The 72,089-nt window shown below is 43.3% G+C and overlaps 1 protein-coding gene and 1 long non-coding RNA gene across 3 annotated transcripts; one reads left to right on the top strand and one right to left on the bottom strand.

Annotated features, from left to right (window-relative positions):
• Window positions 1-13,957: 13,957 nt before the first annotated feature.
• Window positions 13,958-51,094, bottom strand: LOC306921099. Its single transcript, XR_013789736.1, has 3 exons — window positions 51,034-51,094; window positions 48,487-48,606; window positions 13,958-14,118 (listed from the first exon to the last, which is right to left on the bottom strand). It is a non-coding gene; the product is annotated as an uncharacterized lncRNA (long non-coding RNA).
• A 31-nt stretch (window positions 51,095-51,125) lies between these two features.
• frg1 (FSHD region gene 1) lies at window positions 51,126-71,660 on the top strand. 2 transcript variants are annotated; one of them, XM_079498211.1, is made up of 9 exons: window positions 51,126-51,287; window positions 52,743-52,810; window positions 54,733-54,855; window positions 58,446-58,503; window positions 64,503-64,617; window positions 65,351-65,455; window positions 66,634-66,725; window positions 70,019-70,156; window positions 70,419-70,479. In XM_079498211.1, exons 1-9 carry the CDS (start codon window positions 51,229-51,231, stop codon window positions 70,462-70,464), a joined length of 804 nt encoding a protein of 267 aa, XP_079354337.1. In that variant the 5' UTR covers window positions 51,126-51,228; the 3' UTR covers window positions 70,465-70,479. The 2 variants fall into 2 exon arrangements, with proteins under 2 accessions (XP_079354337.1, XP_079354338.1); XM_079498212.1 differs by lacking the exon at window positions 70,419-70,479 and adding an exon at window positions 71,547-71,660 and having other exon boundaries at window positions 51,131-51,287; window positions 70,019-70,129.
• The last annotated feature ends 429 nt before the right edge of the window (window positions 71,661-72,089 follow it).

Here is a 72,089-nt window from a genome sequence, read left to right as displayed (position 1 = left end):
TTACTTACCTTACACTACTTAAACTCACAATATTGCTATTGGAAATAGCAGATCTTGAAGCTCACAACATACAACAAAGTATATAGGGTTTACGTGGTTAACGGCCGAGCTACACCAGGCTTTTCCCGCACGTTTACGCGCGCACGCGAGCACCGCATACGCGCACTTAAAATAGGACTGGACCTGAAGTGCGTGTGCGTGTATTCGCGTAAACGCCGCTGAAAAGCCTGGTGTAGCTCGGCCGTAAGACTGCATATGGCGTTGAATGATGAAAGAGATCCATATGCCATGAGAGCGCCTCACCTTTGTGCCCTGCTCTATTCATACAGTACAGGTGTCTGTGCTTGTATTGGGTGTTGCATAATGCATATCATCTTTATCCTAGCCTAATTATTTACAATACTACCCCATGCTGTATGGTACAGTATTATGACAGAAGAATGTCTATTTTCATTCTGTGTTTCCAATTCCGATGAGGTCTTTTGGGGGCAATCATGCCTAGTGTACGGTGGCCATTACTGTACGTCAAACAGATCTTCTGTGAACAATGCAAACAAGGTCGATGTTTGAGGTCGCTTCTAACATTCACAGATTTTTTGAAAACTTCAGAACACATTTTGGCCACATTTCCGATACAGAGAATATATTGTCTTTGAAAATGCCATTGTTTTATGAGCTAAGTATGAGCTTTCAGTGTGAAGATCCCCACAAAGACAATTTGTAGTTATTTTCCCTCCTGCCTTAACCCAGTTTGACTCCATAAAACGCTTTACCCGCATTTTAATCAAATATTCTACGCTGCCGAGATTGTTTTATTACCTTTGGAGCATACGCTGAAGTATTTGCAGCTTTCAACCACGAAAATCCGGCGAAAAATGGTTTGATGGTTTGTTATGATGACACGAGCCAGCGGCCATGACAATACGAAACGAAACCACAGTGCAGAGCAAGTTGTAGTCCAAACAAACCCCCCGTCCATTGGGCTCAATTTCCCAGAAGCCCTAGCAGCCCAGATGATGACTTGATTTCCGGTTTCGTCATCATAACGCAACGGCCTCGTCATCAGGTCCCGGATAAATGCGCTAAAACAGAGAATTAAACGCATTAAACAAATAGCGGGAATGTCGTATTATGCAGCGGCGGAACACTGGAGTAAACAATTAGCGGCCGTCAAACTGTTAAGACCTGAGGCCGATTAAAAAAGATTCTCCTAAATCAGGTTTTCTGAAAAACTGATGCTCAAACCTTTTCATATCAGGGAGCCCCAAGATTACCGCAGGCCTATCATCTCCAAATAGTTTGTTCCAGAGATCCCCAGAAGCAAAGCTGTGAATCTTTGGGTGTCCCACAATTCAATTCCGATTCTTGGGGTCACGATTCGATTCAACTCGATTCTCATTTCAAAAACGTTTTTTTCCGATTCAAAAGCTATTCTCTATTCATTTACATTCTCGATTCAATACATAGGATTTCAGCAGGATCTACTCCAGTCTTCTGGCATATATAAGCACTAAGCAGAGTATATTTAGTAAAAAGCTTTATAAGCTTATAAGTGTAAAGGTTTTATCAACTGCATGATGGAAACACACAGGTAAATCCAAGACAACAACATGTTGTCTAATTGATTTTGAATCGTTTATAATTTGCACAGTTTTTTTGTTTTGTTTTTCAAAAAAGAATATCTACAAGCTCATAGCGTGGCACCAAGTGATGCGCTATGAGCTTGACTAAAATGTTGATGCTAATGTGTCTGCACCAGAGACCATTTGACCCAATTAATCCTTAACACAATCTGTACTGAAAGGAGATCATCTCGTAAATAGCTATTGTACCTCACTGTGCCAAAACGAGATTACGAGATTTGATTAATTGGCATTAATCCATAATTAAAAAAATACACATTTTTTAAATTATTATAATTTTTTTACTCACGTTAGACAGCCTACATACGGATCCAATGTGCACGCGACCACGCTTATTACTCCTTTTTCTGCTCAAAATGAGACACAATCTGGTGTTTGGGAGGTTATAATTCCATTCCTAACATTGCACGGATCAAAACAACTCCATCGCGGGTCCACCGCAGCCCTAGAGCCCCTGGCGGAGTCAGGTTACGTTGGGCACTGACCTACTGACCTACGGAACAATACAAGTTGGAAATGAATGCCCCACCCAGTTATTATGTCTGTGTCCCTTTTATGCCCATATATGGAGTTCTTTGTCAGGCATGCCCAAATATAGAGTCTATGCAGATGTCAGAACAACCTCACAATCATTGTGATGTCAGAACAGGCCAGCTCCATATATGGAGATATAGGGGTGATCAGGTCCAGAAGCTTTTGTGTTGGTATCTGGACAACCGGCTATCCGAACGCGTGTGTCGAATTTGAAGTCGGCGGGGCGAACGGTTCTCGAGTTGCGTGGATTACAGACGTACGCACGCACACGCACACACACACACACACACACACACACACACACACACACACACACACACACACACACACACACACACGGTGCATTTATAGATAGATAAATAATAAAACACAGGGTTAAATTGGTTAAACTAATTTTGCTGGGGACCCATTGGAACCCCGCCCCCAAGGACCCAATGGGGGTCCCTGGATCCCACTTTGAGAACCAGTGTAGTAGTAGCCACAACTGATTACCCTCATGTTTGTTTATTGTGCACAGTGTGCACATTGCACAGTTTTCCAATTTGTTTGAGATTCCCTACGTATCTGCATCTGGGAAAATGAGCTTGGATTGGCTTTTTTTCTGTATTCCTGTTGGAAAACGCTTCCTCATACACCTTTCAGTCCATGGTGTGTGTGTGTGTGTGCACATGTGACTGCGTGTGTGTGTGTGTGTGTGTGTGTGTGTGTGTGTGTGTGTGTGTGTGTGTGTGTGTGCTGTATGTGCACATGCATGCATTATGTGTGCGTGCCGTGCATGCATGCATGTGTGTGTGTGTGTGTGTGCTCTGCTGAATGTGGATGCGAAGAGCCAAATTGTGCATATTGAATTTCCCTTCTCCACACTGATTGTACAGGATGCCATTATCTTTTCGCGTTGCCATATGAAAGGTACAGGACAGGACATATAGAACGCACAGGGGAAGTCGTTTCAAATGATTTAAAGGGAATTTCATCTCACATATCTTTGGGGGAAACATATTGCACTATACGTCCTTTCCGGAATAATTTACCATACATTACTTTGGCAACCCGAAGTTCATTCTGGAGGTACAAAAGGATAAGAAATTGATAGGATAATAGGAAATGCATTTGGGGAATTTGCATATGCGCAGAGCAAATCATAAGAGGTGAGGCCCATTGTATTGTCGGTCCCTGGTTTATTCAGTTATCAGTGGCAGGTGTGAACTCTATTCCTCAATGTGCTCCAAACCCAGTCTAAGAAGAAATACAGAAGCAGCGGTTCTCAAACTTTTTGACTTCAAGGAGGACCCCCATGAATGTATTTTGCCCGGTAACATACTAAATTTGTTCTTCCTCGCACATCGTGGTGGTCCAACAAGGATGTGTGTATCACCCGGATCACAGCGGAGTATACCCCTAGCGGGGTATAGCCTCGGTCCCAGCCTTACTCATCTGCGAAGAGAAAAGCCTGGTCACAATCTAAGGCATAGATTGCATAGCCGGAAGTGTCGGGCCGGAACACCCGTTAGATGTATTTCCCCCGGATACGATATTTTTCGGTCAATCACAACACTTGTTTCATACACGGAGAATGTAAACAGATTTGTAAAGCGTCAACGTCATTTCCCTGAGCGGTACTTCCGCCAAAATCCTGCTACTTCCGCCAACAACTCAACGCAAAACATTTGTGATTTATTTTTTTAATCTCAAAACTATTAGTTTGATTAACTACTTGAGCCCTATTTTGTACTTCATATATAATACTTTACATATTACTTTATACTTTTAATACTTTTTTAAAATCCCATATTCAGAGCATTGGATGAGAGCGGAGTAAGTAACACACATACTAACACATTTTCAAAAATAGCAGGTGTACAAGCTCACAGTGCATCACTTTGTGCCACGCTGCTAGATTGTACATCTGCTAAAGGGTTCTTTATATTATGGATTCAAATAAATAGTTCTGGTTTGAATGTACCGCGGTGCATTCGGCTCTGTCAAGCGTCTATGCGTCAAGCGTCTGTCACTGCACTCTTACTGGGGCGGCACCTGTCAGTGAGGAGTGTTTGGAACGAGGAGTAGGAGGAAGGCATGCCTTACCACTTTATGCCTAAACGTTTTTGCCATTTTTTTAAACTATTTTTAAAAACATAAAAAATGTGTTCAAGTCCTCCCGGTGGGGAGGACGCAGCAATGTGTGTGGAGAGCAATCAATTGGGGAGACAAAAGGGACAAAAGGCACGCAAAAAAAAAGTTCTTTCAGGAACCAGAAAACGGTTGTTCTATCTATGACATTACCCTGAAGGGCCGGTTCCAGTTGGCACCTTTATTTTTCTGTGTGTATGAATAAAATAAGAAGTGGTGATCTTCCTTCAGATCAGAAAGCCACCTGTCATTTCATTATATTCTGGCTATTTTGTAGCATTAAAGAGCAAACAGTTCTACTTTCCAACATCGATTTCCTGTCTCTGTCACTCATGTCTCAGACGACGTGGTGGGTACATTTAAAAATGGCTGAGGGGCTGGAGGAAAGTGGGTGTGGGATTAAATGAGTGTCAAATAGGGTCAGTGCCCCTCCAGCACGGGGTTGCTGTCAATCAGTATGGAGGTCACTCACATCAACCCCCGGTGAAGGTTTTGCCACTTTAAGATCTTATCTTGCATTTTCTATTCTCCTTTTACCTTTTACTGCCTTTTAGTGGCAGCGGTGGTCTTGATACCGGAAGGTCGCCAGTTCGAATCAGCGGTCCGACACGTTACAATTACCACCGCTGAAGTGCCCTTGAACAAGGCATTGAACCACTACGATGAAATGTGTTCTATGAGCAGGGCCTGGCTGGAAACAAGTTCTTTATTATAGTAATCATTTCATTTCATTTCACTGCAGACACATGTCAGCAATGCAAAGTGTGCAAAATGTCTCGTGTGTCAAGGTGTTACTATTTGTACATACTATATTCTATCACCATGGCTTCAGAAGCTCTCCACAATCCAGGGGGGATAGAAAGCCATGAGTGATTATAGAAAGGCGCGTTGCCAGGGAGGCTTGTATTTTGATGATCTGCTTGTCTGCATAGGTCAGCTGATATATTAGCGAAAATCCTCCCACTGCCTTGCCTGTATATATGTAGCCAGTGGCCTTTTGTTGGTTGGCCTTTTAGTGGTTAAAGACAATGAATGCCCTGCAGCCTATTTCAGAGCACGCAGGTGCCTACAATACATTACAGCACCTCAGCACTGTGGTCGGTGGTCCCTAGAGGTCTGATGTGAAAGCCCACATGTAGTGGACGCGCCCCATGGCATCTGACCCACCGCCACTTCCTTGTGGGTATGTTTGGAAATACTAAAGGCTAGGGGAGCACACCCTGGCAGAAATACTAAAGGCTAGGGGAGCACAACATGGCAGAAAAGGCAGACGGGAGGACCGGCGAACTTCGTCTGTATTTAGCTTTGAATGGAAAGTATGGAAAACACAAATCATATACGGTACTTCCAGGGGTGGGATTCCCCAGGATCAATGCGCACGCACACGCACACACACACACACACACACACACACACACACACACACACACACACACACACACACATTTAAAGATGGAGTGCCATGATATTTTTCCACCCTAAAACATGATCATCAGGTCTTATTGTTATATAAGGAGGAAGATTTTTTTCAAAAAAGTGTACAGTATTTGTTAAAATGTCGTTTTTATGTGGGCACCCCTACCAGTTCATTAAGTATGCCTGGTTTTCCTGGTTGGTGGTGATGGTTGGTGATCCACCTGAACTTGAGCCGCACCCACATCTGTAGTTGTATGATAAAGGGGGAGGGGTTAGGGGAGGAGCTGATCATGTGATGTCACTAGATTACTGTTTTTTTCATTGGCACGTTTGACTGTCAAGGGTTCAGCCTCCAGGAAGAAACCCTAAATACTGAAGGGAAGACATCATTGTACATAAAACAACTCCAGGGTGTCTAATGAAGTACTGTCACCTCATAGACACATGAAAAACTGGAAAAATAAAAAAATTGTGGCACTCCATCTTTAACAACGCACTACCATATTTTCACAACTTTTATTAAGAAAAAACATTTTGTCCCGACCAGACCATTTGGTGTGGTTGTGGTTGTGTAATACCGTTCATATATAGAATGTAGTTCAAACTGTTCCACAGCATTGAGAGCAATTTGGACAATTTAATGGTTGCTGTAGAAGAGAAAAACTGTAACTGTCCCATAAATATATATACAGTATAGGAGCAGGTGCTTTGCTGATGTACAGCAGCGTGCATGGACAGGACTATCAACAATGTTATCTCTAGGCAACCTAGATAAGTTGGGATCTTTTTTCCAGTTTCAGCACTGAAACATACCGCTGCTCAACCCACCCTCCCCCGCCCCCCAGCCTGCGTGCTCTCCCCAAACCCCATGCCCCTCTCTTGCACTTGCTGTGTCGTTAATTACACACTGCCACGGCTGAAAGAAATTATCATTAACCAATCACGCATAGTTTAAGGGAAAAAAAAAACACATACACACATAATGTCTTTAGATTAAAAAGAGAAAGCAATTAAAAAAAGATCGGGTTTTATGCAGCGGAATGGGTCCTAATAACAGCCCAGCTGTGATACTTCAATCTTCAACAACTGCTGTACAACAACGGATGCCTTCCAGTTTTTGTCATTCCTGATTATTAAATTAATGAGTAAGAAAACTGAGCGACGGACAATTTTCATCTCCGCCCCGGAACTTCCCCAAAGTAATCAGTGTAGCTTGTCACATTCCCTCACTCAATATCCATCACCATTGACTGAACAGTGGCTCCGCGTCCATGAGGTCAGCTGTAATGAATGAGGGAGTTATAGCGATCGCTGAGTAACGTCTTCGCCAGTTGAAATCATTCTATCCAGATATGTAATAGGATGGATGAATGGATAGACAGATAGATTGACAGCCCATGCTGACAGCCCTCAGGGGGTTGTCGGCATGATGAGTGAAATGTACGTTGCTCAGGGATCTGCTCAGTACCCTGTGACCGTCTCCACTGCTGCGGCTGTGAGCGTATTCTCTACGCACAGAGGGAAGCAGCAATAACAAACCACCGATGAAGGCCTGAGATTGGGAGGAAGAGGAGGAGGGAGCCCAGATAACTCAGGTTTAATCAGAGCTTTGCAGGTAGAGCTCTGAGGGAGCGAGCCGAGCCCCGACGCAGATTTACTTCCCGGCACTGCCATGTTATCACATCTTCAGCAAACAAGCAAGTGTGCGCACACACACACACACACACACACACACACACACACACACACACACACAAAAACACACACACACACACACACACACACACACTGACCATAACCACTAATACGAGCAAACTCTCTCTCTCACACACACACACACACACACACACACACACACACACACACACACACACACACACACACACACACACACACACACACACTCTCTGACCATAACGCACGCACGCACGCACGCACGCACACACACACACACTGATGTGCAGCAAAACAACTCTGAATCACACTGTATTACATTGATTACCACAGAATTTAGTTGCGATAAGAAGCGGAAAGCCCAACAATATTGTGTGTATATCATGAACTGGTTCCGAACACAAGCAACTATCTTGTGCAGTGGAAGATACAATAGGGTGCGATATGAATCCAATGTAGCCACCAGCCTGATCAAAACAACTTTTACAGTTACAGAAAAGTGTAAAGCCCAATTCATACTTTGCCGCAAGACATTGAAATTAGCCGACTAATCTAAGCTGAGATGGGCACGTCACAGCTTTGTCACAGCATCACAGTCACACAAAGCTTGTAACTAAGCTATATTTCCATCAGGCATTACTGGGTCAGTTGGAATGTCAAGTTGACATGTTCGTTTGTAAACAGAAGAATATGTTCTGTGCAGTGCTAGGGTCTCCCCCACACTGAGGGGACTCCATACATACATCAACACATCTGTCTGTTGAAATAAATGAGAGGCCAGTTAGTTACAACTGTTGTAAATCAATCAGGGGGGCAACAGAAACAAGGTCAATCTAAGATCAATTACAAGTAAGTAAGTAACAATTATACTGCAAAGCAGTTGATATTCACTATTGTAGAGAGGGCGAGAGCGAAAGAAAGAAAGAAAGAAAGAAAGAAAGAAAGAAAGAGACAAGGCCTGTGTGTGTGTGTGTGTGCGTGCGCGCGCGCGCGCGCGCGCGCGCGCACGCACGCACGCACGCACGCACGCACGCACGCACGCACGCACGCACGCACGCACGCACGCACGCACGCACGCACGCACGCACGCACGCACGCACGCACGCACGCACACACACACACACACACACACACACACACACACACACACACACACACACACACACACACACACACACACACACACACACACACACACACACACACACACACACACACACACACACACACACACACACGGACGGAGTGCAAAACATACTCTCTCCCTATGCCTTCGGCCTGGTGGAGACAATAATGCACTGCCTAGTGTATACGTATACTGCATCCTTCCGGTTACAACATATACCAAATGACAAATGAATAAATAATGGGCCTTGATAGGAAAAGGGTTGAAAACCACTGTCATAGCCCATAGCAAAAAAGCAATAGATAAAGTTTGCTAAAAAGTTATAACTCAGCTAAAATCAGGGGTTTTCAACAGGGGGTCCTCAGAGTTACTACAGGGGGCCACCAAATCTTTGTGTGATAGGAACTTTTTTCCTTTTTTACATTAAGTACTTCAACCCTACAGCATCCCTATTGAGGGGAACATTAACCAAAATTAGCAGACAAACATTTGCTGTTTGAAGATAGTCTATTGATTTTTAAAATCCTTAATGTTATTGCCCCTCCCTTACTTGCAGAATTTGCCAATACAATTAATTAGGTCTACCCGGGCCTCTCCAGAGGCGAATGCATAATACTAGCAAGAAAAAGTGTTTCCAGTTCATCAGCATTTTCATTTCAAGCATTGCATGGTTGGAATAAAGTTCCACCAAGTGACTTAATAACCTAAGAACTGGTATATTCACATTTCACAAAGTGTTAAATAAATACAAATGAGTGGGAAAAAATGCTAAAATAGATTATTTACAAGCTCACAACTCGTTGCATTGCGACAGCTATTTTTGTTATTCGTTGTATGACAAAGTACACGTGGTTAACTACTTGAACCCCAGCATGCCTATCCTGGGGGGAACATTCGGCAAAAATAGCGTTGTAGCATGTAGATCGGCAATTTTTGGCAAAAACATTTGGTATAGAATTTCTTTTTGGTGCAAGTACAGTTGTAACTCAGGTCCATTTACTAAGAATAGAGGGTTTAATTTGTTATTAATAATAATAATAATAATACAAACTGCTGGCCAACCAACAGAACAGATCATCACAGATCATGTTTTATAGCTGGGGGCGAACAAGAATTGGCTTTTGGTAACTAGTTTTAGAATTTTGGCGTGGTCTTAGGTACTGTATGGGTAAGGTTTTCAGAAAGCTGTGCAAATGCGTTGGGCGCGCCGCCGCGCCCCCTAGTGGTCTGTGTGCACAGACTCAAATATTAGATACAGGTCAGGTATGGTTGAAAACCAAAATAATTGATACAAGATATTTTCAATGGATTCTGTTACTATTGCGTGTGCTAAATAACGAACAACCAGAAGACGTTTTCAAGATGGCATCCACGGTGGCTAAAATGAGCTAAAATGCCTATACATTTTAATATGTAAAATATCATAACAATTATGCACTTGGTAACTACTTTTTGAATTTTGGCACGGTGTTAGGTATGGGCATAAGGTTTTAAAAAATCACCACAAACTAATTTGGCTCGCCCCCTAGTGGTCAGTTTGCAATGAAACCACTATTAGATATGTCAGTATATGGTTGAAACCCCAACAAATTGATAGAAGAGATTTTTCAATGGATTCTGTTATTATTGGTTGTGCTAAATAACATACTACGTGAGGGACTGACAGCCATATATGGTGGCGTGACGTGTCATGAGGCGTGAGGGACTGACGCCCATATATGGTGGCGTGATGGAGCGACGGAAGGGTTTTGCAGGTTTTCATAGTAATCTGCGACCTACGGTTGAAATTAATTTGGTGTGTCCTTGACATGAAAATGTTTGAGAACCGCTGGTTTAAGCAGACGAAACAACAATGAAATAAAAATGGGAAGCAAGCCCAAATTAGCTACACTTTAGAAACATGCCAAAAAACTGCAACCCACAACCACTACATTTACAAGCAAAAACTAAGCCCAAAGAGCTGTGTGCCTGCTTTACAGTATGTGATCTACAGTATGCTATGCATAATGTGATGGACATGCCTGCTGTATGTACTATATAATATGTGTTTTCTGATGCTATATTGTGTACTGAACTGTGCCTTTTGGCTAAATCTGGCCCATTTACATCACAGAATAGTTCTTAATTAACTTATATTGTCCCTGCTGAATAGATGAAAATAAATTAAATTAAATTAATCAGGCTACAGGGGATTAGCTGTTCATCCTTTCTCATTCCATGTACCACACTGCTGCTGGTGACGACCAGGACATTCTCTGCATCACTAGTCTTTTGCATGTGTTAAATTACTGTATTGCATATAATCACTGTCAGGTGGAAACCTCAAGGGGCCAGTGAGGCACTCCAACGTTGAAGCACTGGGCCCTAGTGGTAAGAGGAGGGACTACAGGCGGACCCGTGGATTCATGACCGGGAAACCCCGTGCAGCTGGGCTTTAACATTGAGCGCTCCGTTGCACTTCCGCATTTGCCAACCAAAATTTGGTTGGCAAATGCGGAAGTAGACGTTTTGAGACGGTCCTTCCGGGTGCTATCCACTGACATGAATAGCGGAGGGGGCGGAGCTTCGCGCCAGATCAGTCTCTATCCTTTTATATACTCTATGGGAAACCTGTATCTCCATATTTTGTATCTATCAACTTAAATAATAATAATAATAATAATAATAATAAGCTAGTGCATGATCGTGCTTCCATTTTCCTTTTTCCCCCTATTTTCAGCCTACCAACCTCACAAAAATACATGGAAGAAAATGTATTTCATTGGGAAAACCAGGAAAATATATGTATAAAATAAATAAAATAAAGAAGAACAGAAAATAAAAATAAAGTGGAATAAATGTCATTGCATAAGTGGAACCTTTTTCGCTCTTTCGCGGCTCTACATCGCATACAGGTTTTCGGATGGGGAGAAAGTTCCACCTCAAGGATTGCAGAAATTGCTTCAAAATATGTGGACCAGAAAGTTCGTAATTTTAGAGTATGACCAGATGAAGACACACAACCACCTTCACTTTCTACATTATTCAAAAGTAGAAGAAATTGCCGATCCACAAGCTGCCAACGTGCCACATTGTGACCTTGTAGATTGGCCATCTTTGCTAGTTTTGTCAGCAAAAGTTGTATGATGAACTAGTGCAATTATTAACAGAAAAATATTTAAAAAGTTGAAATATGGAGATACAAGGTTTCTGCCCAACAGCAACGATATACTTCTTTGTATGTTAAGTTGCTTAAATGGCCAATCAGCAGCTCATAACATGCCACGTTGTTAGGGTTCATTTGGTTAACACCTAGTCTGACTGTGTTTGATTGATTGATTGATTGAAGAATGTATTAACAGTTTGCAGAATTACAGTACATTTCAAGCACAAACTCAATACAAAGGCTGTTAACTGTGAGTGGACGACCCAATTAAGCATTACACTTGTTTCCAATAGGGTCCACCATGTTCAAATCATCAAAACATTTAGAGACGTACAAATAGACACTACTATAGACAGAACAGGAATTCATCATAAAGGAGGTAAAAAGGGAAAAGAAACATATACAGTGAGGGAAAAAAAGGGGTGGGCGGTGGGGGGGATTCACGTTCAGCTCTGTTAATTTGTTTGTTTTCCTTGGAGGAGCTGCGTTGGGTCCCCAAGTCGGCTCCGTGGCCGTACCTTGAGTTGGCTGTACATGGTTCGTTGCACTCCCTCTGGTGTTGTGGGTGTGGACTTCGTTAACATTAAGGAAGTATCTAGACAGGTACATGGGTATCTTGGTGGTGTATCGAATCTTGTGGACCAGACCCATTGCAAGATGCTGTACTCTGTCGTCGACCCTAAGCCATTCCAGCCTGTCGAAGTGGGCAGGGGTGAGGTGGGTTCGGGGGGCTAGGTCAAGTAGGAGCCTGACCAGTTTGTTTTGGGAAGTCTGGAGCCTGGTTTTAAGGGCCTTTGAGGTGCTGTGGTACCAGGAGGTGCATGCATAGTCAAAGAAACCCTGTACAAGGGCTCCTGTTAAGGTCTTCAAGGTGTTTTTGTTGACCAGTGAGGAGATCCTGTAAAGGAATCTTGTTCTATGGTTGACCTTTTTGATTACGTTGGTGGCCATTTTATCACCGGAAAGATTAGCCTCCAGGATGGAACCTAGGTAGGTAATTTCATCTTTACGTGTGATAACATTGTCACCCACTCTAACCAAGAAGCCATTTGCCTTGCTGAGATTACTATTAGAGCCAAAGAGAATGGATTCAGTTTTTCCCAGGTGTAAAGATAGTTTGTTATCAGCGAGCCAGGTGCAGATTCTACCGAGTTCAGAGCTGAGGGCCTTTTCAACCTGCAGTTTGTTCCTGTCCGAGACTAGCAGTGCCGAGTCATCTGCGAACAGGAACAAGTTGCAGTCACAAGCTGAAGTCATGTCGTTAACATATATTAGGAACAGTAAAGGTCCTAGTATGCTCCCTTGTGGAATGCCACAGCTCACTGGGAGGGGCGGGACAGTGTTCCATTCACCTCCACCATCTGTTCTCTCCCCTCCAGGTAGGATTGCATCCAGCTCACTGATGTGCTATCGAAACCAATTGCCTTTAGCTTGTTAACCAGTATGGAGTGGTTCACGGTGTCAAAAGCCTTTTGGAGGTCCAGCTATGACCATGCCGCAGTATTTGCCAGCATCCACCTCATGTTTGATGTGGTCGCTCAAATAGAGAAGGCATGTGTCAGTGGAGTGGGACGTTCTGAAGCCAGATTGGAACTCGTACATAATTTATTAGTGGCAAGATACTTTTCAACCTGTTCATAGAGTGTTTTCAACATGTGTGGATGAGAAGATTCTTCAGTCGTACAGTGACTGTTTTAAACACTCGTTAAACAGTATAACAGGTGGTCAGACTGTGTGAAGAAAATGCTCTTGTAGGTGTGTCCCTAAGATCTTATGTAAAACCTCATCATTGATTCAAATAAAGCAGGGTTCCCCAATTAATTTTCCTCAAGGGCCATATTTTGACTAGGGTACCAGGCTGGGGGCCGAGTCCGCACGCGTGAGGTCGAGGTCTTGCCCTGAAAATTCATTTTCAGGGCAGGACCCCATTTGAAAAGGATGCCCAGTTTGACATGCATAGGCTACTGACCCCCATTTAATGCCATTTATATCTGCCCCCCCCCCCCCCCCCCCAAAGGCCCGCGGGCCGCCTATTGGGGAACCCTGAAATAAAGCATTCAATTCAATGCACGATTAAAGTCACAGTTTGCATGATATCAAAACTGTAAATAAAATATAGTCAATTAGAGGAACCAGGCTCCTCGTAAATGTCCTTGAGTGAACCTGTTCTGTAGTCCTCCCATCCTCAAAGACAATTTTCAGCCTGCATGCTTTTTCAAAACCGTTGAGCATATAAGCTCAGTGCCAATGTTCGCTGGTGTTTGCCCTTGAGTAGGCAGCAGTGGAAGCAGAGGTACACTGAGTTATGCCCTATTGTGCTATTGTGCCGCATTTAGCAAGACGGATGGGCACGACAATATATTCATCCTCACTGAAGTGATCCATCAGATGTCTGTGCCATCAGGAGAATGAGATCAGGAGCGTGGTTGCAGGCGTTTGCATTGCTGGCCCTTTGAAGTAAAAAAAAACAAAACAAAAAAAAGACATAAGACATAAGCCTCTTTTATGTCTCTGCTGTATATCTCAATTACATTTTAGGCAAAGTGTAATTGTTTTATCATGTGATGGTGGATATTATTACTATTGGCCTTATGCTACAGCTGTGTTAACCATTCGATAGCAGATGTACAGTACAAGCTCAAATGCATCACAGCACGACACAACATGTGAGCTTATACAACACGACACATTGTGAGCTTGTACCTGCTATGTGCAGATGCACAGAATCTTCGCTTATCAATCCCACTGATTGATCAGCAAAGAATTAAAATATTGGCCCGGTTAATCTGGGATTGATCGGCTAAAATGGTAAATGGTGCATTTATATAGCGCCTTTATCCAAGGCGCTTTACATAGATTGTGCATTACATTCACCCATTCACACACACATTCATACACCGATGGCGACGGAAGCCATGCAAGATAGCAACCAGCACATCGGGAGCAATTTGGGGTTCAGTGTCTTGCCCAAGGACACTTCGACATGTAGACAGGAGGAGCCGGGATTCGAACCGCCGACCCACGGATCATTGGACGACCTGCTCTACCTCCTGAGCCACAATCGCCCGGCTATATTCAGCAAAGAGATTTGGCATAGAGGGGAAAAAGGAAAGAACCAAGTACAGACGTATATAGACTGTATATACTGTATATATATCGGCTCGTTTTCTCTCCCCGTCTTTCTCTTTATCTGTCTGCCAATCAATCTGTCTCACCTACCATTTTTAACTTTATTTGGTTATTTGTTCTTGTAACTTCTTTAGAATAGAATGTTGGCTTATAAATGTGTGAAGGGCAACATACCCACATGGTAGATATACAAATAAATCCAATTTAAACCACTTTTTACTACTGGTTAATTCTACTTTAGTGCAGTTGCCATTGACTGGAAAGTATTTCCAGAAAATTGCCTCCGGACGATGTAAAGAGTTGAGAAGAGCAGAACGTGCTGATAAACTCAGTGAAAGCCATATAGTATTTTATCAGTATCAATGTGTAAGTCACAAGGAGTGACTCGTTTGCTGGAGCAATCGTTTGCTGAAATATCACACAAGGTGCAAGATTGCTTCATGCCTATACGATCAAGAGCGAAAGCATCCTAGAAATGCAAATGTTTCCAGCCTGAAAAATGAAAGATAAAGACTTTTCAAATGGCTTATTTTGTGTGGTCAGTGGAGGCATAAACTAAGCTTTGTATCAATTCAGAAATGTGCCAAATTGTTGGACCAAACATTCTTGGTTTAAAATAGGTTATGCAGGGTGCTTCTGGTGTATGGGGTGAGTCATGGACCCTCAGCACAACAGGAAAGGGCCCTGGATGGAGTCTACATAAGAATGTTACGAATGCATCAGAATGTGGTCCTCTACGCCGGTTGGGAATCACTGCTCTATGGGGACCTACCACAGGCCACAGACAAAGTCAGAGAGAGAAGGATGAGGCTGGCAACGAATGAAACTGGAAGAGGCAAGCCAATCTGGGAACCCATTGTCAAAAGAAAGAAAAACAGCACCCTCTGCTGTTTGTTTCCTGTTCTTGAGAGATTATAGGCAAGCAAACTGACACTATGGGAGCCAAGTGGCCAACCCAGGGCAAAGCCAGGAAAGGCAAGAAGTTCCTGGTCCCTACTTTGAGAGGGAGGCATACTGTCGCTGCTGGAGAGAACAGCCTCAGAAGAATTCCCAGAAAGAGAGAAAGAGAGCACAATCACAGCTACAGTGTTATTGACTGGAGTGCTTATATACGAGGGTTCCGCATGCAATCTGTATATTCGGAATCGTATAACAGGGTATTAGAAAGGAACCTGTTAAGTCCCACGGGAACCAACCTGCTTTATATGGGGAGCTTAATTTTGTTAAGCTTCATTTCCTCTCAGGTTTACGCATTCACTTCTGCAGACTTCAGCAAAATGGTAAAACGCCCCGGTTTCAGATATTGAGAGATACTCTCTCAAGATAAAAGCACAAAGGAACAGAAATTCCATATTCAAACACTTGCCTTTTGCCTTTTTCGATAAAGAGGAGAAATCGGTTAGGGGTTGGGGTGTCGTGACTATGTAACAGTGCGTGCTGTACCATCTGTGGCTTAATATCTTATCACAAAGGTTCTGTTTTCATTATCCTTTGTTCCTTGGCCCCTGGCTGCTTGACTCTGCACTCCTTGTCATGCAGAAGCACATACAGTATGAGATAAAAAAAAACAATTAATTTTTAAGTTTAATTCAAGCTTGTAGAGTTTTCACCTCAAAGACGAGTTGGCAGTTATTAATTCAGTACATCTGTTGGCTGAGAGAATGCACACGCCTTTCAGATCTCACTCAAAGACATTTGTATTGGGTTACAATGTTAACAATAAATTAATTCCACAGTTTTTTCAGGGAAAAGGATTTGGTGCAAAGGGATAAATAGAGCGGACCAAGTACAGAGCCGATGGATAAATCCTAGCTCAAAGCGTATTCATTACCTCTACCATTTGGCGACTGTTTCCCGGGGATGATTTACAGTCTCATTATAGAGTTAGGAATGGATAGCCAGCTAACTAGCTTTAATCTACCCGCTGCTGCTCACAATAGTCAGGACTTTCACCTACGTACTGTACCTAACCGCCTCTAACTGCATCTCATCCGTTTCATCTGCCTTGGAGTGACTCGTCTGTGACTCGTCGTGTCTGTGTGAATGATGTGAGTGAGGTCCTGTGGACTGCCGACGCCACTGGTTCCCTTCCCCTCTTGGAAGTTGTTTAATAACAATCATCATCATAATAATAAAATAACATTGTAGCACCCAACAAAAGCCCCACTCGTAACGCTCCACCATTTGAGCTCAGCTCGGTTGCAAGTGCGGATTGTTGAGTATGAGATTGGGGGTTTGATCCCATTACAGTGCTTTGAACGCTACGCGTTACCCTTCACGTGTAAATTCAGTGAATAGGCCTACATGTTTTGTACTTTTTTTTTTACATACATGTTAAAATAAATCACAGCGCTGCCAGTCTAAGTTCCTTAGCATCATCAAGGATGCCCCCCACGGTCCCACCCCAACAACAAACTGTTCCACCCTCCCATTCACAGAGGCGAAAGGGCTACAGATGCCTCAAGACCCCCCCACTACCTCAATAATATAAACTCTTCACTGACTGTACAAGTGTACATACACTGTATTTTTGAGTGGTGCAACCACTCCAAGGAACAGCAATGTCCGTGTTAACCTATGTGACTATGTCCGTGTTAACCTATGTGACTATGAGTACCAGTAGGGGCAAAAGTGGCGCTGTTGTGCCAGAAACAGAGAGAGAGAGATAGTGCTGCACTGTTGCCTGCTAATGAGAGAGAGAGAGAGAGAGAGAGAGAGGTGTGGGGGGGGGGGGGGGAGGTTGCAGGGGGAGAGGGGAGTTGCACCACTCAGTTCACACGGGTGTGATTTTATTCTTACTGCGTTTTATTATTGGCACCCTACTGGGTGCTACTACTAACACTATTATGATTGTTTTTTGTACTGCATTGGATTGATGCCAACAGATTAATTTTGTTGTACATGTGTGTTCAATGACAAAATAAAATCCATCCATCCATCCAACAAGCTTTTATTGTGAAAAACATTGCAGATCTTTTTCAGCACTACAAGCTCTGTGTGGAGTTTTTCTTCTCTTCCTTGATTCATTGGGGAGGGAGGGGAGCACACACCACCTCCAATACACCGGCACGCTTCTCTTCACCTGACAGTGAGGAGTTTCACTGGGGGGAGGGAAGCAGTGATAGGGTGAGAGAGACACCGATAGACAGAGGGAGAGAAAAACTGGGACTAATACAGAGACAGAAAAGTGAGCAAGAGACAGAAACAAAGAAAAACAGATTCACAGGCAGAGAGAAGCGAAAGTCCGTCACTATAATTTTTCAGTGCCAGTGATTTTTCATTACACTGGGTCATTGCGGCAAGATTTCCACCTTTTAGGTAACAGAAATCGCCCTAAGATCTCTGGCCCTGCACTAACACTGAATCATGTTCTTCTGCCTGGAGAGCTTATAGGCTTGCTGAGTCGTATTGTATCATGACTCCCTGAAATCTTGTTCTACAGACCAGCTTCATCTGATGTCTTTTATTCTCATATTTGTAGTATTAGGCCTACATTGTTTTACTCTCAATTGTTCTGGGTAATTGTCTTAGTGCCTCAAGCTCATACATAAACCCATCAGTGAATCTTACCAACAAGCCTTGTCCTCAAGGGAAACGCTGGAAAGGAAAAACATTCCAAATTATACCAGCGGTTGAGTTTATGCTGCTGACAAAATCATCATCTTATTCCCCTGTAAATAGCTCTCTGTAAGCATTTCAGCCTACATTTAAGTCATATTCCTTACGATATATATTTATGGATCATGAAAGCCAAGACCGCAAGATTCAGTGAAACACACAAAACAGCCTCACATCAAGCTTTCCACATCAAAATCTCATTGCGCTCCAACATTTTAGTATCATCCAGCAAATATTTTATACAATAGCAATTCATCCATTAGAGTAGCCTATCCTTCACAATCCACTGGCCTTGCAGCTGGAGTTGTCTCGTGCTGAAGCCTTTAACATTCAGGGGGAAGACCATGTCTGGGAGAGTCCTCAGAGGCTAGAGGAGAAAGCCATGAACTGTCAACACGGAGATGCTGTACGCCAGTCAACTTCGCTCAGTGGAAGAGGAAATGTCAGTGGCCCCTGGCACACCGTTCCACAGAGGAGGTTGACTGAATTGTAACTGAACCCAAACAGTCCTCTCCATTTCCCCAGGGGGAAAAAAAGGGAAAAAAAGAGGTGGGTGAAGAGTACTCATTGATACTGACACAAAACACACTTCCTGTTCAAAACAATGGACAACTCCCCTGCTGAAGAATGATCAGATCCTTAACGAGCAATTATGTTGATGACTTTTCCCCTGGCTTAAAACTTGATGGTTGAAAACTGCTTGATGTGATTTTCCGTCCATCAATTCATTAATTTCATCGTTTCCTTGACTGAGACGTCACATGACATTTTGGAATATGTCAGGCAAATGCCAGGGATCAGGGGGAAGTGAACAAGCCAATTTATTGAACCCTGAAAAAAAGAAAGTACCACATTCAAAGTTTGTGAACTCAAAGTGAGAACTGATTTACGGGTATAAATTCTACACCGGTGTCGTGTCCCGAAAATAGCGGATCATCAAAAGATGGAGTATCAATTAAGCATTACATGATGCAGTCCAGAGTACAAGAAGTCATCAACAATAACACCATATAATTCCTCAAGCCATCATAACTCGCATAAGGGGACAAAACACCAGCTTGAATCTGTCTTGTAAAATTCTAGTAAAGCAGATATTTTAAAAGGTAGTTCTAATGCATTAGCGCGTGACAGTGGACAGTAAGACCTTCACATCTGCCTTCACAGCAGATTAATTTATTCAGTCCGTTCTATATCCTCTCATATATTCACATCCCTACAAACACTGAAAGTGTTGAAAGAAAACCTTTGCTCAAACAGAAATGTTTAACGTTGTTTTTCCACAGGGCAAAACAAAACTGTTTCTGAGCAACATTCAAACAGTCCAGTCGGCCACCTACATGGGGAGTCCATTACACCCTGAAGACTAAATGGAGGATGTTGTGAACATTGTGTGCTTGATCTCCTGTAACACGCCCGTCTCCTGACATATTGCGCAATTCCCTTTCTCTCTTCGCTGCTGCTTTTGAAGTGTCCCTCGCCAGCCAACTTCAAAAGGGCTTTGCTTTGGTAAAATGTGTCCCAAAATATGTCGCTTGCAGATCAATTTTGGTAACTGTGACAGTCAGTAAGAAACGTGTATCCAACAAGATTGGGCACATTTTAAATAAAAAATGACCATGATCAGACAACTAAGCAGTGCTGCTTTCTACCGTTATACGCTATATACGTAGTATACCGTGCCAGAGTTTCTTTGGGGGGAAAGTGTATACCGTCTGCTCATTTCATCCATTGACTACATGTGAGCCTGTATGTGTGTATTACGCAGGGAATAATTATGGTATACAGTCTGAAAAAAACCTAGGCTACAGCACTGCAACACAGTTAAGTTAAGCACACACACCTAAGCAGTAAGTGGCAGGGGCTTGGAGACTAAAGTGCATCAACATAGGAAACAAAATCTCTTGCACGCCCTCATCCTCACTTGCACAGAATAGCTTTAGAAAAGCTTTATTTAACGTTTTGCTCCATTAGACCTTTGTCCAACTCTCTTTCTACCATGATTGGAGACTTTAAAAAAGAAATTGAAGTCAACCAAAAGCATCCTCAGACAAGTTATGAGGTGCATTTACTAGCATTGGAACTGGTTGTAATATTGTGATATAGGAAACTCCTACAAAAAAGTGTCTGCAAGGAAACCATGCAAAGAGGAATCCTGAACTGACCATTATTTATCTTAAGTAACTGAAACTCCAGACTCCTCGTTAATGAGGATTATGCAACATTTAAGCGACTATAAAATAAATCTCCCTTTAGACAAGTGGTACTTATTTTTCTTCATCCCATGGTGTATGGTATTGAACATCAAAGAGAAATCCAATTAAGTACCGTTGACTGAATTAAATGCCAGTCTACCCACATCCCATCCCCAGCCCCCACCATTCACATTCGCTATCTTGGAACTTCAAGGACTAGTAATAATTGTTGATATGGTATAATAGTTGAATAGTATCTTTATTCGATATACAGTACTGTTGTGCTCTTCAGGGACGATGAATAATAATATCATGATTATAATAATAACCACAAAAGGCTTCTGTTTTAAAACACTATATGAATCCATTTCGAGGAAAGGGGTGGTGTAATTATTTTTTGAGGGGCGCTATCCCCTCCAATGCATGGCTTTTTGAAATTACGTCAGATGGCAGACATGTCTATGGACTTTTAATGTTTGTTTAGAGCACTTTTATCAAAAATATTTTGCCAGCCAAGGTCATGGACATTTAATGTTTGTTTAATTTAAGGCACTAATGAAGACGTGAGATCAGTCTTGTGACTGATTTCATATACAATAAATAACAGGCTGCATTCATGTGGCAGCCACAGCCCTCACCTCACTACTATTATTACAGGCTAGATCTATCATTTCGTTTCTTATTAACACTCAAAGTTAACAAAACCCTCAAGGCTGCTCCCCAGTCTTGTTCACAATTTACACAAATGAGTGCACAAACCACCATCCTGACAACTACATCATTATATTCTCTGGGCGCATGAGGATAGCAGTCCATCCGCTTGTGCACGCACGCGCGCACGCACGCACGCACGCACGCACGCACGCACGCACGCACGCACGCACGCACGCACGCACGCACGCACGCACACACGCGCACACGCGCACACACGCACACACGCACACACGCACACACACACACACAGATCTTTGGGAAATACACCCAGATCTTTGGGAAATAGATGATCATTTGGTTCCATTTGTGAACACTATGAGTTCAATTAACATTAAGGATTTTACTGTCTATAAATCATTTCAAGATCTGTGAGTCAGTCTATCATTGCTCAGTGAGCATCTGACCTTGGCAAGCTGTAAGCACCCTCTGTCGCCGTTGCAGGTCGGATGCTTTACAACCCTTGTAATGGCCCACAATGGCATTATCAAAGCTTTATTCCACCATAAACAGGCCTCCATTTCCAGCCCATTTCCTCCCCTCTTCAAAGAGAAGATGAAGACTCGCTCGAGAAGGACTCACTTAGTAAATGTCACAGGGCTGCTTATGGATGGCTTTCCAAATTAGCAGTTTTGCTTTAATGATAGACAATATTAAATCATTGGCATTTCATTGGTTTTACTATCATATCAGCAATAATATTAATTTGTAAACACCATGTGGTGTGATTTGTTTTGTTAATTTCACAATAATTGTTTACATTTCCTTTTATAAATGTCATACAGACCTACGTATACTGTCTTTTTTATTTGTCCTGGTTGGGGGGGGGGGGGGGGGGGGGGGGAGGAAATTGATGGTGATGTGCACTGCTTGCACTGATTGGTCACTGTATCTGCCCTTGTGATAAAATGGCAGCTGACCAATCAGTGCTAGCTAAAGTCTTCAAAAACATTATTGCCTCCCACATGTGACAGACCTAGCTGTGTCTTTGACATGGCTCAGAGGAACATGCAACAAATACAGCTGTATAGATAAAGATAAGAGATAAAATAAAAGTGCATCTATGTGCAATGTCAAATTGCAAATGTCCTTCAGTGTTTATGATATTAACAGCTGTTGGAATAAAGGATTGTTTTTATAAGTGCCCCTTGCCCAGGAGAACTTTATGGTTGCTCATGGTCATCATGATGGGAGTGGATGAAATGAGTAGTGGAGGGGGTGAGAGTGGTGCTGAGAGTGTGTAGACTTCTGATATTTGGGGGCGCTGGTTATTTTATGGTTGATGATCAACACACGTTATTCGTCACGTCATTCCCTCAAATGGAATCCTACAGTGTGTGTGTGTGTGTGTGTGTATGTATATATATATATATACACACACACACACACACTGTATATGACTGATGGCAGAAGCTATAGGGGTCTACAGACATTTCAAGAAATCAGCATCTGACATGTTTTCAGCAGAATCTAAAAATGTTTGTGTGCTGTTTTTTCTCCCACCCTGAGACCTGCTGGTGATACAGTAGGTGTGTAGGAGACCTGCTGGTGATAGGTGTGTATGAGACCTGCTGGTGATAGGTGTGTAGGAGGACAACACAGTACAAAACGTGAAAATATAGATATTCGCAAACATATATTAACAGATATATTCTCAAGCTTGCAAATGTTAAGGCTTTTGTGAATGAATCACACCTCGCCGTTCACCATGGGAACCCTTCTGATGGGTGTTAGTTTGGACAGGATAATAATACCCAAATGCAACTAACACTCCTGTTATAAAAATACATGTTGGATACATTTTAAGATAAAGTCACCTATGCTTTGTTTAACAGTAGAAGGGAACAGGAAAGATGGAGAGAAGAGGTTGTAATTTTAAGTAAAATCCTGTTTACTTACAGGTGTAGTAAGTTTTATTGTATACACTTGACAAAGCCGGATGCATCCAGTAGATTTAAGACCACAGGCTCCGTGGTTGTGGGCACTTTATCAATATGTCACCCAAGCGCGAGGCTCAACCTTTTAACAAAAAACTACTAATAATCACATCCCCAAGTGAGTACAAGCTCAGCTATTGGCTATTTACAGTAGGTATTAAATGGTTAACGCTGACCCGTTGACTCTCTCGGAGTTACAAGTGAACATGCAGGATTTTGCTGTGTGACCCATCACAACCTTCCCCCAAAACTGAAATGGAATTGGAAAACAAAGTTTGAATATGGACATCAGACACAGCATTATTCCAATGTTGGCTGGTAGTTATAGTCACTCTCCCCACCTGTGCTGCTGGCTGAGCGAACAACAGAGGAGTTCTGCAGCCGTTTTCATTTCAGTTGGCAGCGGTTTTCCTGCTCTGACAGGTCGGCGCCACTCTCTCTGGAATCTCATGAATATATTTAGGACTATTAAAACCAATTTAAGGAAGAAAAAAAAAGAAGAAGAAGAATGCCTGCTTTGCATGCATACAGTCTAATCATTACGATGCAAATGAGCGCGGTGGGACGGTAAATAAGGTGTGTGAGAGAAAATGGGAAAATGGATTGAGCGACCCGTTTGGATGCACATCTGTGTGGGAGGGGCAGCCCTCTAACACAGGGGGTTGGGTGTCCATTATGACCAACCTGCATGCGCAGCGCCCTTTTCATTCGCATGAAGCTGCATAAAGGCATTTATCCCGGGGCTGTGCAATGTTCTGTTCATAATAGAGCTCGTGGATCTCGCCGATGAAGGCTATTATTACAATCAATTTCCATCTTCCGCAGCAGCCCATTGTGTAGTGTGAAATGCACTGCACTTAGTATTAGCCATAATACGCGTGTACGTCTGTGCCCGTTAGCTGTGTTCCATTTGTTTCGTTTAGCAAATTAAAGAGTCTGAAAGGAGGGACTGAAATGAGCCACATCCTATTTGGGTTATATTTCCTCACTGTGGTTGTCCAGCGATAATGATCAGGATGCTGGTAGAGGGTGGATTGTGTGCGTTGTGCGTATGTGTTATCATCCTGATAAACCATCTTAGACAGTGCAACTAGCGGCTATGGACAGACTCAGGATAGGGGAGAAGCTCTGGGCAAAGGGGGGGCATGTGCTGTCAGAACAGAAGACACTTACAGTATAGTATTACAGTACATTGTAAGTTTTATGAATGTATACATGTACTGTACAGTCAGTGTATTTGTGTGTGAACATACACTATAGTATTAGTAGGCCTTTATGTACTGTAGTATGTCTGTCTATACTGTAGCCGACAGTAGCCATAGACCTAGTAGCCCTCACACGCTTTCGCCGAGAGATTATGGTTTTGGTTCAGTGAGTCCGTCCCTCTGTCCCATCCGTAAAATTTGAATCCCCCACCCACCCCTTTCCCCCCTCACTGTATATGTTTTTTTCCCTTTTTACCTCCTATGATGATTTCCTGTTTTTGGCTAAATAGAAGTGTATATTCGTACGTCTCTAAATGTTTTGATGCATTGAAAATGGTGGGCCCTATTGTAAGTGTAATGCTTCATGGTGTCGTCCACTCACAGTTAACAGTTTTTGTATTGAGTTGTACTTTCTGCAAACTGTCAATAAACAGTCAATAAACAAATTGGCCTCATGGTGGAGCTATAACAGGCAGATTTTTGCTAAACATGTTTTACTACTGCTACAGATTTCCCCAAACCTCACGCAAATCAGTACTCAGTACTATTATCACTATAATAATGTGATCAAGACATATGTAAGATTTCTTTATATTCCATTCCAATGGCTATGATTGGCTTTCAAGTTTGGCAGGAGGGTTTTTGCATCTAAAAGGAACACAATTGGCCATGTTGATCCCTTTTTTATGGAAATCACTGTGGGCTGCATTTGATGTCATGAGGTGCTATACAAATAAAGTTTATTATTATTATTATTATATTATCTTTGGGTGAGTGAAGCTGGTTTGGGAATGGGAGAACAATGGTTATCGCTACACCAGTCACTCATACGGGCCGGAATAGTCCTGACTAATACAAGTTTACTGCTGATTGTTGTTGGATTGTGTGAGGAAAAAGTAAATGCACGATTGTAACCAGACCTTTACTGGTATGTATTTAATGCATTTTTATGCATTTTGTCAAGTACTTGGAATTCCTACAAATCATACAAATATCATCCAACTTCATACTGTAATCTTATTTAATCTAAACTCGTCTCATACTCTGGTGTTTCCTGTTAGGTACAGTAAGTAGACCAATTGATGTATATTACTGTTGTATATCAAGTCCTACAAGGACGGCGATAAGTCACAGTGGGTTTACTCCCCCACAACAGCCACAAAGTCAATACTTATATTATAACTCCTTTATGTTGACATCAAACCAATGATCTTGGCCTTTTCACGGAGGACTATCTTCAATTGGCTGTATTTATTTAAAAAGAAATGTGGCTTTGTGAGTAAATACGTCTTCTCCCTTCCCAGGACCTCTCCATTTAACTCTCTTCTTCTGTATATCTGAAATCACACTCTGTTCCTGGAGGAACAAAGTGCATGGGCTCAATATTCTGGTGTCTGACACAGGATGACTCTCCCAAGTCGGTGCATTGTTGAGGTGGGCATAGCATCAAATCAAACATGACCTGGACGTTATAGCTTGAATAAAAAATGTCATTAGATATTTCATTTTACTGTGTACCTGAAATCTTTCATCATTTTCCGACCGCGGTCGAGATCATGGATTTCACAATGCCACGCTAGACCTTCCGGTCCTTTATTGCCATCCCCAGTTCCTGCCTACTGATGCATGTGTCCCTAGCGATGACATCAGGGAACGACAGTTTTCTACCTCTGGTCTGCTTTGAGGCAGGATTCCAGGGAAGAAGGGAAGATATAACCTCATGATCAGCTCTGTAGCAGTAGCCATGCAGCCATGCAGCAAACTTCTGGATCGGACTAGTGAAGAAACACTGGGAAGGTTGTCGTATAATAGAGAAGTCGATGGGTGGCTGCAAGAGAGATTCTCATTAGAAGGCGGGTATAAGTGTTATCATTTCTTTTATGGCCATGTCTCGGAGCCATAGAGTAGAATCGGCTTGACGGTCGTCCTAAATATTTTTACTTTGAACCTCTTACTAAGCTAGGATGACCAGATCTAATGCATGTCATTGCAGGATGACCAGGCCATACCCTTCCTAGTTTGAAAGTCAAGGATGGACTTTCCAGGATGGTATCTGGCACCGTATAACCCACCTCACGGAGACGGAAAGACCTTCTTTAACCCATTTAGACTGTACAACGTGTGGGAACGTCATAACTAATCCAACCGACGCATTTTCTTTGATATCAAACAAGAAAAAAATATTCTGAATAGTTTTTTTTTTTTATTTTAGTTGGCCTCCAAGGCCACCAATGCCCACCATACTCCTTGCTCTTCGCGCACGCGCGTTGTCGTTCACTTCCCTGTATCCGGATCAGAAAGGATGCCTCGTACAGTATCTGCTAATCTAGGGAGCTCTCCATGGTTTTGACCAGATGGATATACTAAGCTCTGCTTTCTGACCTTTCCACTGCAACACCGACGACGAAGATAGGCGTGTGTGCTCTCCCTGACTTCCTGAAGTCTAGGATCAGCTCTTTGGTCTGGTTGACGTTGAGGGCATTGCAGGGATAACATTCCATTTCCAGCACCGACAAGTCTTCTGTGTCTGTGAAATGTTCCAGAAGTTGTTCGGAAACCTTTACTACAGAACTTCCTTATTTTTTAGGTTGATGGCAAAATAGTACTTCAAAATATGAATCACAAATTGTAGGAGAATTGTAGACCTTGTTTCTATAAACTATGCGTCAACAATGAACTGAAACAGCAATAGTCTTTTGTCTGAAACGCTGTCACAATGTCTCTCTTCTGACCCACTTCATGGTTTAAACTTTAGACCCACTGCTTAAGAAACATCACCACACAGGAACAGTAATTAAAGTTTTCAGTACTACAATACAATTCAATAAATTCGCTTAGTGGGTCACTTTTGGCATATAGTCATCGTTAAATGAATCGTTGAGTTTTTAAACACTACACTGTTGCTGAAAGTCCTATTTTACTTGACCTAACTTCCTGGCGAAACGACAGACCTTCTTACCGCCTATCTGTGTCATCATTTAAGTGATTCAGTAAGTAGAAGGCCATGCTGACATCACCCACAATCATGGAGTTGTTTTTTGAGGGGATAGAGGAAGTTTTTCTTTTTTAAAGCAGATCTACATGCTCACATGCTTATAGACCTACAATTTCTGAAAGTCTTTGAAAATGTTCGCCCAAAATAGGGCCACCAGGTTGAAAGTGGTGAATAGCCTAGGAGCGACAGAACTGCTGTTTATCCATGGAAGATAAACTGGATCATTGTGAGATGGACTCAAAGTGGCCTAGTCTGGATTCGTTCTGCTTACATGACAATTGAATGGAAATCTGCACCGGCAATGAATTTCAATCTGTTCCTCATGCGGTCTTTGTGTGTTCACCTGCACACCACAACCCTCTTTTTTTCTGTGATCGCTATTGTTTTCATTGTTTTGTCTCATTCTCCAATCCAGCTCTCCCTGATACGCCAGAATTGCATTCAGTATTGTGCGAAGCCGATTACTGACAGGGTAAAAGCAAGGGGATTTTTCTTTTTCGTAAAAATTACAGCTATTATTACCTGCAATCATCTGCCAGTCTTTTGTTATTTTCCGCTGTAAACAACCATTGTCGGTGAAGCGAAAGGACATCCTGTCCTGCTCTCTGAGCTCTTTTAGAGCTTTCAGTGTCTCTTTATAGCCTTGGTATACAGTACGTATACACACACACACATCTAAATGGTAAATGGTGCATTTATATAGCGCCTTTATCCAAGGCGCTTTACATAGATTGTGCATTACATTCACCCATTCACACACACATTCGACATGTAGACAGGAGGAGCCGGGATTCGAACCGCCGACCCATGGATCATTGGACGACCTGCTCTACCTCCTGAGCCACAGTCGCCCCACACATCTAGTTGCAATTACATGGGTGCACTATAGCCGCATGGGTGCACTATAGCCACACACACACACACACACACACACACACACACACACACACACACACACACACACACACACACACACACACACACACACACACACACACACACACACACACACACACACACACACACACACACACACCATTTGTCTCCCATGGCATTGATAGATCACACATAAGCAGAGGTTCTCTCTAGCCCGACCCCCACCACGACATCGTAGTGTCTGGATGCAAGACACACAGTGTCTCTGAGACCGTGGTAAGATCAGAGAGGCACTGCTGGGATCTGCTTCCCAACACACACAGCAAGTTAAACATACTGTGCTTTTACGCTCATAGATAGATTAACAGATAACTGGGATTGCATTGCCCACAAGATAAGAGGAGAGCAGAAAAAGAGAAGAGCTTTGTTGATACCGCAGCCACAGGAGAAATTCAGTCTCAGCTTCGCCCAGCTGACGGCTGCTCAAATGGCCGTGACGGGGGAGTTGTGAGGGGTTAAGGTCTTGCTCGGGGACACTTTGACAGGTAGACATGGGTGGGCTAGGAGGCGATTCGGTAACCGTCTGATTACCAGACAACCTCTCTAACTGCTCGGCTACAGCAGAAGAGAAGATGAGGTTGAGCTGGGGTTGTTTGAGGAAGGGGTGGGCGGGTGGAGACGAAATGAATGAGGACACAATGAGAGGGGAGGTGAGCAGAAGAGGTGAAAGGAGATGAGAGCAGGTCAGAGGAGAGGACAGCAGAACAGCGGGTGGAAAGGTGAAGACATGAGTTGATACGACATGAGGTCAGAAGATCGGAGGAGATGCAGACTGAGACGTGACGCCATGAAAAACTCACTGCGAGATCGCATCAATCTCTCAGGGAAGAGGCAAAAATCAGATGTGAAAAATATTTGTACACTGCACATTGTTATAACTCTGACTCAATTTTGCAGTGTAAAACTAAAACTCAATATTTTGCGGTGCATGACTCGTGTGCACGTACGTGCAGCACCACACACACACACACACACACACACACACACACACACACACACACACACACACACACACACACACACACACACACACACACACACACACACACACACACACACACACACACACACACACACACACACACACACACACACACACACACACTCTCACACACACACACACACACACACACACACACACACACACACACACACACACACACACACACACACACACACACACACACACACACACACACACCACTGAAGGCCTAGACAGAGTCCGTTTGTGCCTTGCGTGGGGGAGTCAAACGCACACAAAAGTTTATTTTAATTCCTTACATAGTCCATAGTCTATAATCACTATAATGTGCAATCAATTATTCGTCCACTAGATGGCAGCTATGACAGACTGGATCATTGTACAAACTGTAATGATACACGTTTTCACGAGTTGCGATGTAGTTAACTGTAGAGTGAGTTTTACACTATATCATCATAATTGAAGTAGGCTATATACCACTGCCTGTGCTGGCCAATCTACACACGCACTTGCAAGTTTGAAACCTGTTTATTCTAATTGAATTGACCCAGTTTTGCGTATTTTGCTAGTGATGTAATTAATTAATCATTGCGTTCACAAGTGGCAGATTGCAGTCTACCATTCATTGTCAAAGGAAGCCAGCGACATGAAGTTCATTACTAGTGGATTATAATCATCTGCAATGGAAAACACGTTTTTTGGTCACGTCTGTAAACGGTCAAATGTGCTGTCAGCGCTTGTACCCAAGCTGTTCTCCGCTGTAATTCCGCAGAGTTCTCGTCTGAACACCAGGGATGGACTGGGTCAAAAAATAATCACAGACGAGTTTGCAAAGCAGTGCTTCGAACGATGTCATGTTGTCCTGTTTAACTTTCAATGTGATATATCCATGTCGATCATGTTTACGTTTACAACTCAATGTGCCGGCGGATGTATCATCCTCTTTCAAGAGGGTTCGAGCAGAGGAGGAAAGCCTTCTTGCTCTCTGCTGCTGCTCTCTGCTGCCCAAGGGTACTTTTGCTGTCCTCGACGCAACGCAAGCAACTGCTTGCTTGGGGTTGGGACGGATCGCGACGGATCACGTAACTGACGTGAAGCAAGGGGAGAGATTTCTCTCACCCTCGTCTTCTTGCGTTGATTACGTTCGACTCGGTAAAGCACTTGAGAAGAAGGCTTGCGCTGCATCATGTGCTACCTCCCCGCCGTGAACAGGTGGGACAGCAATGCCTCTCTGCTGGTGTTATTTCTCACTGCTAATTTTGCATGCCCCCCCCCCCCCCCCCCCCACTACAGACAGGTGGAGATGGGAGTGTGCAGTCAATCCACAGAAAAATGCTAATATATAATTGTGAGGACATTTATTCAAATGGGTGGCACTGGTGGGAGTGCTGACTGAAGCTCCCGCCTCCAATGCAGATAAAGTGACCTGCTTTAATGCATACTTTCTGCCGATGTACGAGCTGATCAAATTATATTATATGCATTTGTGGAAGGCCTGGCTGATTTTGTGGGAGTAGCAGGGTCCATTAGCTGGACAGAATGGAGAAAGAGACAAATTCCACATTCCCACATGCACCCCACTTGAGGAACTGTACACACTGGACCTACAATCATCTTTCAAATATCTCCTTTCTCCCACACGCAGACTCAACTCGTCAACCTATCACCTTTGCACAATCACACCTGGAATCCGCCCAATCACAAACAAGAGTGCTGATTTGATTTGGCTCAATCAAATAAGACACAACACGACAACAGGAGTCTGTCAGAGAATGTTCCCAGAAAGGTCACCAGCATTGCGAAAGAAGACCTAATGTAACATCAACATCATGACGAAACAAAGATAATGCATAATTCATATCCAAATTATACTATACAGAGTTTGTGTGTGTGTGTGTGTGTGGGGGGGGGGGGGGGTCCTCTGTCAGGCTGTTGTAGATACTCAGGGTGACTCACAACTAGACCGGAATTTTCGACCTTCAAGTCCTTTGTGACATCACTGACGTGACAGAACGTGAGTTCACTTTAGCAGTCTGTGAAGTGCTTCAGTAATCAGGCATGTTCCGGTGTGTACGTACTGTATGCATTCGGTAATGTTCTGTGTAGAGCAGAGGGTAGGAAGAGCAAGAATATGCTCCTTGTATGCAGTGGTCGGGGAAGAAACCTGACATTTTATTTATCCTTATTTCATGCCTGATAAAATGGCAACAAAGGTAATCAAGAAAGTCAACTAAAGAGTACGATTTTTGGGTAGGATCTTCTCGTTGGTTCAGTAGGATTATGGATTATGTCTAGTAAGATGCAAGTCATGACATTACTTTAAGGGTTTTAGCATGACACAAGCTGGTGTAATATGACTAGGTCAGTCTTGTTTCTGTTTTGTCTTATGCTATGTGTATGTGTACTGTGTGTATACATGTAGATGTCTAGATATTTTATTACGTTTGACATGAATATTTAATGTTAGAATTTTGTCTCCCGCTCCCTCTTATTTCTTCTTCTCCCTTTCCGGAAAACAACACAAATGATGGACAAAGCATTCCGGCCTGGTCTAGATTTTAAAATACAAAAATAAAACACCTCAACTTCAACAAATCAAGGACTTTTACCCAGAATAGATTCTATAGACATCTTATGTGTGAGAGAAAATTACAGATGAGAATCAGAGAGAATGAGTGACAAGGGAGATAAAAGGAAATGGCGTCCAGAATGTTGTGCCAGGCAAGACAGATGTCACACATGCAGCAGCAGTTTGAGGGGTGACGCTGGCAGAGTGCCAGCTTTGATGTATGGATTGGAGACATACTGTGTACACTGTAGCTGATCTTTGGAAGAAAAACACCATAATGCACAGAATGTACGTATGCACATGTGTGTGTGTGTGTGTGTGTGTGTGTGTGTGTGTGTGTGTGTGTGTGTGTGTGTGTGTGTGTGCGTGCCCCTACATTTGTCTGTAGTATTATTCACGCCACTACCAGATCACGACAGTGTTTTGCATGCTGTTGTGTTCGCCTGTTCGGTGACTTTCAAACTGTAATAACAACAACAGGGGCTCTACCAGACTGACATGAGATCAGAGATGGCCACAACCTTGCATCCCCTTGCTTTTAAGCCAATGGGGAGTCCGCAATGCCTTCCTATACTCTCTGAACAGGCATAAGAGTGTTGTCACAGATGCTAGTCAGCGCAACACGTTCACCCAAACGCCTCTCAAGCTATGGCATCACACCATCGCTACATAAAGAGGGAAATGTGCATCAGTTGGTTCATAATATTATTTATTTATTTATTTATATATTATTCAAAGCATATAGTAGCCTAGTTGTATTATTTTTGTTTATGCCTAGATGTTGGATTGTTTGTGCCATAAGGACATGAATAAATCCACTATTTGAACTCGATCTCGATGAAGGCCCATGCTGGCTGAAACGCGTTGGTCGTTTTTTAACCCTTGTTTTTTAATCATGAAATAAAGGATTTTTCTACTTCAACTGCACAGAGCTGCCTTGGACCCTCTTTAAAGTTTGCCACCTTCTTACCTCCTTCAACATTGATTTTGACTCATTTAAGGTATAGAACTTTTAAAGAACTCGTGTGATGTAGCACTGAGGATTATGTTTAGTAAGATGCAAGTCATGACAGTACTTCTCATTTGTTTTAGCATGGGCATGGCACAAGCTGGTGTAATATGACTGTCATTCTTGTTTCTGTTTTGTCTCTTTCTCTACGTCTATACCTCTCCCTCTCTTATCCCCCCACTCTCTCTCTCTGGGTACCGACTCCCTCCCCCGATAAATGTACTTTTGCCTTTCTGCCTTGCTGTGCTGTTACCGTATACAGTATGTCATGCTGGCGTATTATCTTGTTTTGATAAACGCTGGATGCTACCGTTTTTAATATGCTGCTCAGTTTAAATTCACTGCACTTTAGGATTTGTATGTGTATTATTTTTTATTTATTGATATTCATTTTTAGATTAATGTATACTGCTGGTCGAGAGTACGATTTTCATTTGCATGAGCAGGCATGTAAAAAATGAGCCTTGATGAACCTCTGCTGGTGTAATCTTCTACGCTTCTATCTCACTCCCCACAACCTCTCTCCTCTCTCTTTTCCACTATATCTCTCCTCCCTTCCCTTTTTTTCTCCTTTTCTTTCAACATATCCTCCATCTCTCTCTACCCCATCTTCTCAGCTATCTTATCTCTAGCCTTACAACAGACTCATCACACTTTATTACTTCTCTCTCTGTATTTCCTCTAATCTAGCTTGAATTCTTGCCAGTCTCGGGTCTCCACGAACACCATTACTGCACTGAGAGTGAGAGAAAAAGAGAGAACAGACGCATTCAGTGAGAGTTAGGAGACGCTTGGAGGTAACAAGACATCTGGAGCATGGCTGCTAATTAAATCATAGGTGATAGATGATCCTTTTCTGTTGTTTGCTGGTGTGTAACAGAGGTGGTGCCTTATAATAAAAAGATTTACCAATGCACATCTGGAAACATCGCTGGCATCTCTCAGAAACTTCTGCTGGATTTTAATTTAATGTGGCATCATAGCCAAGTTGTGCAGTTGTGTTTTGGTGAGGAAGGGATAGGAAGCATGAGTGAGTGAGTTTTGATGTGAAGGACATTTGATGTACAGTTAGCTATGCTGTTCCTTATCATTTTTATCCCACGATTTTGTAACCCATTTTTCACCCTTGTGTCAATTATCTAATGTGATCCTGGGCTCTACACACCCTCCTGGGGAGAGCAACGGACTTGAACTCATGCTTCCTTCATGCATGAGTGTCCAAGTTGCTCCTTTACACCTGACAGGGGGGAGTTTCCCTGGTTGGATGTAGCGCGTGGAAGGAACACGGTATTCCAACCAGTTCCTTTCCCCTCCATCAGGCGCCCCGGCTGGCCAGGGGGAGGCAGTTTAGAGACCAGGATTACTGCATGTTTTTGTGAGGGTACCTACCCTAGGGGACACGGGGAGAACATGCAAACTCCACACAGAAAGGCCCTTTCGCCAACCCCGCCTCGGGTATGGGCACTGATGACGCGGAGGAGAGAACACGCCCCCAGCGTCCCCAGCGGGAATCGAAGCCAGGACCTCCTAGCTGTGAGGCGACAGCACTCACAGCTAGATGCCCAGCTATGCTAAAGAAACCATGAATCAATATATACTGTAAAGACGATTCCCTATATTCCTATATATAGGCAGCTGTCTGAGGGCTGTTGATGTAGGAGGGAGTCTTGATCGGGGCTTGAGTCTGAGTACTTGGGACTCAGATACCTCTTTTTGTATTGGTGATGATTATGTATGTATTTATATGGTGTTGTTGTCCAGGCACCTCTGAGTCAACCTTCGTCTTGCTAGCTGGAATACCTCCTTGGTCTTGCCTGGTACTGGTACGCGTAGCTCGATCTTGTTGGTTTTACTGCTGAGATTATCCTGGGGAACACACTGTTCTGGACGCCTACGTCCTCTTTTATAGGGTAGCGTGACGTCGTGTAGCCTATAATAAACACAATCTTAATGTTCATTAGCCTCAAGGCACAATCGTCTCCACCCAACAGCTGTTAAGACTGCTCAATTTGTGCTGGAAATGGTTTGATAGTGACAGAGTACTGTAAGTGCATGGCTGGCAATGTTTTCACTGTGTGAGTCTGTCTGTGTAAGTTTATCTGTATGTCGACAAAGTTTGTCAAAACTATAGCATCACACAACTGAGCAAGAAAAAAATGTTGCTACGAAGTGCAAACCCTTTCAGGTTTGACACCACAATGAAGGTCTCATTGTGCCTTCTTCTTATGGTGGCGTTTACGGTTTACAAATTCTCCACAAACTTATACACTTTACTGAAAACCTTTGAAACAAAGAACTGGAATTAAAGGGCCAAACAAAAGAGGCAAGAATCATTCCACGTCCTGCTGCCTCACCACAGCAAATGGAGATGAGAGCCATGCTCCGCATCACAATGACCAGCGACCCTCACACTGAGAACTGATTGGCTAGTCCAGCCCTGGTCCCCTAGCTGTCCTCTCAGCAAGGTCTCAGCCAACCACTCTTGAAGACCTGATGAGAATAATCATGACACCGTGTGTATCAAAGCCAAGGGACTGGGATTGATTTGTTTAAAATAACCATAGACATTATGGGAGGAGCACTGCGGGAGCCAGGGGATGGAGTGTTATTTGCAGAACGGGACAGGGTGAATACAAGTTCTGTTTGTGTGTCGCAGACAATTCGATTACAGAGCCATGGCCTCGGCAGGGTATGAAGCACCGTTCCCCTGGATGCAGAGTTAGGAATTTGTTATGGATGCTCAGAATAATTCTGACAAAAAGTTGTTTTTGTTGTTGCTTGTTCTCCAAATCAAGACACATCTCAGAGTTGGCGTTGATAAATTAGTTTCACTGTGTTTTGCTTATCTTTCTTGATGACATGCTATACCGGGGTAATGACATCAGAAAACTGCAGTAGAAGTTTAATATAAAGTTGTATAGGAACACAAAAGTTTGAAATGAATGTACTTGAGTGTTGAAATGTAATAATCTCTTCAGGGAAGCCACATTTCTGCAGAGACGTTAAGCTTTGGGTAGAGCGTGAAAAGGCACATGGCTCCAGCCAGAAGCAATCCATATGGTCAGAGCACAAACCATTGAAGTGCCCCCGAATACCCTCCGAATGGAAGGAAAGGAAATGTACCCTCTCGTCCTCAAGTTATCTTTCTAACAAACTCACAAGCAACAAGGACAGAACAGATGCCAACAGCCTGTCACTGATTGCTGCCTTCAGTTGGACATGCTAGACATGGTAGACAATGCCAGATATATATTTTCTCATTCATTGCATTATACAATACTTATTTCAGTCGACAACCATCTGTTGAGTGTTTATATATTATAATTTGCTCTTGATGGTGGGCAAGTGTGATTATCACTTGCCACTGAGGTAAATTAATGTGTCCAACCTACTGATGAACATAGATAATCTATTTGTCACAGTGAAAGAGAAAGTGTTGCTCCGCTCTTCATAGCACACAGTGCACAAAGATGTGTTCTGCACGAGTAGGGAATGTTCAGCAGTGTTGATTTTGACAGAACATTTTTATTTAGTTTTAGTCATAATATTTTGGATTAAATGTCACAGTTTTAGTCAAATTTTAGTCATCTGAAATGTTTTCACGTTTTAGACTAAACTTTTATGATATTTTGTCAACTAAATCTACAGTTGGTTTCATCTACAAAACTGTATTTTGGCGGGGCTTGATGGCATCGCAATGGCTACGCAACCCTCTTGTTAGTAACTGATTTTACGCTTTGTTAACACCTGAGCGAAACCAAATCAAATCTCTTCTCCACTCCCTCCATAATATTTCAGTCTAGATTTTATTTGTTGACACAATTGTCAATATATTTAGTCATAATTCGTTTTTATTTAGTTTTTTCTGTTTTTGTTAGTTAAAATAGCTAGTCAACAAACATTTGTCCGCATCGTTTTAGTCGACGTTCAGCACCTGCAGCTACTTGTCCATCTATCAAATCAACAGAGCGCATTGTGATTTTCACAATATTTTTTTGGCCATTTTAGGCACTTCTCTGCTTTATTGGACAGCAAAGTGGAAAGAGACAGCAACAACAGGGCATTGAGGGGTTGGCATGCTTCACAGCTCATGAATCAGATCCAACTCCTGGACATTGCAATCATGTGGTCAGCACGCTAACTGGCTGAACTACCAGAGTGCTCCATGATTTGTGTTTTTAATGAGACTGCGCCGAGCTGAGGTTATGAGGTTTGTCTCTTTGTGGTTTCTCTCATGCAGCATGATTTATAACACATCAATAGGGCTACGAAGTTAGCAATCATGGAATATTGTCATAGGCAAGACTGGACTGTTACTGTACATATAATTGACAAAGGCATGTAAGGTAAATATGCATAAGAAGTCTTCATGAAAACATGTCCTTAAAGGACAATTGAAAGGGCACTTGGGTAATTCATATGCAAAGTATCTGCCCACCACTGCAGGAGTCTAGGGTTCAAATTAAAGGAGAATTCCAGACTAACCACTTTCTTACTTTAATCTGATCCAAGAACGAATGATACAGGTGAAAGATGACATAACTCCACCCAGTGTGCACTGCAGCTCTGACCGTGGGCGCTGGGTCTTAGTGTGCACTGCAGCTCTGACCGTGGGCGCTGGGTCTTACATAACTCCACCCAGTGTGCACTGCAGCTCTGACCGTGGGCGCTGGGTCTTACATAACTCCACCCAGTGTGTACTGCAGCTCTGACCGTGGGCGCTGGGTCTTACGCTAAACACTGCAGCTCTGACCGTGGGCGCTGGGTCTACACTGCAGCTCTGACCGTGGGCGCTGGGTCTACACTGCAGCTCTGACCGTGGGCGCTGGGTCTTACGCTAAATCGCTTATATTGATCTCTCGGAAATTCTGTTTATTTATTTTCATAATGACCAGATATGCTGGTATACCAGGTATACCAGGGCGGCTGTGGCTCAGGAGGTAGAGCAGGTCGTCCAATGATCCCTGGGTCGGCGGTTCGAATCCCGGCTCCTCCTGTCCACATGTCGAAGTGTCCCTGGGCAAGAACCCTACATTGCCTCCAATGAGTCGGTTGGTGTACCTGTAAGCTTGCCACCATTGGTGTGTGAATGTGGGAAGTGAGGACGCTGGCGTCAACTGTTCGCCGCTTCACCTCCCAATGTATGAATGAATGAACCATTGTAAAGCGCTTTGAGCACTTGGAAAAGCGCTATAAAAATGCAATTCATTCATTATGCTGCACAAGGTTTTGTCGTAAAAAGGCAAATTACGGAACTAGTGTAAGACCCAGCACGCATGCTCTGAGCTGTAGTGCGCTCTGGATGGATGGATTATTATTTTTTGCCTCTAGCCCTCTACCACTGGTTGTTGGATATAATATAATAAGATCAGATTGTGGTAAGAAAGGCGCCAGTCCGGAATTCTCTTTTAATTGTGTTGCGTCCAGCTTGGCGAACGTCTATCTATAACATATAATTAACGGAATGTCTGTATGAGTGAGTGAGTGAGTGAGTGAGTGAGTGAATGAATGTCTGTCTGTCTGAAACCATATTGGCCATAACAATATGGAAGTCTAAACGAATAATTAATAATAAATGTATTAGTGAAAACCTTTTCCCATCGACTTATATGGGAAAATGATTTTATATAACTCAGTGTTTTTCTCTCAGAAACCGTAAGGGCTACAGTTACCACACTTGGAGGGGAGGTTCATTAATGTAATGAATAATTAGTCGGCCTCATGGTGGCGCTATAACAGCACACTTTAAATTTTGCCTTACAACTCTTGAACCGTAGGCCGTAAAATCAAAACTTCCCTTTCCCTGGATTCCTTGGGTCATGACTCATCTCCCCATATAGTCTACTAGCCAGCCCATAGAGCCCCATTGTGAACCAGGACATGTTGAGTACACCAAGGTTTTATGTTAGAAATACATAGTTATGTAGAAACTACCGGATGCTAACTTGCATATGTTGAGCAATTTTCATAATTGGCATAATATGTGACCTATAGTGTGATTAACAAGCTCAACATTTCATCATGCTTTATGTGACGTGTCAAACTAGGGGGTTTTCATGACACAAATCTAACTTCTGCATAGAAAATGTATTAAAAAATGAATAACTTTAAATGACCACATGCTTTCAAAGATGTGTGCACATCATTTATCATCCTGCAATATTTAAAATCCCCCATTTCAATCTACTCTTTCGACTTGCACTAAAGGACCATATTTGCTTGACCTAAAATAGCCTGACACTTTTTATAATTATTATTATTGGCAATAAGGGTAACTCAATACAAATAATTGTCAGGGCTCCAAACAATGGCAATGTCCGGCGCTGCACAGAACAATGGACAATAGTTTCACAATAGAGGTGACACTGACCTACTTAGGATGGTTCCTTCACTTCCTTGCATTATTTTTGTCAAATATACTGCAGTGGTTCCCAAACAGGTCGAGACCCAGAAGAGATTAGACGTTTTCCCAGGACCCAACCTAGTGGAAATAGCATATCTGCAAGTGCACAACGCGAGCATTAGATGGCCTATTTTTACTACTTCTTCATTATTATTATTTTATTATTCGTTTGTTTTAAAATGTAGCCTATATTTATAATTTATATTATGTAGGAAAAGATAAACATTTTGACTAGAGTCGTGACCCATACAAATTAGTCCGTGACCACAAATGGGTCCTGACCCAGTGTTCGGAACAGTGGAATATATCATTTATTCCAAATTACTTTTTCAGATTCCATCACCTTGGTTTTGTTTAGTGACCTGATCCTGATCTGGTTCTCAAGAAACAACATTTTGTGGATATTGTTGCCATCTCGTTTCTTTGAAATGTGCAGTGAGACACAGACTTCAGAGAAGGGCAGGGTCGGGTGGTTGTGTGTGTGTGTGTGTGTGTGTGTGTGTGTGTGTGTGTGTGTGTGTGTGTGTGTGTGTGTGTGCGCGCGTGTGTGTGTGTGTGTGTGTGTGTGTGTTGGGGGGGAGACAGAGATGTGAGAGAAAAAATAAAATAAAACAAGAGACAGAGAAGGCATGCAGGCATATGTAAATAAAGAAATCACACCTGTGTGAAGTGAGTGGTGCAACTCCGTGTGGGGGTCCCTGGGGGGTTCCAGACCCACAGGAATGTGGCCAGGGTACCGCCCCGCGTCCGAAACGGTCGAGAAATTACAGAGTTACCATGTGGGGGTCCCCGGGGGGTCCCTGAGGGTCCCCAGAACATCCAGACGAACGTTCCCAGGGGGCTGGCCCGGTTGCGGCAGGCCGCCCCGCGTCCAAAACGGTAAAGAAATTACAGAGTTACCGTGTGGGGGTCCCCGGGGGTCCCTGGAACATTCAGACCCCCAGGAATGCGGCCAGGGGGCTGGGCCGTTTCCGGCGAGCCGAGTCCGAAACGATCGAGAAATGAAAGAGTTACCATGTGGGGGTCCCCGGGGGGTCCCTGGAACATCCAGACCCCCAGGAATGCAGCCAGGGGGCCGGGACGTTTCCGGCGAGCCGCCCCGCGTCAGAGTTACCCACATGGTAACTCTGTCCGAAATGACAGAGTTACCATGTGGGGGTCCCCGGAACATCCATACCACCAGGAACGTGCCCAGGGTGCTGGCCCGGTTGCGGCGAGCCGCCCGCGTCTGAAACGGTCGAGAAATGACAGAGTTACCGTGTGGGGGTCCCCGGAACATCCACGAATGTGGCCAGGGGGGGGGGTCGATCCGTTTCCGGCGAGCCGCCCTGTGTCCGAAACGGTTGAGAAATGGTGAAAACCAACCAATCTGTTTTCGTGCTCGGACAGACCCAGGGACAGACCCAGGGCCACACATAGCTGTGTAATGCAGTGGTTGCACCACTCAAAAGAATAAAACAGGGTGGGGGTCAGTGAAAGACAAACCGCAAAAGAGAGAGAATTTGATGTCTCTCTTTTTTTTGTGACCTTCCATAAGCAAAGCAGTTCTGAATCCCTTTGTCTGAAAAAACCATCAGCCTATAAATAAAGCCTAGTATCATAGGGGACATCTACTTTGCTTTTTCTAGAAAAGGATTAAAGGAGATCCAACAATGCATCTTGTAGTGCTCGAAAACAATATTCAGTTTTTTAGGTCTGCAGGCAGCTATTCACCACGTACACCATTTATATGGAAGGAGAGTACAGTATCGAGACATGAAGGAAGGTTAAAACTATCACTGAGGCCTAAAATATTTTGTAGACAATCTGTACGTGCTATCAGTTTCCCAGCCATCTCAAATGCAGTGCATTAATGTAGTTCCAGACAGGATGTTGTTTAGGATATACTGAACCTATCTTGCATGTGCCTGCCTCCTACAGGTTTTAAGTCAATAGGAATTTCTCTCAGCAAGAAATTATCTTAGTTGCCAGGCTGGCGGATGAGTAATGTCTGCTGTTTAAAAGGGAAAGCTGCCGTGCAACGGTTTAACGTGTCCATGCAAGATGGTGGCTGTGTGCGAGCCTCCATTACATGGCCCTGTTAATCCACACATGGAAATATGTGTGTAAAATGTGCATAATCCTATACCACAGTTTTCATAGGATTAGACTGGTTGCCAATATCAGACAGTCAGCTGTGTTGACTCTGCGTGTGTGCCCGTGCGTGCGTGTTGAGTGATTATGTGTGCATGCACATTGCACAATCTGCATATACTTATAAGTATCCATGCTGCGCGCACGTGCACACGCACACACACACACACACACACACACACACACACACACACACACACACACACACACACACACACACACACACACACACACACACACACACACACACACACACTCTTAACTAAGGGATGCATTTCAAAGAAAGGATTGAATTATTATTATCTCTGCCAGGCCAGAATTCTGGGAGGCGTAAACCGTGTGATCCCCACATTTTTAATCACACAACACACAAAACTAACACAGACAAAGCAGATTCTACATCACAAATCTGGTTCAGCATTCTGTTTTTTTACTACTAGAACTATTTTATTAGGGAGAAAATCTGGTCTCGATCTCCCTGTGTGACAGTGTGTGTGTGTGTGTGATCCAGTCACATACGGTATAGGGTACTAGTGATGTGGAGACACTGCCAGTCTCCTAGCAGCTGAATCACATTCCTCTGCAATATAAATGTAAGGATGGGTTTAAATATACACAAGATTAATGAATTATGCAGCCTTTCCCTTAGAGTCTGAGGGGTGTTTTGGGGTTGGATGCTGACAGCTAGTAATGTGGAAAACAGTTCATTTCCTTCATGTGTCACAGCATATCCCCATGCTGACTGATTGTGAGAATGTTGGTCTGCAAACCCTACATTTAGGCTACGACGTGACCCTAGTACTCTGTAGTAACCTAGTAACTCTGTAGTATGACGGTTTTGCTTGCCTAAAATAACTGATCTTGCAAGCGACACCCTGATGGTTTGATATCCCAATAAGAGCTCACAATGCTAAGGATTGCACATATACAACAACAACTTAAACCACAGCATGCATAGATGTTGTCGGATGCTGGGACGCGACGTGTCGGGACGCGGCACATTGTGAGCTTATCGAGCTGCTATTTTCTGCAAAAGCTTAGCACAAGTTTGACATACTACTGATTTTGAAGCAGGTTCATTTTCTATATCATCAGATAACTAATATAATCAACATGACTGTTTAGTAATAATAGCACCCCCTTTTTTGTATGCCATGGTTCTTGCAGTGAGCAACATACTCATACTACATGTTCGCCTGAAATTATATATTTGGTTATGCATGGCCCAAAAATATCTCATAACAATTTATTTTGGGACATTTCCTAAAACTCCCATTGGAAACCGGCAATTGGTGGTTGGCCATTGGGTGCTGGGGAGGGAGGCGACTGGGCATAGATGGACATGCACACACCCGTGAGTGTACACTGACACGTTGTGGCTTGGTTTGGAACTACAAGACAGGATGAGTCAGAAACCAAGCTGTCTTCCTTCTTGGTCCCCACAGTGCAGCAAGACACGATTTGAGTAATAAATTAGTCTCTTTTAACATTCACAACTTATGGAAAGGCAGTCTCAGGGTCTGTGAAGATGGGGGTTGAAAAGACTGTGTGGAGGATGATTGCAGAGAGTGGAAATACAGGAGGAATGGATGGGGAGGGAGGGAGTGGTCTAAAGCGAGAAACAGAGTGAGTGAGTGCGTGAGTGTGTGTGTGTGTGTGTGTGCATGCTTGCGTAAGTGCATGCCACCCAGCAACAGTCACCTGCTAGGCGGGGAAAGAAGTCCCATAATGTGTGAGGAGTCGACAATGGTCATTGTATTGTGTCTGTCTGTCTGTCTGTCCCCAAAAGCTGCTAGGACTTTTTCTTACTCTACCAAAAAGGGGGTTTATTTTCAGTGGCTAACAAAATTACATGTTTCAGTGGGTTTGTAATGACAGAGAAGCAGCTGTATTTTTTAACGCTGGCACCAAATATAATCTGGACGGGCCAAATGACGAGGAGGCATACGTTAGAACCGTTTTCCCCTCCCTCCACTAAACCTCCAGAGAGGGATGATGTTGATGTTTATCTTTATCTTTGTTTACAATAGTCTGGGTATTGGAAGGTAATGATTAATTTATGTTTATGATTAATTACATTTTAAACCTCACACATTTTGTGCATGGAAATCAAGTCAAGCTCACCTTTATTACCCAATTGGCTTCAAGTTGTTTCTGTTAGCACCATGCACTGACCACTCTGACGCAGCTCCTCCTATAAACGCCACGGCATAAAACAGAATGTTGATTAAAGTTCTTCAAGTGCTTTGTGTTCTGAAGTAGACGCCCACTCCCTCTCTTGCTGAACCTAATGCATCCATGCACAGAGGATGGCTGTTGTCCACCATTATCTGTTTGAGTTGTATTACACAATAAGCTAGGTTGTAACCAAAGGTTTTTGATAAAGCCTGGTTAGTTAACTGGCATACCAAATTGGTCTTTCTAGTTTGCCGTGATCCTACCATACCTACCAGATCCAAAAGTGCATACACAACCGAAAGTATGGTACAAAGGTGACACTATAGGCACACCTGGCTGACAGTCTCCTAAGAAAGTCTCAGTCTCCTAAGAAAGTGAAACCACATCTTATTGAACTTTGATGCTGCCACATGCATCAAATTTGGTTTGTTGTCTAAATGCGTTTGGCACTTTGGAATGATGTGTGCTCACTAGGTTGGTTTGGTAATGCTACTAAGATTCTCTTCTGTTACAGTGAATTTAGCGACATTTAAAGGTTTAATGATAAAGCAAGTCATTTAGTACAGTTATGTAGTATACGTATATGTCTACAGTTTAAATATAGGGCTCAGTCTAAAACCCAACCCGGTGATGGCAGGTGTGTCCTCGAGTCACCGCAGTTTAAGGATCTAGCATCAGGAGAGATCTGATGGAAAGGTTGATTGTGGACCGTTAACTTGAACGAGGTGTTGAAGGGAAATTTCACAGGTATTTTACCCATTACTGAACTCCACTCTTCCACGTCCTGTGGTGAAATTGCCATAAGCCCCATAAATGACTGGTAGAGATTTGAGTCATTTCCCAGAGGCAGAGCTCCATGTAATCCAACAGTGCAGTCCACCATGAAGCGTACTATCCCAGGCCTAATTTATACTCTACCATCTACAGTATGATGGTATCTCTTTGACAAGAACCGATTAAGCTCGAAAATCAGATCTTGTCGGCAAGCGACACATGTGATGGAGTGGGCTATAAATGTAGCTTTAGACAAATATTAATCTCAGGATCAGTACCTCTCCTTTAATTTCTCCATTAATCTTTACATGAGTTTGATTTGAGCAGTAGATTTGCACCCTTCAATGAATAATCTACAGTGCAGCAAACTCCATAGTGTTATTTAACAATTTTAGAGTGTAGGATAAATGTATGCAATGGGTACCAATGGTATTCCCTTCCATCACGGTTTGAAATACATTGTTCAGTTATGCTTAGTTACTGGGTGACAGGTAATCTTGGGAAGGTGATGCTTGAATAAATATGAATATAAATGTACCTGAAAATGTTGGAAGAAATGTTGCTGCAGGGGATGCACACATTATGTGTTCCCACTGAACACTCTGCACACGTCTGTAGACTAAACGCTTGTTATATATTACTTAAATCATATGATTTCACCCCCATGTTGTATCTACATTTAAAAAAAAATTGAGGGGCGCTAGCCCCTCCAATGCCTGGCTTTTGAAATTACATCATATGGCAGCCAAGCCATAGTCTATGCACTTTTAATGTTTGTTTAGAGCACTTTTAACAAAAAAAATTAATGGCAGCCAATTGAGCCAAGTCTATGGACTTTTAATGTTTGCTTTAAGACAGTAGTGACGTCATGTGGCAGTCAGAGTGGGCGCCCCTCACTTCACACGAGTGTGAACTTTATAATTATGTATCTTAGCAATTCCACATGGCATCTCTGCCTTGCCAATGGCCATGTCCACAGAAGGGATGCGGAGTGGGAAGGGTATAACTACTACTCACTGGGGTGGAGCCTGTCAGCAGCAGGGGGTGTTGAACAGGTGTTTCTCCACTTGAGCCGTGTCCTCCCTTTGGGGGCTCCTGATTGGCAGGTGAGCCATACAAGAGACGTGGAGGAATTCGGTAATTGTAGGAATAAATATAGGTAAAGGGTCGCACACAGCCAGAATGGATTTTGAACTTCAGTTTTATTTCTCCATCACAAATGGCAGACGGGTGGCAGAATGGCAGAATGATGATTTAAGTGGGTAACGCACCATTAGTCAGAGCGCGATGGTCACAAAAGAATAATTTGGTAATTGGCATAATGATTAAATTGTCCGGCTGATCGACTTCTAACCTGGCATGCATATCGCAGCGGATCTGGGGGAGTGTGGTGCCTTATGTGAAGTAAGCCACATCGGCGCTTGTACAGAACCGCCGATCCAACTGATATGCCCATGCATGGGCATATTGTGATCCCTGATGCCATCAATATGACATTATAGTACTGATATCACAGACTAGCCTCAGAGGCTCAGAGAGTACATAGGGTATATGTACTATCATACTATGGTGGTTGGTAACGCCCTGGGTACTCTGACAACAACTTAACAAGTACTTAGGGGTGTTGCATAACCAGGTAGGGCATGCATTCCCAACTTGCATCGTTTCTGAGTAGACTGGTACCGGATGGGCACCAGTAACAATAATTCTACATGGCATGACATAGTCACGTATGGCATTTATAGACGATATGCATTATTCCCCCAAACTTTCCTACATGACACTTTATCAGGTTGTGAACTTGTGACCTATCACAGCTGACGTGCTCAGGGAATTACATCATTGTGTTGCCATTTTTAACCAAGGGCTCGGTTACCGTTGATCTATTTCCATCTCTCACACGGTGTCGTCCACATCAAAGACTCAGAACGGGTCCTCACATACGAATGACATGGAACCCCCGGAGGCACCGTGAGGAAATGGAGACACAATGACAAAGTGGGAGCAGGGTCCTGTTGGAATGCAGCGCCACGCCGTCTCCTAAGGACACCTGCTCCACACTGTCATCATCTTCACCCCCTGATCTCTTAAATCCTCTCTAGAGCACTTTAAGTGACACATATAGGGCGGAAAAGGGAAGGTGAGAGGCAGGGGCTGGCACTTCTGACTGTATAATGTTAAACATTAGAGGCCCGGAAGGCGTGAGTGAGATGCATGGAAACAGGAAGAAAGAGAAATAGGGAGAGGGGTGTGAACGGCTGTCACAGAACAAGAAGTAGCATACAATTGGTGGAAGACAAGTGTTCCATTGACATGCCCGCCGGCACAGATTTTGTTGATGTTGTGGAGAAATAACTAAAGAAAATGCGAACGCAAACACAAAGCAAACGCCTGTTTGCTTATTTTCATAGTCCATCATATGCCATTCCAATTCCATAATGCTTTTGGTCGTCCAGACTTAATCAGTGTGTGTATAGAAATAACTAACCAACAATAAAAAGACAACAGCTACCACCATGACATCCTTTCCCATTTCGTGCACACAAAAAAAAGCTGAATGCTTGGAATACTTTCCCAGGGTAAAAACATGCTTTAACCAGAAGGGGTTAAATGCTTTTTGAGGGTGTCATGGGTGTTAGAGAGAGGATGATAAATGTTCTTTTTCACAGTTGAGAGGCAGCTAATGGTGCAGATACCCTTGTTAGGCAGCAGGAGTTTTAACAAGGGCATGAAAGACACTAAAGGACAAAGTATTTCTCATCAATGAACTCATCCTTTAGCATGTGATAGATTAAACATGTAGTAAACAAATATGATATATGATTGTCATAAAGTTTTGTCATGTGATTTTATTGTATTTGAAATATGTGGTTAACATCCATTCCTTCAGCCATTATTGATTATTTTTATCTCTGCAATGCAGGGGGCAGTGATTATGTTTTCACCCCTGTCCATCCGTCTATGTGCGTGTATGTGAGCAGATAATAGAACAATTGCCCGAAAACAATCACACAACACAATCACCGGACATACAACCGATGGAACTGCTCAGCCTGGTATTCCTAAACGTAAAACTGAGCTTAACCTCAGTAAAACGGTGCCAAAACCTAACCCTAGTCCTAAACTTAACCGTAAAACTATGCCTAACGGCTGAAATTATTTCTAACCGTATTCTCAGGAAAACAATACAAGAACTGCCCCACTGAGCGGTTCCATTCATATTAGTACAAAATGGCACAACTCATAAAGGCAGCATCCATTTTTCTCCAAATAAGCACACATTGAGGGGCCTCTAGTCTAGCCAAAAATGCTTTAATTTCCACAGGCGCCGCAAATGTTAAATGCCACCATTTGTTGCCAAAGCATTACCTTTTCATCAAATTAGCCAGAAATGGTCTCCTGAGTCATGTGCAAGGACCAGTTAAGTTTTGATACTCCATACCGTTTGCCTGTAATTGTCTTCACACATTGTGGGTGGGGTGGGGCCTATGTCACACAAAAACACCATCAAGAATCATTCCCAGCTCTCGAACAGTTACACCGTCTGTCGTACAAACTGACTAGAGATCTGCACTCCGGGGAGCACCTTTTTTCTAGTTTAATCACGGCATGCCGCATCGCATCAAGCTTGTTTCTGCAAATATGGCAACATCCTGAAATTAGTAATGCCTTCAGAAAGCAATCACCACACAGGCTGTAAAATAGGCTACTAACTTCTAAATCAAACAGGGTTTTGAGGTCAAAACATTGTCATGTTAATAGCATAGCAGCAACAGCTGTTAACAGATAAAGCAGCTCGCTTTATCTCCATGAAGAGTTACACAAATCACACTACCGGCTGTGTTTAATTTAAGGCTTTGTGTGCCTTGTCTAATCGAAGGAACATCCATTTGGTCGTTTCTACAATCATCCTCCATGGGATTTGGGTATAAAAACATTTTTACACGCAAATTGGTTCAGATGATCAATCACAACCAGAGTTCTAATTCACAAAGATATTTCTATTGGTCTAATTAACATGTTATATATAAATATATAAATATTCACCAGTCTGGCCCTGCCGGTGGATGACCGGGTGGTGGTGTGTCAGGCTGTCAGCCATGTGGCATCGGTGATCTGTGTCCTTCCACCTCTCTGCCCTCGGTGTGCTATGGTCTCTTTGCTGACCTGTGAAGGAAGAAGTATAAAGAAAAATCCTCCCATTTGGTTATACAGTAATAAAAAGTAAAGTCTGTTGCACTGTACAGTACACCTACAAAAGGTGACAGCTGCGTAGAAGACCAAACGAGGGTCCCAACGTACTAAAAGGATTTAAGAACTCCCACACACCATCTTCAAATGTAAAAGGTTTTAACGTTTCGGTCTGTTAGCCCTTCATCAGGTCATCTTTTAGGAGTTATAGAGTAATAATAAGCACTGGTTGGCACATTTTATTTATTTATCATAAGGTAGGCTCCATGCTTCTATGACTCCATTATATTTAAGGCAAAATAACAAAAGGAGTCTTATTAATACACTGGTGTCCAGCCAACTAACAGATTAGACAGGTTATGTGGTGGAACTGTGAGACAGTGAGAGTGCATAATGAAGCTGTTGCTTTTAGGATGCCCGCCCTTCCCGTCACCACCATTGTCTGGCTGTCTTTTCCACTGGGTGTTAAGAGAGCCCTAGTCGTAGCGTTTTACTGTAGAGGGCAGATAACGCAAGCTTGTGTCTCATTTATTTTACTTCTTGACACTGTCAACAAAGTGATTTATTAGCTGCTGTCTCAGACCCCTGATTAGACCATTCCTGTCTAATGGGTTTCATTTGCATAAACAGTTATTGAACCATGTCACCTTGTTGAGGTCATTACCATCTCCCCTTACAGGAAATCAACCTGGGAGGGATACTAATCAACTCTCACGTCACAGGTTGATCGGGATACGGTTTTTAAATGTCACAGTGGATTGGTGACTGTCTGAGTTGAATTGCAACAATAGCTTGTCAAAACTAAACCAGTAATCTTGTTGAATTCTTCATAATAATATAGTCCATTCGCCTTTGTGGTATTTTTGTCACAGTATATCTGCATACACAATGAATTAAGGTATTCTGTATTCAACCCATCCTAACAGGAGCAGTGGGTGCTATGGGCTAGCACCTCAGGGAGCAGTTTGCTGATGCTGACACATTGCTGAGGCTAGGGATCGAACCTGGACTTCCCCAGGCATGCTCTCTCTACATTCAGCTATTTGTGAATGAATGGGGCAGAAATAGCTGAATGTAGAGAGCCTACATTCAGCTATTTCCACCCCATTCATGTACATCATTTTAACAATGACCTTTTTTCTGCATTTAATAGATCCTTAAATTGTTGACATTGTAAAAAGTAACCCCTTGATGCTCGGCCATGACTTTATAAGGTTCACATGTTGTTCACTCAGAATCAGAGCCAAGTCCGAGACCCTGAATGCAACATTCTTCCAAAATGAAAATTCAGGCCCAGTGGCAGGCTATAAATGTGGAGGTTCTTTGACATGAAAATGTTTGAGAGCCACTGGTCAAAATGATATAGTAGCCTACTGACTGAGTGGCACTAATGCCTATCATCACATGGTGTGACTGATGTCACCATAAAACCCGTGCTAGAACAGCTTTGGCAATGAAGTGAGTGACCTGTAGTAGAAGATTGCTATAGGTCACTCACAATGGCCGTGGTTAGCGATTCAGGGGCTGGAGCCATAACCGTACATTAATATATGTAGGCCTGGCTATTTAGCCAAAGATTTCCTGCCAGGGGACCAAAATAGATAAAGGGTTTTAGTTGACAATAGGCTTCTTTTTGAGGGATTAAGCCCCTCAAGGGCCCCTGGGGGTCACCGAACCGCACTTTGAGAACCACCGGTTTTTACTATAAAACATGCTTAATTAACAGATATGAGTAGGCCTAAAGCAATTAGCAATCCAATGTTGACGAACTTGATGTACTGCAGTGCATGCATACCCCTCATCACATAATGCTAAACTGCTCCTAAACTGTCTTCATCTGGCAGAATAAGACCACGCTCCATCACGAGGGCTATTTATTCATACCCAAGCGACCGTGAACGTGGAAAAACTGCAACACAAAACAAATTTTTACATATTTTTTAACACAATTATGAAAGTCCTTGTTGACAGTCAAGCTGCTGTCCCTAAAGTGTCCACATGTCACATAAACACAAACAAATGCACGATGCAATTACAATAACTGTACAGTTCAAACATTAAACAACACCGGGTCAACAACATACCGTGTTCGCATTCTGCACAGATTATTTTACGAGTATATTACGTTCTTGTTCTTCTTTAACTTGTTTTATATGTTGTAGAGACTTATAAAGCTGAGAGCTTCTTTCCTCCCTGTACTTCCCTGTTAGTTGTTCTGACCAAACCTGGACCAAACAAACATGCCCAAACAAACCCAACAGGTGATTGTAATGAGGTGATAAACAGACCACAAAGCACAGAACTGTAGTACTGTACAGTACAGCTACAGTTTGTTAATCCAAATAAAATATATATTCACTATTCATATTTTCAGGAAAAATAAGCAATAAAATAAAATATTACAGTCAGAATCCATCCATGATCCATCCATCTTCGCGGTTCGCGTCACCAGGCTTCATTTCTGGGAGGGATCGAGGTTCAGGTCCATTTAATTTGAATTTTGAACCTCTGCTGCTTCCGTAAATTCCGTAGTGGCTGCCTGGCTGGCTGACCGTTTGTGTTTACATTTTAGCTCGTGTACCAGAAGAGGCTAGCGACATGGATGAATATTCCCGCGTAAAATCATCTAAGCTGGTACTAAAAGGAATGAAAAAAGGGTAAATATGTCTCCGCAGAAAAGGTCACCAAAGATAGCTAGTAAACTGTTCAATAATATAGTTTTGCTTTTCCCCTTGGTGGTCCAGTCCTAAAAGCTAACATAGCTAATGCTACCGTGCCGACCCATGTTGTGTTATTAGGTTGCGAAGATAATAGCTCCATTTATGGCTGTAAAGCATCTATTAGATTCATTACATCAGTCCATCCTAGGGCAATTTTGTACGAGTCGTTTGGGTTTTAATACATTAACTAACAACCAGTCTAATTAGCTAGCCTAAGATTTAGACTCGAATATGTATTTTTCGATTCTGTCGTCATCCGAGTGATGATATCAGAATCGATAAATACATCTACGAGAGTCTAAATCTTAGGCTACAGTCTAACCTCTAACGTGGCTTCAGTTGCATGTGTAGGATAGCCTAGTAGTTAGTACTACAACATGTTGAATCTAGTGTTGCAACTTGCAATGCCAATTTCCAACCTTTGGCGGTAACAGGACAACTCCCTTTGACAGCCCATACGTCCAAACAGAAAAGTACGCAAGACAAATTTCAGTGTGAACTGACAATAAAGTACTATATCATATCTGGTTGTATTAAACGATGTCAAACTCACCAATTAACATTGCAGCCGTACGGAAAGCTCTTGTTTGGAAGCGCTCGTTTTCAACAACGCAAACGTCCTTGCTGCATTTCTGCATTATGTGCAATTTCAAAACAGTTGGTACTAAGGACCTAGAACATAGAAAAATAATCACCTGCTCGTAATTTATTGACATAAAGTAGAAGTAGATCATAGTCACCATTAGCCCTGGTCCAGTGCGTTAGCGAGTTCTCTCTAACGCACTGGACCAGAGCTATGTCATCATAACATGTCTATGGTGGATTTTTATTAAACAAAAACTTTGCAGATACAAAGAGGATAATTCAAGCTTTCCGTACAATGCTGCAAAGTTGGTGAGTTTAATGTCGTTTAATACAATCAGATAGGGCTGTCAAGGGTTGGCATTGCAACTGTAGATTCCAGATATTAAATCATCATACATCATCTCATTCCGGCCAAACGCAATTTGCGTCCTCACCTTCGTCATCAATGTTTGTGTTACGCAATGTTTGTGTTTACACAAACACTCAAAATTGTCCATTCATTGTCATGGTGTTTGTGTAGGACAAAGTTTGTGCACACACACCAAAAGCTGGACATAGGAGGGGCTAGCGCCCCTCAAAAAGAGTTGCTTGCGGCTAGATATAGCCTTGATACAAGACTGTTGACCGTCTTGATCCAAGGTCAGTGTAGATGTGTGTCTGGATAAAAGTGTGCTAAATATCAAAATTGAAAAGAAAATGTATAGTAAATAGCATATCAGTTGTAACTATAACAGTTGTAACATATATACTTTGCCTGATGCCAACGTATGATGCCAATGTAAACGTGTCTGTGTCTTGTTTTGACAGGAAAAAGAAGAAACATAAAGATAAGAATAAGACAAAAGATGAAGAAGTGGACAAAAAGGATATTGTTGGTATGTGTAATTTGTGTATATAGCTTGAGGAACAGAATATAACAGGGCGCCACTTTTCCAATTTCCATTGAACTTCAATGGACGTGGCCACCCTGTTCTTTTCAGTCGCCCGATTACTTTGAATGGTGTGCTCGCTCTTGTTAGATTATGGTGTGTGATGTTAGAGATAATTTCAAATGTATCAGGTGTATAAAATGACAAACAACTGAATTGTATCGTCACAATTATGTGTGTGTCCTCCTAGACCTAGAATGGGTGATATTCCATCCATCCGTAGTGGCTGCCTGGCTGGCTGACTGTTTGTGTTTAAATTTTAGCTCGTGTACTAGAAGAAGCTAGCGACCACTAGTGACCACTCGCTCTTCTAGTTTCATTTCATTTAGTTTGAAAGTTGTGAGGGGAAAACCGTACATAGTAAAATATCGGCACTATTCCACAAGATTCACACGGACCACATGCTCTGTACTTGACAGGCGGCAGCACTGAACACATTATGAAAACCTCCTTCAATGGATGCATTTAAATTGACAGTTGTGATTAATTACCCCACACCAAACGCAACGCACCTGTCAATATGTGTGTCCCATATGTATGCGTTCATTGAAGGACGTTTATACAGTATGTGTGTAGTGGTGCTGTGAATGTCACCCTGTCCTGTACAGAGAATGTTGTCTATTTGATTCTTGTGAAAAAGTGGAGATATATATTTTTTTTTTCTGCTACAACTTTCAAATGGATATGAAACTAGATGACAAGACCTGACCCCAATGTGCAGCAATTAATGTTTGGGTGAGGATATACGGAGAGCTACAAATTAGAATGCACCGTAAACCTTATTAAAGCTGTAGTGGATATAAGTCCACTTAAGCCCCATACATCATCATGTAACAAGTATCAAACGTAGCCAATCTACAAGCTCACAACACATCACATCACATGATGACATCTTGTGTACGCTTATTTTCGAATAGTCTGTTTGTCTCCACCAGGCCGAAGGCATGGGGAGAGAGTATGTTTTGCACTCCGTGTGTGTGTGTGTGTGTGTGTGTGTGTGTGTGTGTGTCCGTCCGTCCTTCCGTCCGTCTGTGTACCGCTAATCTCCGGCACCGTTAACCCGGTCGATGCCAAACTTTGCACACACACTCCCTGGATGCCAACGATGAACCTCTGCCCCGCATTTTCCAGAACGGCCTGTTATAGCGCCACCATGAGGCAGCTTTTCACATTTTTTACCTAAAACTGCACCGATCTGCGTGAAACGTTGCATGCACACTCCCTAGAGGCCAAGGACAAACCTTTGACCTGCATTTTCCGCATCTGCCTTTTATAGCGCCACCAGGAGGCCGACTTTTGTAAAACACATTTTTTGATATTACTCCTCCAGATTCTGTCCAAAAATCTCACGAGTCGTTACACAGTATCTTTATGGTCATGTGCTCAAGTCGGATCTGTCCGATATTTCATATTCCATCCTAATTGGCTATAATTGGCTTTCACAGTTTGCAAGATTGCCCCGTTTTGAACAAAAGCCTCAAATCATGAACGCAGCATGCAATTTACGTGAAATCTTTCACACATTTTCTTACTAGGCTGAGGAATATGTCCCACCCTTTTCACATTGGCCTGTTATAGCGCCACCAACAGGTTGATTTTTGCAAAACACATTTTTGGAACAAAATGCCTCAAATCATCCAATTGCCATCAAAGGCAAACATGTTTATATTACTCCTAAACATTTTGCCAAACATCTCACACAGTCCTATCCTCCTGGTGGAGACCTGTGCCCAGAAGGGCACTTTTTCTAGTTACATTTTTAAATCGAAATATTTGTCCAAAATAGGGACACCAGGGTTAATGGCTATGGTTAATGGGAACACAATGTATTAGTGCAGTGCTCCATCACACTCCATTCTGCTGTTCAGGTGGTTGGTGGTGTATCAATAATATTGGAGACCTCACTGGAACGGTTGCTGTGGAGATGAACAACAACTCTTACATCCATGCCTTGGATACTGGCCTCTTCACTGTTGGCCCACCACACCAAGGTACGTGGGATCAGAGTCCTGGTCACTCACTCACTCACTCATGGAAGCTGGGTGTGGGGTGGGAGTTTGTGGTAGTCCAATGCATTAAAGGGCCATTTCACCACTGAAATAAACTGCAATCACTCAATGTTAATAGTATTTGTAGTAGATGGCAGTAGCACAATTTGAAATTTGCACTATATTGCCAGAAAAATAATGAAGTATGTGTGTTTGACTAGGGTTTGACTGGATTGTTGAATATCTACAATGACCATAATGCTTTGGCGCACTTGTGGTTGGGAGACACCACATGTGGGCTGTCTTACTGAGACAACATGTAGTCCAGGGTAGGAAGTATGGAAGCAGAAATGAAAAAGCATTTCTCTTATTTCAATTTACTTTTTGCATTTGCCATTTCATTTGAATTTTGGCAGCTTTAGCTTCCACAATGAAGTGCATTGTCATGACACATATTACATACAAAACCTCCAGGTGTCCTAAAACATGATTAAAATAAGATCTGTTTACAAAAGTGGTGAAGTGGCCCTTTAAAGGAATACTTCCACCCCACAATGAAAAATAAAATAAAACATAATGTGTCAAATTACTCTCCCCATGAAGTCTTGAATGGTTTTATGGTGAATGGAGAATTGAAATGAGAATACCTGATGGATTGAAATAAACAGGGGTCCACAATTAAATACAATATTTGGGAGTTTAAATAGACTCCCAACACAGCTGTCAGAGTATAATGAATTGTATTGTGTCAAACCTATCCTCATTACTTCAAAAATACTGCTTTTTCATGGAATGTTCTTTTTAAAACACCTTTGAGATAAACTCAGGCTCATGCACGAATGATATACATGCCTGTGCGAGTGCATGTGAACTCTTGTGTTGAACTTGTACCCTGCGGTCATGCCCAGTTGCATTCCTCGCTACTGCATGGTAAGGTTTACACTGCAAGTGATTTAAAAAGTACAATATTGGAACAAAAAGTGTTTTTGAAGCAATTAGGATACGACTGGGTACAAGTCAGACAGTAGGGATTTTTGCTTTGTTTTGTTTTCATGGACCGCAGCTTGCCTTAGATCTGAAAACAAAGCATTATGCTGAACAGCACCTGTCAGTTTTCGAATTACATTGATTTCCTACAGATAGTGGAAGAATTCTTCTGAGAGTACAACTGCATATACAGTAGAAAGAACAGCATGAGATACCAGGCCTGTTTTTTCGACAATGTATTCGATGCAGGTTCCTGTGCTGCTTGCCAGCCTGCCAGGTAATGTTTCGTAGCAGAAGCTGGAACCGTTCCCTAAGCACTGCACAACATCTGTTAATCTTCTCCTTGGCTTCTCAAGCGTGGTATTGAAAAGCACCATCAGCGTTACTTTTCTGCAAGGGATAATATATAGAGTTCAGAGGAAGCCCAGTAGACAGTTAAGTTGGAGGGAATTGCAAGAGCCAGGATTCTGACGCAGATAATAGCATCACGTTCCTTCCCCTGCAGTCAGGAGTTGCCGTCAAGTGCAGGGAGGTGAGTGACTAAGTGACCACTGGGTCCAGCTGGCAAGTCACCAGCATTGAACTGGAAACAGGAGTTGCACGTACACACTTAACTAACTACATTTTAGTTCAATCCTTCACCCCTGACTGGGCTTTCACCTAGGCCTTTAGTCCGCATAAAAAAAGCAAGCCAACTCAGACAGGAGTTTATTTTTTGAATGTGATGATATTATTTTAGGAGTTTTTCACTTAGAAGTGGAGAGGGATGCTCATTGCAATGGGCTACCCCAGAGCCATAGAGTAAGACAGTGTTACGCAAACTCCGCTCACTTCATGGGGCCGGCGGCTATTCTACATAGACTTCTATTGAATGGGGACAACCGGAAGTATTGCATGGGGACAACCGGAAGTTTACAGAATGCATTTAAGTCTATGGGCTCGCCCGAGTACATGACCACATGTTTTCTGCCCCTCAATATCGCAACTCTTCTATTAGATGGCCCTGGTCTACCCTGAGCTGCCACTCACTAGAACTACATTCAGCTCACGTTTTATGTTTTACTGTAACCAGTGAAAAGATTGAAACATCCCAGTTCCCCTCTGTGGACTCTCATCCTCTGCATGACTGTATAAGATGAAAGCGGAAGAAGAGGCTGTGCATTTTAGACAGAGACAGATTCGAGATTTCCTCTCATTTTGTTTAGAAGAGGATTTCTGTACACACATTACTGAATAATAGCTCCTTCTGAAAAAGCACAAAATGTTCACGTTCAACTTCTGGTTCAAAGGAAAATCACTGATGTTCTTTAATCAAACTCAGAGGGCCCACGGTCTGGCACATCTCGTAGATAACCAGCCCTTGTTAAAAAAGCTCTTCACGTCTCATTACACTTGTGGTTTATTAATGTCTGCCTTATTAAGGTCTAGCAGGCTGTGCTCATCCTTGACAGGTCTATAATATGGTCCCTGGCAAACCCCCTCTATACTAAACCGTGTGTGTGTGTGTGTGTGTGTGTGTGTGTGTGTGTGTGTGTGTGTGTGTGTGTGTGTGTGTGTGTGTGTGTGTGTGTGTGTGTGTGTGTGTGTGTGTGTGTGTGTGTGTGTGTGTGTGTGTGTGTGTGTGTGTGTGTGTGTGTGTGTGTGTGTGTGTGTGTGTGTGTGTGTGTGTGTGTGTGTGTGTGTGTGTGTGTCTTTAAGCATAATGTCAGCATGATGCTAGTCAATTTCCCACACAATGAGTGAACTGAATAACTGATGATTACTTTTTTAATCAATGTTCGCTGAACGAGGTCCTTCATTTCAAACAAATCTGAAGATAATCATAGAATGCAGACTTGTCATCTTTTTAAAGATGAAGATTTAGAATAGCAACCACCTTATTTCCTCTCTACTGTGATTTAATGTGATCATCTCTTAGACCAGTAGGGGGTATTCTTCAAAGAGTCCACAGTTCTATGATGAAACAGCAACCTTATCTTCATGTAATTGGTCCAGATGGTACAATTTCCGTCTACTTGATCGGCAGGCACATTTGGAGTTTAAACAAGATTATTATTATTTGTATGAATACAAGAACAATGGCTTCTATTTTAGCGTGTTACAACTCCATGGGGTCCCCAGCAATAGTAGGTAGCATCACAATCATTTGAACCATTTATATGGCTATTCAATAAATAGCACATCTACAACAAGCTCACAGCGTGTCACTTTTTGCTGTGCTGCAAGTTTGTACATCTGCATCATTGCATCATTTTTGAAGAAAAATATTTGGAAACCTTTGAGTAATTTTTTTGAGGGGCGTTTTAGTATAGATTTTTGTCCTAACACAAACATTAAATTCCCATTGACAATGAATGGAGAATGTACGTCATAGCAAATCGACATCGTTACGTCATGATGATGTACGATGATAAGAGCGCTCCTCACTTCACACGGGTGTTATTTTATTTTAAACACAAATCTTCTCTTCTGGGGGTCCCTGGCAGGCTGGCCCCAATCACTTTCAGATGGGGGTCCGCAGCCAAATACATATCAATTTGGGGGTCCTTGGCACGAAAAAGTTTGAGAACTACTGCTATAAAGGAATACTGTTTTTAATGTTTCAGATGATGAGGGGCCCGACCCTCCTGAGCAGTTCACTGCTATCAAGCTGTCTGACTCCAGGTGGGTATATTATTATAATCAAAATTACAGTACTTTTCACACGCATATACATGGAATGGTGATGTAAAATTGTAAATAATAATAGTTCGTCCGGCATGTAGCCATGCCCAAGGCAGGGACTTACGCTTGTGCTGATTCCATTAAGGTTCCATTAAGCCTTTGCGAAAAAAGGAAACGTATGTTCATTACGCTACTGTCAGACTGTGAGCTCTGATGCGTGCGCATGCGTCGGCATTCTGTGCTACCTGTCAGTCGCGTCTTTTAATTTCGGCTTATTTTACTTATTTCTAATTCATATTTTTATACCACCTTCTACCCACGGGTAGTCTTAGCAGTTTATTCTTATCCGGTTTAGTGCCTTTTATGATCAGATGCACTGATCATTTGTTTTAGCGTTCTGAAATCTCACCCGCACGGCTCCAGCAGCCAGCGCCCTATACTGCTAGCCAACTTGACAGCTATAGCCAGGAGGCTAACTACACAGGACCGGCCATCTAACCAGCATTTTCTCCTCTTTGCGACTACTCTCCGCTCCGGGCCACCATGTGTGGCCCTCGCTGGTAGGTGCCCTTCTGCACTGCTGTTTTTGCCTACATGCCATCATCTACTTTTACCAGTTTGTGACTACTCTCCGCATCGGGCCACCACTTGTGTGGCCCTTGCCAGTACGTGCCATTCTGCATTGCTGTCTGCCCACTTGACGTCTCTCTCCTAGCCTACTCTATTTACTCTGTATCACCTTTTACTGGCCAAAGCTATCTCTGTATCCTCAGCTCAAGACATGGTGGTATCACCTACCTCGCCCAGCTGCCATGGATGCCTCCTGCTGTCCCGGGAGGTGTCCGATCTAAAGATGAGAGTGTCCAGGCTCCACCAAATTAAGGACGACGAGACCCTCCTCGACTCCCTCTGCCCAGGAAATAGATGTCCGGATGACCCCCTCCCTACCGCTGATGCTGTTTTATCAGTCTCCGAGGTCTCAATGGGTCTTCCTGCGGTCATGGGCTCCTGTGTTGCTCTTCTCGATGACACCGTCCCATGCCCCGTCGGCTGGTCCTACAGACGTCCCAGTCCATCGTCCCTGCTTGACGATACCGTCCCCTGCACCGGTCCACCAAGGGTCTCGAAACCGACCTTGATTAGCTCCACTCCGGTCCCATGGAAAGCTGTCACTCGGGGCAAACATGGAGGCCCCTCCCCCCCCGCCACCCAGTTATCGCAGGTTCCCCCGCTTGTCACCCAAAACAAGTTCTCCCCCCTAGATGAAATTGAGTTCCCCCCACTATCTGCCCACACCACCCCCCGTCCGACCTCAGGGCCAGCTGATGGCTCATCGCTGCCTCCCGCGTCCTCGCCGAAGTCCTCCGGTCCAAATAATGACCGCCAGCGCCTGCTGAAAGCGGCTGTCCGGCAACAGTCTGTGGGTCCCACTCAGCTTGAACCACCTGCGAACGGTGCCACTATAACAGCCACCACGGTACCTCCTCTACAACCCTCCATGGGTCGCCGTCAGCCACCTGCCTCTCCAGGTGCCCCCTCAACTAGTTCGTCAGCCCCGATTGCCGATATGGTCCGCCCCGCCGCAGCCAATAATAAAGCTCATACTAGTCGTCCTTCTCCTCTCCAGCCTCCAAATTCCCCGAAATTGCTGATTGTTGCTGATTCCATTTTAAAGCATGTCAGTCCTCCAGATTCAATTACGCATAGTTTCCCAGGCGCCACCATTCCAGCCCTTTTGGAAAAATTACCCAATCTCTTTAACTCACTTCCACAGTCCATTTCACGGGTCCTGGTCCACATTGGGACTAATGACACGTCGCGGCGTGCATCCGAACTCGTTAAACTGGATTATTTGCGCCTCATTGATTTTCTACAAGCTACTGGTCTACCTTTCTTTCTTTCCGGACCAATTCCTACTTTTCGCCACAGCCGCGGTGGCTACGAGCGCTTTAGCAGGATCGACAGCTTTAACACATGGCTTAAGCGCCTGTGTCACACTCACGATTTTAATTTCATCGATAACTTTAATTTGTTCTGGCAGCGCTCCTCCTTTTTCAGTCGTGACGGGCTCCATCCAAATACATGGGGCTGCCAAGCACTAGCGGCCAACATAGATCATCACATTCGACATCACGTTGCGCATCTGTCAGACACCTCGTCCGTCAGTTATTGACATCCCCCCGGTCCTGGCCCCCAGTCCCAGCATATTAGTTCCACTCAGTTTCGTTTTCCTAGCCCTTCTTCCACTGGGCACGGACCTTCTACTTCTTCTTCACCTGTCGATCCACATGGCTGTAAGCCCACAACAACAACATACGTCACTTCCGGTCAGCCACTGTCTTCTTCTACAGCCCTCTCACTCCCCACATCATGTACCGCTAGCCCCCCCTGCTGTTCAACTGGCCCTCGTACCTTTCATATTCCAGTTATGAGCCCAATTAATTTATATTTACACGCACATTCTATCCCTGTTAGAATTACTCCCAGGTTAAACAGTAATTATCTCAAGGGTCCTGCAGTACCATCACATCTAACATCAATCCCCCCATGCCCCATGCCTCTTGCATCTTTACCCATGCCAATTGTTCTTTCTATGGCTTTATTAAATGTCAGGTCCTTAGTGCATAAAGGCTTTATTCTTAATGACTTTTTTAAATCCAATAATTTGGACATTATGTTCCTGACTGAGACCTGGTTGCAGGTTGGTGATTGTACACCGTTCTCCGACCTCCTCCCCCCTGACTGTTCGTTTTTTAGCTCCCCCCGAACGACCAGCACTGGAGGTGGCCTAGCCTCTGTGTTCCGGTCCAACCTACAGTGTCAACTGACCCAATGTGAGGTCAGCTATCCTAGCTTTGAGCTTCAGCAATTTCAGTTGAATTTGTCATCTCCTGTGTTTTGTGCAATAGTTTATCGTCCGCCCAAATATAATGCTAGCTTCATCCATGACTTTGGTGATTTTTTATCAGGCATAATGGTTAAATATGATCACTGTCTGATTACGGGTGATTTTAACGTCCATCTTTGTTGTGAGTCCCGCCCATTAGTCAAGAGCTTTAGTAATCTTCTCGATTCTTTTAATTTAGTCCAATCGGTAAGTGGCCCGACACACGAAAAGGGGCACACCTTAGATTTAATTTTATCACATGGTCTTTCTGTCTCTGTTAGTGAGATCCGTTCATCTTTCCGCATCTCCGACCATTTCCCTGTTCTGTTCAATGTTTCAATTCCCTGCTCATCTGTCAAACCCCAGGCCCCTGCTCGTCGCCAGCGCTCACTCACGCCTGAGACTGCTTCCCGGTTTTCACTTCAGTTCAACAACTCCATTTTAAATTCCCCAATTGATCACTGCACCTCCAGTGCTGATGAACTTTTTGATATGTTTAACTCCACATGCACCATGATCCTGAACTCAGTGGCCCCCTTTAGACTGCAAACAAAAAGCGCCAAGGCACTCTCAGAGCCCTGGCTAAACAGCTCTACACGTGCCCTCAGATGCGTCTGCAGACGCGCTGAGCGGAAATGGAAAAAAGATGGACTCCATGTCTCTCTTGATATCCTTCGCGGGTGCCTGTCAGAATACCAGGAAGCGGTCAAAGCTGCTAAAACCAGATTTATATCAGACCTGGTCTCCAAAAACAGCAAGAAACCCCAGGTTCTTTTCAGTATCCTCAATTCAATTATTAATCCTAGAGATGTCTCCCCCATCGTACCTTCCCTCACCCTATGCCAAGATTTCTTAACATTTTTTACTGATAAGATAACTGCCCTCAGGGCAGCTCACTCACCCGCTGCTGTTGTCCCCATCTCATCAACCTTAAGTGCCACCTTTAGTCATTTCGAGCCTGTTTCTCTTACCCTGCTTACAGACATTGTAATGCAGTTGCGTCCTACTAAATGTGCCTCTGATGTCATCCCGTCTCATCTTCTCAAAGATGTTTTTGACTCTGTTGGTAACAGTGTATTAATATGTATGAATGCCAGTCTCAGTTCTGGTCATGTCCCTGCTGCTTTTAAACATGCGGAGGTTCAGCCTCTTTTAAAAAAAAAGAATCTTGACCCTTCCGTTCTTTCAAATTTTAGACCCATTTCACAACTCCCATTTCTATCCAAGGTTCTCGAAAAGTTAGTTTATACCCAGTTGCAATCATTTCTAACTACCCACGGCATCCATGAAACCTTTCAGTCAGGCTTTAGGACAGGCCACAGCACTGAAACAGCCCTCCTCAGAGTTTTCAATGATTTACTTTTAACTGCTGACACTGGTTCCCCCGCTGCCTTGGTGCTCCTGGACCTGACAGCGGCATTTGACACTGTTGACCACCCAACCCTGCTATCCAGACTAGAGCATTACATCGGCATCACTGACATTGCTCTGCAGTGGTTCAAGTCCTACCTCACCGACAGGAGCTTTACAGTCAAGCTTGGTGAACTTTCCTCTAGTCCTGCCCCCCTTAACTGTGGCGTCCCCCAGGGCTCCATTCTCGGCCCTCTTCTGTTTTTATTGTATATTCTGCCATTAGGGACAATCATTAAAAAACATAATATGACTTTCCATTGCTATGCCGACGATGTACAGCTTTATTTACCCTTAAACACAAAAACCAGTGATTCAACTAAACCATTGTTGGACTGTCTCTCAGATATTAAGGCTTGGATGGCCTCAAATTTTTTAACACTCAACGAGGGAAAGACTGAGGTGCTGGTTTTCGATCATGCCCCAAGCTATCCCAACGCTGACCTTGGCCCACTCAGCATCAACACTCGCCCCTTTGTTAAAAATCTAGGAGTACTCTTTGACAACAAATTTAAATTTGATAAGCAGATTAGTGCCGTTGTCAAAGCTAGCTTTTTCCAACTAAGGCTGCTGGCCAAGATCAAGGCCTATCTACCTCCCTCAGACCTAGAGAAAGTTGTCCATGCCTTCATTTCCTCGCGGATTGACTACTGCAATGCCCTGTACTTTGGAATCGATCAATCTGCTATCAGACGCCTACAACTCGTCCAAAATGCTGCTGCCCGCCTCCTTACCGGAAAGAAAAAGCGCGATCATATTACACCTGTCCTTGCTTCCCTACACTGGCTCCCAGTTCGCTTTAGAATAGATTTTAAATTATTATTGTTTGTCTTCAAAGCCCAAAATGGGCATGCCCCCCCTTACCTCTGCGAGCTCATTAAAACATACGTCCCAGCCAGACCCTTGAGGTCAGCTGACCAACTGCGTTTGATCGTGCCTGGAACCTCATGTGTCACTAGAGGTGACCGAGCCTTCTCTGTGGCCGGTCCCACACTGTGGAATGCCCTGCCCCTTCCCATCCGTTCTGCCCAGTCCCTGGGTGTTTTTAAATCTCTCCTAAAGACCCACTTTTTCTCCCTGGCTTTTAATGTTGCCTGAAAACTCGTACCCTTCTTATACCATGTCTGTTTATACTTCCGGTCTCACTTGTTGCTTTGTTTTTGTTTTGTTTTGTTTTTGTTTTGTTTTTCTTTTCTTTACATGCTCTTGTTGTTGCTCTGTTATTGTTTTACATGCTCCTGTTCAGCACTTTGGTTTGTCTTCGGTCAATGTAAATGTGCTATACAAATAAACTTTGATTTGATTTGATTTGATTTGATTAGTCAGCTGACCAATGTCTCCCTTTTAGTCCTTATATCACCCTACTAGCGAATATCTGAATAACTTAAAAGTTTACTGTTTACTGTATTTTCAGTGGTCGATTAGTAAAGAGGACTTTCAAGTCCACTCGGCTAGTCGCATATTTATTTATTTAACGCCTGTCATAAGTAAATACATTCAACAAGTGCCATAGGTGAGCAAAGGTGGAGGCAGGGCACAGCCTAGTATATATACTAGGCTGCCTCCAGCAAGCACGGTCAGGACCTGGACGAATTAGTGCCGTCTCGATTGGGGCCAGATCAAGTCAAACCAAGACTAGTCACAACTGGCCCAGAATGTCAACCAACATAAATTTTACCCACTACCCATTTTGCACTTGTAGGATAGCCATGAAGTCTGGATATGGAAAGTACTTGGGAATCACCTCAGATGGTTTGGTGGTGGGTCGCGCAGACGCCATCGGCTCCAGAGAACAATGGGAACCCGTTTTCCAAGAAGTAAGTTAAACAAGCTGATAAAACCATTTCATGTTCACTCTCAGTTTTAACTTTCCCATGGTACTCGGCAGACTGCCGTGTGTGAAGTAACCCAGAGTTACAAAAAATCTGTTCTACAGTCAAATTAGCCTAATTTCCTACGTATATGACCATCATTCCAAGCAGCCATTCGTAATGTGAGTGCATTAGTCTTAGCCATAACAGACTTAAATGTTTTATATGATGAAGCCAGACAGAAGATCCCTTAAAAGTTCTCACAGTTAATTCATTCTGGTTGTTATGCTGTTAAGGCCTATTTATGCTTGTCGAACGACGCGGCCAAGTATGCGTCTCACCTTTCTCACACTCTCTTAGCTTTGAACATTCATAATGTCTGTGACTCGCGCACAGTAAACAAGGATGATGTGAAGGTGGTCTTTACATCTCCATAGTGGTGGAGCTTACCTCGTCTTCCCAATCAATTAGACTCGAGTATGCAACATTTTCTGAATTCTCTGTGACGTTTCATTGTGGTGGACATCCACCGAGACTATTTCTGTTTTGTCGCTTTCACATTGTCGCGCCGTTGTGCGAAACTTGTTGCTCCAAGCATTAATTGGCCTTCATCATGAGTTGATATTTCGTTGATTTTGTGATCTTAGAAACTCAAATTGAAACCTGTGTAGATTAATTCTTACGTTCAGGTCAACACATATCTCACCACAGCCCTGTTTGTCTGTCTGTACCGTTTCAGGGTAAAATGGCTCTGATGGCAGCAAACAGCTGTTTCATCTCCTACAGTGAGAGTGGGGACATCGAGGCTAAGACTAAGGCAGCAGGCGAGAACGAGATGTTGAAGGTGAAGTGTTCAGGCTGCATCCTAATGCGCAACTCATAGACAGGCTGTCTCCATGGGGACCTGCTGGCTCAGATGCAGGGCCATTTATTACATGAAAAACTGTTGGAGGGGCTCATGTGGGGAAAAGCTTGAAATTAAATATTAACTGTTAAGGGCTTCATTTAGTTTGTTACTTTGAGGGGAATTAAATCAAGCCCTTAATGGTCATTATTTAACTAACTGCTGTCGGGAGGAAACCTCCTAACTCCATTTTTGAGGTTTAGATTTTTTTTGCATAAATCAGTGCTGTTGAATACCCTTTACGTCTGTACTGTTTCGAAAATATTGAACCAATGGAAAGTAGTAAAAAACGCTTTGGACAAAACCTCTTAACTCCTTTGGAACCTCAAACTGTCTGTTAAAGCAACTAACTCCACCACCTCTCCCCCTCTCATGTAGGTAATTGAAAATATATAAAGTCACAACACCAACTTTGATGAGCCAGTATTGCTTTGTTTTCAAAATATAAGGATTTCTTAATTTCCTGAAATGTATATTTTTCATTTCCTGAAAAATGAACATTTTGGAGTTGGGTGGTTTCTTCCCGACAGCAGAGATATGCTATTGGTCCAGAGCTCAAGATTGAGAACCACTGATCTATTCCTTTCCCATAATCATTCTGTTCTCTTAACCTTCCATATTAGCTCATGTGTGATTCATTGCAAGTTGCAACACACATAATTGTGTCTCAACCGGTCAATCCAGTACACTTTCCCTTGAAATTCTAACAACCTTTTCTGTGGAAGTTGTTGACATCCGACTTGTGTCATCATACATCACCAGCTCATTTAGTGCACTGTTTCCCAACTAGTGGTCGATAAAAAGTTAAACAAATCTTCAATTTCCTACATTACTAAATGCATGGTCAGGGACCACATGCAATACCTTCACGGACCACCAGTGGTCCACGGACCACCAGTTGAAAACCTTGGTCACAACTGACGTCTTAGATGGCTAATGTTTATCTTTTTATGCTTTTCTCACGTCTTTCACTCTCTGCTTCTCTTTATCTTTTTTACTTTGCTCATTACTCATCTTACGTCATCTTTTGTTCTCTCTCTTGCACACTCAATTATGTAACTTCTGCTCTCTCGTTTTCTCTGTATTTGTCTGTGTGTCGCTCTGTCGATGATGAACAGATCCGGTCCTGTGCGGAGAAGGATGTGAAGCCCAAAGATGACATAGCGGACGAGGACCGGGGCAACGTGAAGAACTGCGAGATCAATTATGTGTGCGTGACCTTTACGATAACACTTTTCATGCCTAACTGCCTTTTGAATCGCTTCAGCCTTCACCCTGTAAAGGTGTCCTGTTTGGATTAACTCACTAGTTTTCAAATCCGTTATGACCTGCTCAACCACAACCACTGTAATGTTGCTGGAAAAACAGGCGTGTAACTACAGTGACGCAGACAATGCAATTGCTTTGGGGCCCAGTCGCATTTGGGGCCCACGGCCGCCCACCCGTGCTGTCGGTAAAATACAATTATAAATAGGTCTACATACAGAGATGCAATGGCAGTTGAGTTGACCAAAGTTTGGCGGAGCCCCGTGGCTGCTGATAACACACACGTGCCCCGTCCCCCAAAAGCTCTGGGGGAGTGTCGGCTAATAACGTGGAAGTAGTTAGAAGAGGCAAGAGTGCACCGTGGTTTCCCCCGACTGCGCTGAGCTGTGGCTGAGTGCCTGCTCTGTTCACAATTGCGGCAGGTACGTTCACAACTACTGTAGTGTACAGTAGTTCCAAAACACAGTTTGGTCTGTTTTCACCGGCGGCTGTGCCCGCGATGACCAGCCTGTGTGGGGCCTACTGATGTCTCGCTACGTGTTGTGTGTGTTGAGTTATTTGCATTCAAGGCATTACCAGGGAAATTGATATTATTTCATTGTACTGTCTGAGAGACACATTTTGAAAGAAGAAAATCATTTGTTTCATTTAAAATTAATCCAACTAGACATGTACGTGCCTGTCGCAGTCGGCCACCGGCCTACTTGGGAACGATGCAACATGGGAACCTAATGATATACGTTGTCATAGCACCCGTTTTAACTGTCAGCCGGTGTCCCACATGGATATGTGTATGTGCCTGTGTGTGAAGACTGCAAACTGAAAAGTGTACTTGGCAATCAATTCGGCCCACTGGCAGAGCCTGATTGGTTGAGCCTCAATTGTCTGAGGCAGAAGCTGGAAACTGTACAGGTGAAAGGAGTTGGCTTCATTAGGCCCACTGGCAAAGCCTGGCCCAGGTGAAAGGAGTTGGCCTCATTAGGCCCACTGGCAGAGCCTGGCCCAGGTGAAAGGAGTTGGCCTCATTAGGCCCACTGACAGAGCCTGACCAGAGCCTTTTGTGGTGGTTCTGGAGAACCGTGTGGAACGCGTGTGTCGAATGTGAAGTCAGTGGGTCAAACGGTTCTCGAGTTACGTGCATTACAACCGTACACACACGTACGCAGAGACGTGGCGCATTATATAGTAGATAAAACCCAGAAGCAGCCAGAATACAGTCAAATGGGTTTTGAGCGTTTCTTACCATTTTCCATTAGTGCTCCACTTTAAGCTCAATATTTTACAGCATGCACAAACCTCCAGCCTCTCTCAAAATGGCTGGGGTTCAGGCTGACCTTTTTTAATTCAGTGATTTCCTCCCCATTACCTTGATGTTTTCTTCGTTCTTTTTTTCTCTGTTGATGGCAGCGAGGGTCTGACAGCTAAATCACTTCCCTTGATGTGACAGCCTCATCAATCCCTCTGCCTTAAAGCCTGGTCTATACTTTGTCACTCGAAAATGTCAGATGTACAAGCTCACAACGCTTTGCGATTCAACATGTAAGCTTGTAGAGCTGCTATTTTGAAGAAATATATAGTGAATATAAGGACGTGCTCAAAATTGGGACACAAGGGTTAATGTCGTTAAAGATGCAGTTGATGGACTGCATTAGGTGTGTGTGTGTGTAGTGGCATTGCTGTATTGATGATTGTCACGATTGTTCCTTGTTTTTCTATTTATCACATCCCATCTGTTGCCTATTAAGTCTGAGACAATACATCTCAGGCTGTTTTATGCTTGTCAGGCTTTGCCCCCCACCTCCTCGCTCCATTATTGTTTTTTAGGGCAAACACTGTGGAAATGGACTCATCATGTTGACGTGACGATAATGGCTGCCCTTGAGCTGCCTTCGTGATGTAGTGCTTAGCATCGCCAATGTGTTTCAGAATGGAGTGCAACGTGGGAATCATAAACCACTGTCTCCAACCGCCAACCTAAAACATCGCAAATATATAGTTGTTTAATTTGCACCATTTTACTTGATATTATTATTCAACTATGGTTGTTTACTTTGAAATGTGGTTTGAAATATTTAAGATGGGAGAGAAATTTGGTCTAGTTGGTGTGTCGTACATCCATCCATCTTCAACCACTTATCCGTAGTCGGGTCACGGGGGCAACAGCTCCACCAGAGTGTTCCAGACTTCTCTCCAGAGCAACATTAGTGACTTCCTCCTGGGGGATCCCGAGACGTTCCAAGGCCAGAGTCGATGTGTTTCCTCCAACTGCGCCTTGGCCTGGCCCGGGGTCTCCTCCCAGTCGGACGTGCCTCGAGGACCTCCCTAGGGAGACGCCCGAGAGGCATCCTAACCAGATGCCCGAACCACCTAAACTGGCTCCTTTCCAGGCGAAGAAGCAGCGGCTTAGCTCTACTCCGAGTCTCTCTTGTGTGACTGAATTTCTCACACTATCTCTTAAGGGAGATGCCAGCCACCCGTCGAAGAAAACTCATTTCGGCCGCTTGTATTCGCAACCTTATTCTTTGGGTCATGACCCACACTGCATGACCATAGGTGAGAGTAGGAACGAAGATTGCTCGGTAGACAGAGAGCTTTGCCTTCTGGCTCAACTCTCTTTTCGTCACAATAGTGCGGTACAGCGACTGCAATACCGCCCCTGCCGCTCCGATTCTCCGGCTGATCTGATCTCCTTCTCCGTCCTCCCCTCACTCGTAAACAAGACCCCGATCGTACATGATCATGTAATAGAGAAGCCCATTCTCGTTGGCAAACACGATGGATCCTAAATGTACATAATTGTAAGTCATAGATTACATGGTTTATAGTTAATTAGTACATACTGTATATTACGTAAATAATGGAAGTGAATGGCAGTCGGGCTGAAAGAAACCTTTCCCAAATATGGGAGTGTCATTCTATTGCTGTAGGTATTTCTGATGCCAACAGCGGCTGACCAAATTTAGTCCAAGATTTACAAAAAGTTCCATGGAGTAGCACATACTAATAATATCTGGGACTTATAGCGCTTTTCTAGCATAGCCTCTAACCACCTAACATTGTGATTTGTGAACATTTAAAAGCACTGCTCCACAGTATCTAAACTATATTATTCTCTTATTCAATCAGTTTCAGTGAAAGAGAATGGAGGCATATCAATGTTTTGTGTACAGTATACTGGATTGGTTTAATATAATATATGGATCTTAATGTAATGCTGTCTAACATGTTACTTTCCAGGAAGAAGTTCCAGAGTTTTCAGGATCGGCGCCTCAGGGTGAATGAAGAGGACTCGACTTCGTTGAAACGGGCCAGGACGGACGGGAAGTTTCATGAAACTTTGCTTGACAGGTATAAAATCACTGTGTGTGTGTGTGTGTGTAACTTCGCATCAACAGGCTTTCAACCATCATGGAAGAAAGCCTGGTATTCAATCTAAAACTGAGCTGTGTGACCCAGTTTTTGTCACACTGCTATGTAGTTTGCACATATAAAACGAAAATCGCACTCAGTCTTAGAACCAGCAGTGTACATTAAAAAACGATCAATAAATTAAAGAATAAGCATAAAATCCTAAAGGGCAATGCATTAAATCTAAGCATATTAAAAAAATATTGACGTGCATTTATTGGGACCGCAGCCTCCAACCCGAGGGGTGCGGGTCAAACAGTTCCTGGGCTGGGTGAGTGGGGTCCTCTATAATGCGGGTCGCAGTGCTCCTGCACCTGCTGGTGTAGATGTCCTCGATGGAAGGGAATCTACCGTGGGCGTTTTTCACCATCCTCTGCAGCGCCGCCTTGTCCGCAGCAGAGCAGTTCCCATAGCAAGTGGTGATGGAGAATCTGAATGTGAGAGTTCTCTCCACCACACACCTGCAAAACGCTTCCAGCACTGAGGTATTGAGGCCAACCTGCCTCAGCCTCCTGAGGAAATAGAGGCGCTGGTGGGCCTTTTTTAAGATGTTTGAGGTGTTTGTGGTCCACTTCAAGTCCTCGGAAATGTGCACTCCGAGGTACTTAAAGCTAGGGACCTTTTCCACCATAATGCAAATCAATTAGTTTAGTCTTGCGCCGAGTTAGAATACACCAAGCTATTATTAATACCAAAAGAAACTAAATTAATGATTTTACCGAACTAAACCAATTTTAAACTAAGGGAATCATTGTGGAAGTGTACAGCACTGGGGTTCCAGCCGCCTCATGACGTAAAGTTATTTACACCCCAGACCAGATCAGATCAGGAACCCGAATTTGATCCCAGGCTACCGTGTGGGTGGGCAGGTGCTGCAGTGTGTTGGATTCTTCACCCATTCAGGCAAAGTCTGAACACAAACGCTTTTCGTCATATCTCGTGACTTGTATGTGGAACATGGGTATGTGACTTACAGGAAAACAGAAGTGCAACTCAAACGGTAGCTTAGTCAGTTGTTTTGACCACACATTTAGTTGGAGCTACTACAAAGCCTATCCAATCCTGCTGTCTCTACATAACCATGGTTCATCTAGTGCCCAAGGGCAGCACCTCGCATGAATGTGCATTGTGCACAGACCAATTTATGTAAATACATTTGAGTATGTAAGCCCAAACCACACCAATGATTCACCATGCAACTACTTTCAACCAAACGGTTGCATGTAATTGCATTGGTGTGACATGTCCTTAAAACTGTTATGTGGCAAGGAGTTGCGACTAGTTGCATTGGTGCGGTTTGGGGCAATAGGTATAAATAAAGTTGGTATAATTATTTTGTCATGTTTCTTTATTACAGGAGAGCCAAAATGAAAGCTGACAGATACTGCAAGTGAAGACCCATCACTGTAAACCTTTGGCCATTTGATTTTACACACTTAACTTTTTTATAATAAATCTGATTTGATCTAAATTGCTTGGTGTCTCTCCTGTTAATCATTTAAATGATTATTTTCTTACAGAAACATCTTAAAATTGTACAATGAATATTAAAGTAAATTTGTGCATTTACTCTTATCAAACTACAGCATACTTTGGGGTTAACTATGACCGCATACATGCAGTACTGAACCACTGGTTATTTGATATCAACAGTTGCCACCTTTATTTTTACAGCCATTGTTTTACTGAATGTTTGGGTCATTTGATGTCCCAGTTCACAAAGCAACAAGTGTACTTCTCCATGCACTTTATGAACACTAGCATTCCTATTCTGGACATGTCATAGCAGGCGAAAATAAGATGAGAATAGCAGATCTATAGCTTTTTCGGAGAAGAGATGTGTATGGAAAACAGGAGTGGACCTAGATCGAGCCCTGAGAGATGCCGGTCAACTAAGTGT

The sequence above is a fragment of the Electrona antarctica genome (assembly GCF_951216825.1).
Source record: "Electrona antarctica genome assembly, chromosome: 4".
NCBI classification, from domain to species: Eukaryota; Metazoa; Chordata; class Actinopteri; order Myctophiformes; family Myctophidae; genus Electrona; species Electrona antarctica.
Note: the sequence above shows the minus strand (reverse complement) of the source record. Positions and strands in the feature narration are given on the sequence as shown.

Excerpts from the sequence above, each read along its gene's own strand:
- frg1 (XM_079498211.1), top strand. The coding sequence starts at position 51,229 with ATGGATGAATATTCCCGCGTAAAATCATCTAAGCTGGTACTAAAAGGA. Across the intron at positions 58,504-64,502 it reads ATCAAGCTGTCTGACTCCAG|GATAGCCATGAAGTCTGGAT; the intron begins GTGGGTATATTA and ends TTGCACTTGTAG. Across the intron at positions 70,157-70,418 it reads ATCACTGTGTGTGTGTGTGT|CCTCCAACCCGAGGGGTGCG; the intron begins GTGTAACTTCGC and ends TTGGGACCGCAG.